Here is a 72,089-nt window from a genome sequence, read left to right as displayed (position 1 = left end):
GAGAGGTTCTCCTTGGTGTCTACGGTTGATATACCATTCTAACTTCTGAAAGTGTCACAGGAAGTAGGGGCAGCCTCCATCTCAAGGGACCCTTGGAAACAAGTGTTAGGACAAAGTGGTTGCCAAGGCAGTGACCTCATTCCCTTCCTGTTGGAATTGACCTACCTCACTTCTTTGGTGATGTAACTCTCTGAACTTGGGATCCAGGAAGCCAGGCACACAGAGCCAGTCCCAGTCCCATTCCCAGTGGACTTACTTGTTTGGATTTACCAAGGAGAGAGTCTGTCTCTCTTGGTACCTAATGGTTTGAGGATGACAAAATGCAAGTAGAGCTCTGAAGATGGGCCTTTAATGAGAAAGCAGGTAGTCGTCAGCACAGGCTCCATACAACTTCACAGAGATGGACAAGAAGACCAGACCTGAGACAGGACAGGCCATTTTGGGGGAACATAGTATGGACCACCAGTCAGAGGACACTCTGGATAGTCACAGACTTACATGGGGGAAGGAGGTGACTTTTTGATTGTGGGTGTGAGTTTGGGGTTTTGTCTCATGTTCTGAGAATAGGTAGGAAAGGTGGTTTGTTTGGTTTAGAGTGGACTGTTTCTAGAAAGTCCTTTGACAAGGCGACTGTGTCTGTGTCTGTGTATCCCACTGTGTCCTTGGTTGTACATATTAGAAAGCAGAATAGATCAATGGATGTATCCTGTCTAGTAGAAAGCTTCCCAGAATTCATCCTGCCCATTTTAGGAAAGGACTGTTGGTTGCTTTTCGATGGGCAACACCTACTATCTTCCTAAGTTACTGTTTTCTTCCTGAATTCTGGCCACTCTCCAGAATAGGCTCATGTTTTTTTGTCCAAGATATGTACCACATCCAAGCTCTGTGACATGGCCATGTACTGGATAGCTGAAGGGAATTGCAAGCATCTCACAAAACTCAGATATCATTGTGACTAGTAAAGTCTCAGTGGAGAAACCCTGCATTGGGATTTGCTGACTTATTGTTCTGTTACCCTGAAGTCAGGAAGGTCTTTGCCTCAGGCCACCCCTTTGTGAATTTTGAAGAAAAAAAGTTTTCAAATGGAAGTGAATGGGCATCACCTGTGGCTCTTTGCTTAACTGCTTTGGAAAAGTATGTGTCTGAATCAGCCTTGTGGCTCTGTGTGAGGCTGTGGCTTAGATTATCAGCTCCTGATGGATCTAAAGAAAGATGCAATGTGTGCATCCAAAACCAAAATGGCAAAAAGATCAGTCATTGTGGATGAAGTCTCTCGCCTTCCTCTGTAAGTTTCCTGACTTCCACCAAGTGAGAATAGGGATCATTTGGGTCAAATAAGTTCTTTCAAGCGCTGCAAAGTTGCTTTGGTTTCCTAATTACTCCAAATCACATAAGGAATCTAAACCTGACAGTCAGTAGGCCTCAAATTGGAGAAGCAGAGCAGTATTAAAGGAAGAACTATGTGATCAATCCTAGTTCACAGGAAGGGTGTTCAGGCCACCCTGAGGTTAGGCAAATGAGGGGCAAGGGAGCTTATTTTGGACACTCTCTTGGGCTGCGCCATTCATGAAAACCTCTAGCCAAAGGGTATAATGAGTGTATATATGTAAGAAGTTGAGTGCCATGTGAGAGTGATTTGGTTTTAATTGTGGTCATTTGTGTGGCAGTTGGAAGAGATGACTGGGTCAACCTGGTTTTGAACACTGGTGTGATTCTCCTCAGAGACTGAGTTCTGAAACTGACCTCAGAGAAGTAATTGCTTTGGAAAGAGATGTGTCTTAATCAGGCTCTTGGCCCTGTGTGAGGCTGTGGCTTAGATTATCAGCAACAGACGGATCAAAAAAATGATCCCATGTGTGCATCCAAAACCAATATAGCCAAAAGAGCAGTCATTGTGAATGAAGTCTCTCACCTTCCACTGTAAGGTTCTGAAAGAATAAAAGAAATTGAAATCGAAATGTAATGAACCAGGTTTTGTAAAGTTTCCAAGTTGCACTCAGAACCTGAAATTCCTGTGGCAGTTAAGACAATTCCTGGAACTGCCCATTAGATGTGTGTTGAAATCTTCCCTGACCACCTAGTTACTTAACAACCCCTTCCCAGAAGCCGTGCATCTCACCACGTATACATCTCAGGGCTTCAACCAATCAGTTTAAATGTATACCCCTTCTGAGGGCTGACCAATCACCCCCTGCCCCAACTTTTCCCGCCAATGAATGTGCTAATCATGTTTTAGAGTTGTTATTTCATTTTCCCGTGGTACATGATGATTTCCTAAAGGAGGCTATGATGTATGTAAAGTCCCTGAGCTCTCTAAAGAATGTATATAAACTCTGCTCAAGTTGTTCTCGGGGCTCTTTGTTCTTTGCTCCTCTGAAGGGAGCTCTGAGGCCTAGCATTCTGGACCCCCAATAAACCCTTTGCTGATGCATGAGAAATCCTCTTTGTTGTCTTTTCCTTTGATGTTCGCAGCAACTTTTCATCTGGAGGCCCCAGGTGAGATATCCGGGAGCGGTGAATAGAAGATCTCAAGGGAGTCCTCTCGGGGTAGGTAAGGTGCCTCTTTCTGGTTTCGGGTTTCAGGCTAGGGCGTGGCAAAGTGGCTGTTGGTGAAGAGCATTAGCTCTCTCCTATGGTGTGACAGACGTGTCACAGAGCCAAGATCACGTCCCTGAGGGACACTCCGGAGGACTAGGGAATTCAAGGAATAGTAGTTTCCTCAACTCGGTTATGTTTTGCTTCAGGATTTGATTTGCCAGCCCATCAGGTTTTGCCGGTAACTCAGTTTTGGTCATTGTTCTGAACTCATGTTGAGTTTACTGTCTGTTTTTATTTACTAACCCATCAATATTTTCCAGTTACTCAGTTCAAATCTTTGTCTTGGACTCATGTTAAACGTTTACTGTTTGTCTTTGTGTTGTGTTTGTGTCTTCAATGTCCCTGTTTGAGTAACTCCCATTATGGGACAAAGCACTTCCTCTTCTCTGTCCCTGACCCTTGATCATTGGACTGATGTCCGCTCAAGGGCCCAGAATCTTTCTTTTTCAGTAAAACACCGTACCTGGCAGACTCTCTGTGCTTCAGAATGGCCCATCCTCGAATTCAGATGGCCCCAGAAGAATCCTTCCACTTTCCTCTAATCCGAAAATTCAGAGATATTGTCATTCAGCCGGGGCCACGTGGCCACCCAGATCAACAGCCATATACTCCTTCCCCCACATTCCTATCATTCAAACATTCCGCTCCTCTCCCTCTTCCTTCCATTCTCCCTGAGTCACAAGACTGGACACTCCACCCCCTCCTTATTGTCTACTCTCCCTCCCCAACCCCCAACACAGTTCCTGATGATCCTCCCACCGCTGACTCAGCCTCTCCACTGCTAGAGGCAATTGGGCCAGACCCAAGCCCTCCAGGGGACTTCCCCACAGCAGCAGCAACCCCTCCTCCCCTGGATGAAGATGGGCAACCTAAAAGAACCCACCGGCGATGGATAATAGAAAACTCAGAAGCCCCTGTGATGCTCTCTCTCCATCCCTATGGGCCCATGAACCGACCCAACTGGGACCCCAACACCTTTGAAAGTAGGAAGCATCTGTCCACTTATCGCCGGGCTCTAATAGTGGGTCTCAGAGTGGCCGCCAGAGAGCCGACCAATTTAGCAAAGGTAAGAGAGATTATCCAAGGGCCTAATGAGTCTCCCTCTATGTTTCTGGAGAGAATTATGGAAGCATATAGAAAATATACTCCTTTTGATCCTCAGGCAGATGACCAAAAGGCATTTGTTACAATGGCCTTTATTGAGCAGGCTGCCCAAGATATTAAGAGAAATTTACAATGTCTAGATGGGTTACAAAATACGACCTTAAGAGATTTAGACAGAGAAGCTGAGAAAGTATATTATAAGATATATATTATAAGTATATATTATAAGTATATAAGTATATTATAAGAGAGAAACTGAGGAGGACACGGAACAGAGGAGAGAGAAGGAAAGGGAAGAAAAAAATGATGAAAGGAGCAAAAGGCAGACAAAAGCATTGGCTAAGATTTTCTTCACAGCAGCAAATACGCCAGAAATTAAAAAGCAGGGAGTCAGAAAGGGATACTTGGGCCCACGCCAAAGGCTTTCCCTGGCCTCAGATCAATGTGCCTACTGTAGAGAAAAAGGACACTGAGTCAAAGAGTGCCCCAAAAAGAAGAAGCCACAGCAGCCCGCCATGCTGACTCTAGAAGAGGACTAGGAATGTCAGGACTCGGATCCCCTCCCCGAGCTCAGGGTAACATTTGAAGTGGAGGGGACTCCAGTGAACTTTGAAGTGGATACAGGAGCAGTATACTCAGCCTTTAAGGCTTCACTGGGCCCCATATCAAATAAATGGTCCCTAGTTCAAGGGGCTAATGGCACTACTTATCGGGCTTGGACAACTAAGAGGATTATGGAAGTAGGAAAATGTAAAGTCCACCACTCTTTCCTAGTAATCCAAGAATGCCCAGCCCCATTGATGCACAGGGATCTGTTTACCAAACTCGGGGCTAGAGTAACCTTTAACCCTGATGGTCCCCAAGTGGATGTTCTAAAACCTTCAGTAAAAACTCCCATAGTCACAGAATTGACTATGTCCGTAGAAGATGAACATCAACACTTCGTGCCCCCTAGGACTGATCAAAGAGGCAAACTACAACAGAAATGGATAAAAGATTATCCTAATGCCTGGGCAGAAACTGCTGGGTTAGGTCTAGCCATAAAACAACCTCCAATAGTAGTAGAATTAAAAGCCTCTGCCTCTGCAATCAGTGTTAAACAATATCCTCTAAGCAAAGAAGCTAAGGATGGGATAAGTCACCATATTCAGAAATAATTGGCCCTTGGGGTCCTAAGGCCCTGTCAATCAGCCTGGAATACCCCCCTGCTACCAGTAAGAAAGCCAGTAACTAGGGACTACAGTCCTGTTCAAGACCTAAGAGAGATCAACAACAGAGTGCAGGACATTCACCCCACAGTACCCAATCCATATAATTTGCTTAGCACTCTGAATCTGGAGCGGGAATGGTACACTGTGCTGGACTTAAAAGATGCTTACTTCTGCTTGCCCCTACATAAGGACAGTCAGTTGCTGTTTGCTTTCGAGTGGATAGACCCAGAAACTGGAATATCTGGCCAAGTAACCTGGACTAGACTCCCACAGGGGTTCAAAACCCCCACACTCTCTTTGATGAAGCCCTCCACAGGGACATAAACGACTTCAGAACTGCACACCCCGAAGTCACACTACTCCAATATGTGGATGATCTGCTACTGGCAGCGGACACCAAGGAAAACTATGAGTCTGGGACCCAAGCACTATTATCCGAGCTTGCTCGGCTTGGATATAGGGCTTCTGCCAAAAGGCCCAAATTTGTCAGCAAGAAGTAATCTTCCTGGGTTATTCTCTTAGGGGTGGCAAATGATGGCTAACTGAGAACAGAAAACAAACCATTGTGCAGATACCACCCCCATCTAATAAGAGACAACTCAGAGAGTTTCTTGGGACTGCTGGATTTTGCAGGAGATGGATTCCTGGGTTCGCCTCTCTGGCTGCCCCTTTATACCCGCTGATATAGTGGAATGCCCAATTCCAATGGACCCCTGAGCACCAACAAGCTTTTGATAATGTCAAAAAAAGGTGCTGCTATCTGCTCCGGCCTTAGCACTCCCAGATATAGATAAACCCTTCACTCTCTACATCGAGAAAAAGAAAGGAATAGCATGGGGAGTGTTCACTTAGACTTTGGGACTTTGGAAAAGGCCGGTAGCATTCTTATCAAAAAAACTGGACCCAGTGACTACTGGGTGGCCCCGTTGCTTAAGAGCTATAGCAGCGGCAGCGCTTCTAATAAAAGATGCTCATTAATGAACGTTGGGACAAAAGCTATCCATTATAGCCCCCCATGCCCTGGAGAGCATCATCTGTCAACCTCCAGATAGGTGGCTATCAAACTCCAGAATAAACTACTATCAGAGCCTCTGGATTAGCAAAGACAGAATAACTCTTGGACCTTCTGCTCCACTCAACCTGGCTGCCAGAAGAATCATCATTACCTGTCGCTCATGAGTGTCAACACATACTGGCAGAGGAAACCAGTATCGGACGAGACTTGAAGGATCCAGCCACTGCCTCACCCTGAAGTCGTATGGTTTACGAAAGAGAGCAGCTTCCTCCAAAATGGTATGTGGTGGGATGGAGCAGCAGTAGTTAGCAAAACTAATGTCATCTGATCCTCTGGTCTCCCAGAAGAGACATCAGTCCAAATGGCAGAACTGATTGCCCTTACGAAAGCATTGGAACTAGCAACAGGCAAAAGGGCCACCATATACACTGATAGCCACTATGCATTTGGCAATGCTAATGTGCACAGGGCTATTTACCAGCAAAGGGGGCTATTAACCTCCACTGGGAAAAAAATAAAGAACAAAGTTGAGATTCTCCACCTTCTCTCAGCAGTGAAGGGCACTAAGGAACTAGCTATAGTGCACTGTCCAGGGCACCAGAAGGGAAACGACCTCGTTGCAGTTAAAAACAGAAGGGCAGATGAGGAAGCTTAATTGGCAGCCCTAAACGGAGTGACTCTGTTAACTTTTTCCACACCAGGGGGATCAACATTCAGGAGACTTGGCCACTCTGGAACATTCAGGCAACTTATCATCTGAGGAGACAGATGCAGAACTCTGGGACCCTACAGAGCCAAGTTTACAATTTCAAAAAGCCCACCTTTATGTGAAAGACGTACACTAGCTCACCCACTTAAGCTCAAAGAAGTTATAGGCACACTTAAAGGACCGAAGAAAGGATTTTTTATTGACTGACTTACAGAGGAAAGAAATAGCTTAGAAGGTGACTAGAGCTTGTCAAGTCTGCCAATTAGTTAATGCTTACCCATCCAAGCTTCCTGCAGGGAAGCGCTTACGAGGAACCAGACCAGGACAATTTTGGGAAGTGGACTTTTCCTGAAATTAAGCCAGGAAGGTATGGACTTAAATATCCCCTAGTCTTTGTAGATACTCTTTCAGGATTGGTTGAAGACTTCCCCATGAAGAAAGAAACGGCTCAGACGGTGCTCAAAAAGATTCTAGAAGACATTTTTCCAAGGTTTGGCCTGCCTAAGGTAATAGGGTCCAATAATGGACCGGCATTTGTTGCCCAGGTAAGTCAGGGATTCACCAGGACCCTGAAGATTAATTGGAAGTTACATTGTGCTTATAGATGCCAGAGCTCAGGACAGGTAGAAAAAATGATTAGAACCATCAAAGAGAATTTAAAGAAATTAAGCTTGGAGACCTGCATAAAAAAATTGGACTATGCTCCTACCTTAAGCACTGTTTCGTGCAAAAAGTACACCCTCTGCCTCTTTGTGTAAACTCACCACTTATGAAATTCTCTATGGTGCCCCTCCTTTAGTAAGGGACCTAACCCCAACTCTGAGACTTAATGATTCCTTTCACACCCCCTTGCTTGACAGACTTAAAGCCCTTGAACAAACACAGCACCCAGCGATACCTGTGGAAACAGTTGGCCAGTGCTTATCAGCCTGGAGACGAGGGAACCCCACATCGATATCAAGTGGGAGTCTTCGTCTACGTGAGACGGCATCAGGTATCATCCCTGGAACGCCGCTGGAAAGGACAATACCAGGTGCTGCTTATAACACTTACAGTGGTGAAAGTGGATGGAATCACTTCCTGGATCCATGCCACCCATCTCAAGCCTGCGCCCTGTCCAGCCTCTGGCTGGAAACTGGAACAGACTGGTAACCCTCTCAAGTTGCGTGTCCGTCGTGTGGGTAAGGCTATGGATTCTTCCCCTGACCACCAGCAGTCCTAATCACCATCAGCCTGTTCAGCAACAATGGCAGCTATAAATCCTACTGGGCAAGTAGTGTGGTCTATTTCACATAGAGCCCTCTTATGGACTTGGTGGCCATCTCTCTACCTGGACATTTGTCAGCTTGCCATAGGCCTCTCTGACTGGGATCTCCCTGACATAGAGGACTTCACACAGATCCCACTCAAACCCAAACCAGGGCAACATAGACCACCTTACCCCATGAATTATGGATATCATCTTCCCCAGCTCAGGTGTAAACTAGCCAGTCTTGATTTTTATGTGTGCCCAGCTGATTTCTGAAGTCGCAAACAGGCCCAAACCTGTGGAGGACCCAGTGACTTTTATTTAAGATCTTGGGGTTGTGAACAAACGGGAGCTACATGGTTGAACCCAAACTCCGCAGACAGTATCATTCAGGTAGGAAAAAAAGACACCTGCATTGATCCCAAGAAATGTGCCGCTAGCCAAGTTGTGTCAAAAACTCGCTGTGGAAAGAATAGTCTATGTTACCCCCTCAATATAACTTTCACTTCCAAAGGAAGGGGCTACCTCAGAACAACATGGTCTATGGGAAATGCATGGGAAATGCGATTCTATATTTATGGCCCTCGTTATGACTTTGGTCACTGGTTCACCATCCTGCTTAAAAAGGAAGAAAATCCCACAGCAATAGGGCCCAATCCCCTCAAGCCAGGAATTAAGCCTCCAAAACCTCCCATGCCTAGATCTACCAGAACCCCTCAACCATCTCATACTTCCCAGTTTCCATCTTTGCCTACTTCCCCAGTCCAGAGTACAGCTGACTCCTGCCCCTGGGAACTAATTAAAGGAACCTTAATTGTACTGAACTCCACACAGTCAGAACTCCTTGCATTTCAACCCATGTATTTGACAGCTTTGTAAATTATTGTTTAATGGTGCAGATACTCCCCAGGGTGGTTTATTATGATGCAGAATCATTTTAAGGTCTACTAGGGGGACAAACAACCTGATTTTGCTGGCATCCAGTGTCCCTTACTATAGCCATCCTATTGAGGATAGGAGCTGCTGCAGGAGTGGGTACAGGAACAGCTGCTATGATCCATGGGTCACAACAAATGGCCTGATTAGAAACAGCAATAGATCAAGACTGGAAGACATTAGAGACCTCCATCACAGTGCTGTAGGAATCCTTAAACTCTCTCTCTGAAGTTGTTTTACAGGACAGGCGAGGATTAGACCTCCTCTTCATGAGGGAGTGGGGCCTCTGTGCTGCACTGAGAGAAGAATGTTGTTTTTATGCTGACCATACTGGAGTTGTAAAAGAATCCATGAGTAAATTGAGAAAATGCCTTGAAGAGCGCCAGAGAGAAAGGGAGATTCAACAAGGGTGGTTTGAGTCATGGTTTACCCAGTCCCCCTGGTTAACTACACTCCTATCAGGCTTAGCTTGACCCCTGATCATCCTTATGGTGTTGCTAACTTTGGGACCTTGTTTGCTTAACCGCATAGTTTCGTTTCTCCAGGCTCAAATTGGGCAGGAAAAACTCATGGTAATCAGACAGAAATACGCTCCACTGGCAGAAATAGAGTGTGAGACCCCGCAATAATTATGATTCATTACTTTTAAGATTAAATGTAGTAAGAAAAAGGAGTGGGAAATGAAAGAATAAAAGAAATTAAAATTGAAACATAAAGAACCAGGTTTTGTAAAGTTTCCAAGCTGCACTCAGAACCTGAAATTCCTGTGGCAGTTAAGACAATTCCCGGAACTGCCAATTAGATGTGTGTTGAAATCTTCCCTGACCACCTAGTTGCTAAACAACCCCTTCCCAGAAACCGTGCAGCTCATCACGTATACATCTCAGGGCTTCAACCAATCAGTTTAAACGTATACCCCTTCTCAGGGCTAACCAATCACCCCCTGTCCGACCTCTTCCTGCCAATGAATGTGCTAATCATGTTTTTGGGTTGTTATTTGATTTTCCCGTGGTATGTTGATTTGCTAAAGGAGACTATGATGTATGCAAAGTCCCTGCCCTCTCTAAAGAATGTAAATAAACTCTGCTCAAGTTGTTTTTGGGGCTCTTTGTTCTTTGCTCCTCTGAAGTTAGCTCTGAGCCGCAGCATGCTGGACGCCCAATAAACCTTTTGCTGTGGCATGAGACAGTCTCTTGGTGGTCTTTTCCTCCGACTTTTGACCGACCTTTTTACCTATGAAGGACCTGAGAGAGCAAAAGTCAAATCCATGTCAACTTCCATGTCAAACATCCTGGTCAGAATGAAGGAATGTGTCTGAATCAGCCTCTCTCTTCTTAATGTAGATTAAATGGACCAAACCAGGCCTGTGTACAGAGCTGTTCCCGGATGCCTATGGTTGATATACCATTATAACTTGTGAAAGTGTCACAGGAAGTAGGGGCAGCCTCCATCTCATGGGACCTTTGGAAGCAACTGTTAGAACAAAGTGGTTTTCCATCACAGTGACCTCATTCAGTTCCTGAAGGAAGTGACCTACCACACTTCCTTGGTGATGGAACTTTCTGAACTTGGGATCCAGGAAGCCATGCACCCAGAGCAAGTCTTAGTTTCAGTCCCAGTGGTCTCAATTGTTTGAATTTACCAAAGACAGAGTCAGTGTTTCTTGGTACCTACTTATGTGATGATGGCCAAATTTCAGGAGAGCTCTGAAGAGTGGCTTTTTCTGAGAAAGCAGGTAGTGGCTCAACCATGGCTCCTGACAACTTCTAAAAGTTTGCAAAGAAGACCAGATCTGAGATTGGACAGGCCATTTCGTGGGAACATATTATGGCTCACCAGTCAGAGGACACTCAGGATAGTCACAGCCATACTTGGGGGAAGGAGGTGCCGTTGTGGGTGTCGGTGTGAGTTTGTGGTTTTGTCTCATGTTCTGAGAATAGGTAGGAATGGCGGTTTGTAGGTTTGGACTGGAAAGTTTCTAGAAAGTCGTTTGACAACACGAGTGTTTCTATGTCTGTGTATCCCACTGTATCCGTGGTTGTAGACATTTGAAATGCGAATGCATCAATGGTTGTGTCCTGTCTAGTATAAAGCTTCCCAGCATTCTTCCCACCCAATTTAAAAATGGAGTGCGGCTTGCCTAATGAATGGTGAACAGCTACTATCTTCCTAAGTTCCTCTTTTCTTCCTGAATACTGGCCACTCTCCAGAGTATCCTCATGGTTTTGTTTCCAAGATATGTACCACGTCCAAGCTCTGTTACATGACCATGTACTGGATAGCTGAAGGGAATGCGAGCATCTCAGAAAACTCAGATATCAGTGTGACCAGTAATGTCTCAGTGGAGAAACCCTGCTTTGGGCCATTTTCTTACTTATGATTCTATTACCCTTAATGTCAGGAAGGTCTTTGCCTCAGGCCACCCTTTTGTGAAGCCTGAAGAAAACAGTTTTCAAATGGAAATGAATGGGCATCACCTGTGGCTCTTTGCTTTATTGCTTTCGAAAAGGATGTGTCTGAAACAGCCACTTGGCCCGGTGGGGTGGCAGTGGCTTAGATTCTCAGCACCTGATGGATCTAAAGAAAGTTTCCAAGTGTGCATCCAAAACCAAAATGGCCAAAAGAGCAGTCATTGTGGATGAAGTCTCTCACTTTCCTCTGTAAGCTTCCTGAGCTAAATCAAGTGAGAATAGGGATCATTTGGGTCAAATCATTTCTTCAAATCCCTACAGAGCCTAGCCGATAGGGGCTTGGGTTTTCTATGATACCAATTCACATAAAGAATCTATACCAGACAGTCATTAGGCCTCAAATTGGAGAAGCAGATCAGATATAGGGCAGGCCTATTTGATCACTCTTGGTTCACAGCAAGGGTGTCCAGGCCACCCTGACTTTAGGCAAATGAGGGGCAAGGGTGCTTATTTTGAACAGTGTATTGGGCTGTGCCCTTCATGGAAACCTCCAGCCAGAGTTTATGATGAGTGTCTATGTGGAAGAAGATGAGGAGCATGTGGGAGTGTTTTAGTTTTAATTGTGGTCATTTGTGTGGTGGTTGTAAGAGATGCCTGGGTCCACCTGGGCTTGAACTCTGGTGTGATTCCTCTTAGAGAATGCATTATGGAACTGACTTCAGAGAAGTATCGCCATGAATTGTGTTGGGATTTTAGGAGGCCACACATGAGAGTCGCCCTTGGACACCGAGATCTAAGCCCAGAGTGGCTTTCCACAGAGCACTGGGAATCTCAGCCAGGATATCACATGAATTTTTTTCTGAAAGACTTGGAAGCCATAGTTGAGAGTCAAAACACACATGGACCTTACATTGTAGACCTCAATGTGGCTGGCTTCATGTGACCTTTTGGCCAGTCTTTGGGAACCCTTGCCTGTGAGAGTTCTCTAGATTATTCATTGAAATGTGCTTCCTCTAAATTTAATGGTTCCTTAATGAATTGAAACCCACAGTTTCTCCAACTTCATCTTTGAAAATGGCTAGATAAATACCATGAAATAGAATAGAGATGCCAGTATGTTGGGGCCTGCTGAGTAGTGGGCCAAAAGCTGTTGTGTGCAGCTGTGTGATAAAACATCTGTGGTCGGGACATGTGATTCTGCCATTGACTTCCAAATGACTTGTGGCTGACATGTTACAGACAGGAATCACTTATATGTCTGAAACCTCTCCATAAAAGGCATTTTGTTATATGGAGACGTTTCAGGGCAATGTTCAGAATCAGGTTGCTATGGTCAAAGGGTCAAGCTATGTGGCATAGAAGCCTGGTTGGTGCATTCTCCTGCAGACCCTGACCCACCACACGTGACAGGACTCCCTACATCACTGTGTACCAGTTGAAGTCATTGTATTTCATGAGGCAAATACCAAACTCTCAGTGCAGTAGAAAGAAACACCATGTAAAGTGGAGGATGACCAAATGGCTTCACAGTCCACATGCGGAGACACTTAGCTTTCAGTGGCCACAGTTTACCTACAGAGAGAAGTCAGCACTGCTTCCTCATGTTCTTTGGAAAAATTGAAACAATATCCTCCAGGTCTCATAGATGTAGACCCAGCTTTGATGGTCTCATTTGAATGGAAGCTAAAGCTTCTGACAACAACATATATGTCGAGTGCCCATCGTCAAAGGCAGTTTCTCAAGAAGTCTTTAGTCCGGCAGAGCTCCAGGTTTGTGTAGTGTTTACCTTTTAGACCAGGTTGCAAGAAAAGACCACTGTCTCCAATTAAAATCAGATTAAAGCAAGCTTATTATTTCCACCACCCTGGCTGCCTCTCCCTCCCAAAACGTTGGGAACAGGAGAGCAGCCCAGCTTTATAGCCCAGAAAGTTACACAAAAGTGGGGTTAAAAATAACAGAATTCTGACAAGCATCACACTAATGGTATTTTACATTTTTGTTTGCTGGCCCCAACATCAGAATTTATGAGGACCATTAGAGCCTCAGAGAGTGTCGTCTGGCCAAGGAAGGCCAATATTTATGAGGTGTCAACAAAGATTCAGAGAGGGCTGTTATCTGGTCAGAGAGCCAGGCATGGGTGAGTTCAAGGCACGGGCAGGCTTTCCAAGCAGGTTCAGATCTTGCTGCAATTTATAGTTAAGCCAAAATTATCTTTTCACGGCTTTGTGCAAGATGGCTGCCAATTTTAATAAAAGATCAGGTTGGGTCAATCATTCCCCCCTTTTCTAATGTGTTTTTTTCATATATTTGATTGGGTAGGAAGAGCACTGTGGGAATTTTAATCCCTCAGGTAATAGTCTCCCGATTTTTTGAACTCACCCAAAAACAGGTCTCCCTGATTTTACCTGACTTAATTAATTACTTATATTGATATTCTATTTATTTTTGTCTCCATTGTTGTAAGAAGAGAGGCGTCACTCATTTAGACTTCTTCTGAGATGAGAGAGGGTGACGTGAGGGGGCACCGCCTGAGGGACATTAGTCGCCTTTTAGAAGTCAGTTAGGTTTGAAGTCTGGATGGGGAAGAACAGGTAGTAAAGTCATCTGGGAATGGGTTCTTCTATGAGAGAAACAAAAAAACATGAGTACTTAATAAATGTTGCAGCAGCTGGAACATGTCACTGTATAGAAGTTCCCTCACCAGTCTTTAATATCCCCACTTATCAGGACTGTCAACTTAATATTTAACTTTTAGTGTTACATTTGTCCCTCCCCATAAGATTCAGTTTAATAATTTAATGTCATCTGATCTTGCAAAATATTTTTACTAGTATGACCTCTGTGTCTAATAGAGAAACCTTTAATTCTCTTACTCATTGCTGGATAATCATACTAACAAATACCAAGCCTATGTGTTTAGGTTAAGAATATCTGTAGGCCTTCAACTAAAAACTTCTGCCACTGGCAGATAATCTTGATAGCCTCTTTTTATAGTTATCAGGCATTCCTGTCTGAGAATCCTTCTTTGTAGCCTCCAGTCTTACTTATTTTGGGAGGCTAACATAAAGTGTATACCTTAAAATATTATTATTACTATTATTATATAAAATGCCCAGAAATGGCTGTAATTTGTTTTTAACTGTCTTTTCTAAGTGTTTAAGATGAAGCAGTCAAACTGACTTTTGTTTCTATCTATTCTGAACAGTCAGCTGAGATTTTATGGGAGTCATTCCTGGGGAAACTTGAGAGCAGCTTCTCAGTTCTGCTAGTGCCATTTGCGCTAGGTGGGTCCAGGTCTTGCTTGACCATGTGGCTTCCCTCGGAAGCATCAGGGATGTTTCCCTTCTCTGATGACTCTCCTCTTCTTAGCAAATGCACTGATTGGCTTTCTGTTCTCCAGTGGTCTCATTAATCTCCCTGATCAGGAGGTTATGCGGTTCAGAGTTGCAAAGCTCTTTAGAGAAGTCCGCTGTTCCCTGGATACAGACTGACTCAGAGGGCAAGAGCCAAATATTGGTTTTCTTGTCCCTTTTCATATAACTTTAATTTTAAATCCTAATCTTAAACATCCATCAAATAAATTTTAACAGACTTATATAAAGAATACTGGGCTTTAATGTCTATAATTTAAAATTATTTATCTTTTTATTATTTGGGATCTGTATTATTCTGTCTGTCTTGTAGGTGATGGCTAATTATCTTAAATTAACCAATGTTGTGTTCTTAAAGCAACACTGCTGTAAAACACTAACAGGGAATCTTTATATCACCCATAAGGAAATTACAAAATAAAATTAACAACAGTAAACAAACTTAGTTCGTGTAATAGCTACCCTAAAATTTTTGGCTGAGTTATACATTATATCCTCTGTTTGAGATGCTAGTAATGTTGACAGGAAAAAAAAAACATTTGAAAATAACTTTAAATGAAATAATATCTGACCTACTGCTTTCGCAGTCATTCTCACATAATAAGATGGGACACAGAGCCTTATCTCAGGTAAGGCAGGGCTCTTTATTAATCTTAAGTGTTTTAATTCTAAAGCTAATCTTTGTTTTTTAAATATCATTTTACAAAGTTTACATAAATTATTTGAGGTCACATGAACATTAGCTAACACCGTATGATATAGCTTTTAAAACATGAATTAAAAAAAGGCTGAAAGTTTTTAACCTTTACATAGATTAGGCTCTCATTAACTTAAAATACATTTAAATTGTTCCCCAATATAAAAAGTAACATAAAAGTTTACATATCTTATTGACAACAGGTAAATAAATCCTATATATATATGTATATATATATTTTACCATACAACTTCAGAACACCACCTTGATATAATGCTCTTTTAAAGTTTCTACCTTACAGACTTGTATACCTGGAAGATATGAGCACATTAATAGCATCACAATTGCATTGATGTTTCTACATTAACCAAGTTTAGCTTTTAAAGAAATGGCAGTACAGTGCTCTAAAATAACAGTTCTTATTTAATCAGTTGTTTAATTTTTATGGTTGCTTGCTCTAGAAAAATAAAACTTAATAACCACAATGTTATGGGTAAAATTATGTTTTGAGAAATTTTTGTCTCTTTAACACATGACTGATTTTTACAATCTTATACAGACTTTAGGACAAACTTATACAGACCTTAGTAAATCAATCAGATATCTAACAAAAGTACTCATGAATGAGTAATCCCATATCAAATTTACTTTACTTATTTATCAAAATATTAGACAAATGTATTGAACAGTGTACCATTTTTTGTTGAAGAAAAAGTTCTAGAACCAAGGCATATTAGGCCTTTTGTCGGCATTAATATTTTATTAGATTTTTGAACACCTAGAAAAACTTGTAAGGTTAAATTTAAAGACATTTATTTTTATCTGTTTATCCAATTTAAATTGCACCAATTAAATCATGAGAATTTAAGATCTTTGGATCCACGTTTTAAAATTTGTTTATATGAGTGCTTTTTTTATGAGTGCTCCTTATATGTGTTAATTTGTATAACATATATATGATATAGGGATATATGTATATATAGACATACAACACTAACAAAAGTGTGCACACATAATAATAGTAAAGGCCTTGTAGCTTTTTGCAGTTGAAATCTCCATTGCAATGTTTCAAAAACTCCACTGTTGGTCAAAGATAGAGCTGATCAGAAAAACATTAACCTAGGTCTGTAGGATCAAAATCATGAGCTCAAAAAAAGAATACAGAATCTAAGGAAAAAAAATAAGAGTCCTAGAAAAAATGACTGGCCAGTAATTAGTAAATAGCATACAATTTACCTTTTTTCCTGCCTTAGGCCTCAGATCAGTCTCCTACTGAGCTTGCAGGCTTCTTTCATTTGCATTTCAACAAAAGTCCTTGCTGAGGTCTGAAAGGAGCAGGGTAAAACTGCTATTCTGAGCAGACACCTCAGGCCTAAGGCATTTTAACCATAATTTTGAGGTTCGGATGTTGAAAATTATGATACAATTTTAAGATGAAATTCACAAAATTTTATATCTTTACATCTTGTTTTGTCAACAGATACCATAATATGATTTACTATCCTTGTCCAAATTAATGCACTGGTACACACTGTGATATTTTCTCAGTCTACCCAATTCAAAATTGGTGAAAAATAAAACTGAATGTTTGGGAAGTTACTTGCCAACTTGGAAGTAGAGTGCTTTAGTTTTCCATCCTAAGCATTTAAGTTATCTGGCATGAATTATCTGAAATCATAAACTAAACAATTACCTAAACCCGACTTTTAACTGCAAGATTGAGCAATGCTACAAAAACCCATCCAGATACCAGATTGTTACAATAAAACACCATCATTTAGACACACATTGAACTAATATCATTCCCAAGAAACAATTTATAATATCAGCACATTATTGCACATGTCTTAAAGGGCCAGAAACAAAGACACAAGACAGACAGAAAGGAGCTCCAGACTATGGCTGACAGACAGAAGCCTTAAAAACAGAGCAGATAAGAGAAAAATCTCCTACACCAGTGGCAGGATACATGTCCTCACAAGGGGATCAGATGTTTTCACAGACGGCAACCTGAAATGTAATATCAAGGGTTTCCATGGTGACTTTACTGCATTTAGTGTCTCCTTTTTCTTTTTCTTTTTTTTAAGAAGACAGAGGTGGCATAATCCTTACAGTGCAGGGAACGAAGGAAGGAATTCCCTGAAGCAACAGGGCTTTGGTAGATCCTGGGAGTCCCTCAGTCCCTCCTTTTACTTATAGGATTAACTCCTCTGGTTTGGTTCCACCCCAATCTCGCTCCATCTCCTAACATTTCAGTAGTCAGCTCTCAAAAAGTTCCAGGGTCGGGGGGTTATCAAAATTTGTAACTTAAATTTCGGTTTCTGACCTTGAAGCGAATTAATACCTATTTAATAATGAGGACAGGGTTTGAGAAAAATAAAAAGGGAGGTTTACTGCTTTGCTAACAAAGCAGAGACACAGGGGACTCTGCCCAAAGGTTGTGACTCTCTTGAACTGGAGCAACAAGGGGTTTTAAAGGAGTTTCCATTGTTAACCTGGGAGATACTCTGTTCTTTGGTGGCCAGCAGGCATTGCCCTCTGCAGTGGGTGAGTTCCAGGCTGCCAGCTAGGGGCTTCTCTCATCCTGCTTAACAAAGGGGGGTAAACTTCAACACAGTTTTTTAGAACACAGTCCAAAGGGTGTAAGGCTTACTTGCTTTATTACCCATTTTTACGTCCAATATCTTTAAGTTTTTACCACAGAAATCACACAACAAAATGCACAAAAACAAACAAACAAGAAAACATATAGAACACAGAACAAAACACAAAGAAACAGAAACCTGGTGAAGATACAGAAAAACAGAGGAGCAATGAAATGTCTTGCTGAAGCTCCGGGGTAGGAGCTCCTGCGTGCCCGGCTGCACCTTTCTACCCTTTCAGAGAAATTCCATACAGAACAGAACAGAGGACAGAACAATTTTTGTTACTGTCCTGGACAGGAGTACATGTGAGCCTCCCCAGGCCACCTCTCTGTCATCAGAAGACATCTCCCTTAACCGGATATCAGATGTTATAAAGGCACCACCTACCTATGGAGGCCTCCTCCACCAGGTGCTTGCTAATAGTTTTAGTGCGATGGTTCACTGCAGTGCTCCCTGGACCAAATGCTCACTCCAAGGCTTTGGAACTTGGCTCTCCAGCCCTGAGCCCTGGAGGAAAGGCCAGCGTCAGAATTTCCAGCAGTCTGGTCTTATGATCTGGTAACGTCATCTCGCTGGGGAACTCCAAAATGTTAGACCAGGATGCAAGAAAATACCACTGACTCCAATTAAAATCAAATTAAGGCAAGCTTATTAGTTCAACCGGCTAGGCTGACTCTCCTTCTCAAAACGGCTGGAAAAAGACAGCATCCCCACCTTTCCTACACCCCAGCTTTATAGCCCAAAAAGTTACACAAAAAGGGAGTATCAGAAAACAGAACTTTGACAAGCATCACACTAATTGTAGTTTACATTTTTTATTTGCTGGCCCCAGCATCAGAAATTATGAGGACCATTAGAGCCTCAGAGAGGGTCGTTGTCTGGCCAGGGAAGGCCAATATTTATGAGGTTTCAGTAAGGTTTCAGAGAGGGCTGTGATCTGGTCAGTAAGACAGGCATGGGTGAGTTCAAGGCATGGGCAGGCATTCCAAGCAGGTTCAGAATTTGCAGTAATTTATAGTAAAGCAAAAATTATCTTTCCATGGCTTTGTGGCAAGATGGCTCCCAATATTAATGAAAGATCAGGTTGAGTGATCACCCCTGTCCCTTCCTTTTGGAAACTCCTCTACCACCTCCAAGGTTGTGAACTCCTGAGCATTTTCCATTCCAGATAAGTATTCACAGAATGTCTAACTCTTCTCCTCTAATTGTGTCTTACTTGGGGCAAAGGTAATGTCAAAGCATTGTTCTGGATGAGAGTGGGAAGATTATTGTATATCACATATTTGCATACACATTGGATTCATTTTCCAATTTTCCATTTGAAATACTGAATTCCTGGCACTAACCCATACCCTACTAGACTCTGACTAATAATCCTAATATGATGGTGAAACATAACCCAAGCAGAATAGAAATACAAGCCGTTCAGAGGAGGCATGGTGTGTAGTTGGAATTGCCTTTTGCATTATATAGTATAGGAGCTATAAATCTAGTCAATTTTTTGTTGAAATAATTCTACATGTGTTTTTAAAGTTAACAAAAATGGGAATCCTGTCTCCCTTTCTCTGTAGCACATGTATTTTTATATGCACATAGAGAATCCTACCTGTTATCACACGTACATACTTGTGAGGTGGCTGAATTGGCAGATACAAATTGTGAAAAGAGATCACTACTCCTAAACGCTGTTCAAACTGAAAATTCAACCTATGGGTGAGCTTCCTAGTTCAATAACATTATACATAAATCCATGTTCAGTAAAATGAATATTTTTGCATCTGTGGATTATATATATTTCATGATGAATTTCGATTGGCATATGTATTGCTACTTTTTTTCTTTTTTTGGTTGTTCAAAACGTTACAAAGCTCTTGACATATCATATTTCATACATTAGATTCAAGTGGGTTATGAACTCCCATTTTTACCCCAAATAAAGATTGCAGAATCACATTGGTTACATATCCACATTTTTACATAATGCCCTATTAGTTAATGTTGTATTCTGCTACCTTTCCTATACTCTAAGATCCCCCCTCTTTCCCCCTCCCATCTTCTCTCTCTACCCCATCTACTGTAATTAATTTCTCTCCTTGTTTATTTTTCCATTCCCTTCACAACCTGTTATGTGTAATTTTGTATAACAATGAGGGTCTCCCTTCATTACCATGCAATTTCCCTTTTCTCTCCCTTTCCCTCCCACCTCATGTCTCTGTTAATGTAAATCTTTTCTTCCTGCTCTTCCTCCCTGCTCTGTTCTTAGTTGCTCTCATTATATCCAAGAAGACATTTGGTATTTGTTTTTTAGGGATTGGCTAGTTTCACTAAGCATAATCTGCTCTATTACCATCCATTTCCCTGAAAATTCCATGATTTTGTCATATTTTAGTGCTGCGTAATACTCCATGGTGTATAAATGCCACATTTGTTATCCATTCATCTATTGAAGGGCATCTAGGTTGGGTCCACAGTGCAGCAATTGTGAATTGTACTGCTAAGAACATCGATGTGGCAGTATCCCAGAGTTACACTATTTTAAGGTCTTCAGGAAATAGTCCAAGAAGGGCAATAGCTGGGTCAAATTGTGGTTCCATTCCAAGCTTTCCCAGGAATCTCCATACTGCTTTTCAAATTGGCCACACCAGTTTGCGGAACAGCTCTCCTCATAGGCCTCATTTGGTCCATCTTCTCTACATTAAGAAGAGAGAGGCTTACTCAGACACAACCCTTCATCCTGACCAGGTTGTTTGCCAGGTTGTTTTGGTCTTTCAGGTCTTTCATAGCTGCCTACATCTTCTCCAGGGATCAAATATGCATGGACCTTTGAGGTTCTCAGTAGGTGGCAGATCCCCTACATTGCTGTATTGCAAGACGAACCCTGTCCCTTCTCTTTTGTAAAGTTAGATTGAGGGAACAGTGTATGGTTAGGGTTAATAACATGTTCAATTTGGGTTCGGAATCATTCTGATTGATGAATAATGGTATTGGGAACCTGCGATATTTATAAAACTATAGAGGTGAAATATAAGTATAAAAACAGAAATCTAGGTAAGATTTGTAGCCCAGAAGGAAATGAGGCCCTTTATTGGGATACTTAGCTTTTAATTATGTTCTGCACGTTTGTCTCAGATAAATTGATAATCAATGGCATAGGACCTTGTACCTTGGAAGATTGATTGTAGAAGAGAACATCCACTCAAATTTGGATAGTCGGTAGGATTAGGAAGAGAGTCGGTAGGTTTAGGAAGAAGAGTGAGTATAAAATTTGGATCAAATGTTCTTTAGCAATACGGTTTCATTTACACAGTGAATGTAAATGTCAGCACATGCGAAGAGTCAGTCACAATGATGAACTGCGGAAAATATAGGAAAGAAGATATCAATAGAGACATTACAAAATCAGGCAATTGTAAAGTGAATGATAGGTTTACACATTTTCAACAGGATCGAGATTGAATACATAATTTTAGGAAGAAACAAATATGTAGTCACCAATAGAAATGACATTTGAAAGCATTATGCAAACTGGAAATGGATGTTTTTAGTAATCCATATTCAACTTCCATTTAGGATTTGGTGCAATCATAAGTGTGACCTTTGCATTTTGTGCCCAGAAAATTATTGTGATAAAATATATATGTAGATCATGTGACATGAGTATTGTTTCCACCATTTCTGTGAGCAATATTTTAAGACATATAAATTAGTATTGGGGGTACAAAGTGGTGTACCCTGTGTCTATGAATATAGAGATAATGCATGAATAGAACATACTGTAAATAAATAATATAACTGATTCCACTTTAAATAATGGATTGAATTGTTATCTGAAAATATATAAGAAATCATATATTGACATACAATCAATAATTCCAACCAGTTATATATCTAATTGTCATCTTAGGGTTATTGTTTATCATGAAGTGTGTGTGAGTTTTGCTTAAAAAGTGATTATGGAAGTCGAAAATAATGTGTTTGGAAAGAAGTCTCATGAAATTACCAGTCAAGAAATATGGAGGAATCCATGTGTTCTGAAGCAGGAAGTGATTGAAAGTGAAACAAATGCCTATAAATTTGCTAAATTGTCGATGAAATATATATCCTGTGATGTGCATAAACTGAGGAAATAGTATGTACCAGTGTTGAATAAAAATGAACGTCAAAGTACACATCATGTACCATTGGAATCTACTTGCATTGATGTTAAACTGGGTCAGTTACTGTAAAAATATTAGGATTCGCGTGCATCACTCACCGAAGTTAGTTTTCTTTTTTTTTTAAATTTTTATTTATGCTTGTTCAAAACATTACATAGTTCTTGATACATCATATTTGTCACTTTGATTCAAGTGGGTTATGAACTCCCATTTTTACTCCGTTTACAGATTGCAGAATCACATCAGTTACACATGCATTGATTCACATATTGCCATACTAGTGTCTGTTGTATTCTGCTGCCTTACCTATCCTCTACTATCCCCCCTCCCCTCCCCTCTCCTCCCCTCTTCTCTCTCTACCCCCTCTACAGTAATAAATTTCTCCCCCTTGTATTATTTTTCCCTTTCTTCTTGTATGTAATTTTGTATAACCCTGAGGTTCTCCTTCCATTTCCATGCAATATCCCTTCTCTCTCCCTTTCCCTCCCACCTCTCATCCCTGTTTTAATGTTAATCTTCTTCTCATCCTCTTCATACCTATTCTGTTCTTAGTTAATCTCCTTATATCAAAGAAGACATTTGGCATTTGTTTTGAAGGGATTGGGTAGCTTCACTTAGCATAATCTGCTCTAGTGCCATCCATTTCCCTGCAAATTCTATGATTTTGTCATTTTTTAATGCAGAGTAATACTACATTCTGTATAAATGCCACATTTTTTAATCCATTCATCTATTGAAGGGCATATAGGTTGGTTCCACAGTCTTGCTATTGTGAATTGTGCTGCTATGTACATCGATGTAGCAGTGTCCCTGCAGCATGCTCTTTTTAGGTCTTTAGGGAATTGACCGAGAAGGGGAATAGCTGGGTCAAATGGTGGTTTCATTCCCAGCTTTCCAAGAAATCTCCATACTGCTTTCCAAATTGGATGCACCAATTTGCAGTCTCACCAGCAATGTACAAGTGTACCTGTTTCCCCACATTCTCACCAACACTTGTTGTTTGACTTCATAATGGCTGCCAATCTTACTGGAGTGAGATGGTATCTTAGGGTGGTTTTGATTCACCTTTCTCTGACTACTGGAGATGGTGAGCATTTTTTCATGTACTTGTTGATTATATGTCCTCCTCTGAGATGTCTGTTGAGGTCCTCGGCCCATTTGTTGATTGGGTTATTTGTTATCTTATTGTTTAATTTTTTGAGTTCTTTGTATACTCTGGATATTAGGGCTCTATCTGAAGTGTGAGGAGTAAAGATTTGTTCCCAGAATTTAGGCTCCCTATTTACCTCTCTTATTGTTTCTTTTGCTGAGAAAAAACTTTTTGCTTTGAGTAAGTCCCATGTGTTGATTCTAGTTATTAACTCTTGTTATTAACTCTTGTGCTATGGATGTCATATTGAGGAATTTGAAGCCCGACCCCACAGTATGTAGATCGTAGCCAACTTTTTCTTCTATCAGACGCCATGTCTCTGTTTTGATATCAAGGCCCTTGATCCATTTTGAGTGAACTTTTGTGCATGCAAGAGAAAGGGATTCAGTTTCATTTTGTTACATATGGATTTCCAGTTTTTCCAGCACCATTTGTTGAAGATTCTATCCTTCCTCCATTGCATGCTTTTAGCTCCTTTATCAAATAGAAGATTGTTGTAGCATTGTGGATTAATCTCTGTGTCCTCCATTCTGTACCATTGGTCCACCCGCCTGTTTTGGTACCAGTACCATGCTGTCATTGTTACTATTGCTCTGAAATTTAGTTTGAAATCTGGTATCGCTATACCGCCTGATTCACACATCCTGGTTAGAATTGCTTTTGCTATTCTGGATCTTTTATTATTCCATATGAATTTCATGATTGCTTTCTCTATTTCTACAAGAAATGCCGTTAGGATTTTGATTGGCATTACATTAAACCTATAGAGAACTTTTAGGAATATCACCATTTTGATGATATTAGTTCTCCCTATCCATGAACAGTGTATATTTTTCCATCTTCTAAGATCTTATTCTACTTCTCTTTTTAGGGTTCTGTAGTTTGCATTGTATAAATCTTTCACCTCTTTTGTTAGGTTGATTCCCAAGGATTTTAGTTTTATTTTTTGAGGATATTGTGAATGGAGTGTTTTTTTTTTTTCTCATTTCCGTTTCAGAAGTTTTGTCACTGATATACAGAAATGCCTTAGACTTATGAATGTTGATTTTATATCCTGCCACATTGCTGAAATCCTTTCTTACTTCTAGTAGTTTTTTTTGTAGACCCTTTTGGGTCTTCTATATATTGAATCTTATCAGCTGCAAGTAGTGATAATTTAAGTTATTCTTTTCCTATTTTCATGCCTTTTATTTCTTTCATCTGTCTAATTGCTCTGGCCAGTGTTTCGAGAACTATATTTAATAGAAGTGGTGGTAGAGGACATCTCTGTCTTGTTCCAGATTTTAGAGGGAATGCTTCAATTTTTCTTAATTCAGAATAATGCTAGCCTGAGGCTTAACATAGATAGCTTTTACAATGTCGAGGTAAATTCCTGTTATCTCTAGTTTTTCAAATGTTTTGAACATAAAGGGATGCTAAGGGTCTATCCTTCTTATTTATTTTTTGCAGAACCAAGCTTTAGTTTTGTAATTTTTTCAATAGTTTCTTTTGTTTCAATTTTGTTGTTTTCCGCTCTGATTTTAGTTATTTCTTGCCTTCTGCTACATTTGCTGTTGTTTTGCTCTTCCTTTTCTAGGGCTTTGAGATGAAGTGTGAGCTCATTTATTTGTTGTTCTTTCCTATTTTTGAGGAATGACGTCAAGGTGGTGAATTTCCCTCTTAAAACACCTTTCATTGTGTCCCATAGACTCCGATATGTTGTTTCTGTATTTTCATTTATCTTGAAGAATTTTTTGATTTTCTCATTTATGTCTTCTGTAACACATTAATCATTCAGTAACATGTTGTTCATTTTCAATGTGATGTAGGATTTTTCCTTCCTTCTTTTTCATTGGTTTCCAGATTCATTCCATTACAATCCAATAAAATTCATGGTATTAAGTCCACCCTTTATATTTACTGAAGGTTGCTCTATGGCATAATATATGGTCTATTTTTTAGAAGGATCCATGTGCTGCTAAAATATATTATATCCACTTGATGATGGTTGATATATTCTATATATGTCAGTTAAGTCAATGTTATTGATTGTGATATTGAGTTCTATAGTTTCTTTATTCAACTTTTATTTGGAGGATCTGTCCAATGGTGAGAGAGGTGTGTTGAAGTCACCCATAATTATTGTGTTGTGGGCTATTTGATTCTTGAACTTGAGGAGAATTTGTTTTATGAACGTCACAGCACCATTTAATGGTGCGTAAATATTGATAATTTTTATGTCTTGTTGGTGAATGGTTCCTTTTAACAGTATATAATTTCCTTCATTATCCCTTTTGATTAAATTAGTCTTGAAGTCGATTTAATTCGATTTGAGGATGGCCACCACTCCTTGCTTATGAGGACCGTGTGCATGGTATATTTTTTCCCAACCTTTCACCTTCAGCCTGTGTATGTCTTTTCCATTCAGATATGTCTCCTGGAGGCAACATATTGTTGGATTTGTTTTTTGAATCCAAGTTACAAGCCTATGTTGCTTTATTGGAGAGTTTAAGCCATTAATGTTTAGTGTAACTATTGATATATGGTTTCTACTGCCAGCCATGTTTGAATATTTATCGCTTTTTAAAATTTACTTTGTTTCTCCATGATTAGCTTTTCCCCCGCCCTCTGTCATTACTGAGGCACTTCCCACTGATGGTTTTGGTTGTTGTTTTTCATTTCTTTCTCGTGTAGTGTTTTGCTCAAGACACTTTGCAATGGTGGTTTTCTGGCTGCAAATTCTTTTACCTTTGTTTATCATGAAAGATTTTTATTTCGTTGTCGTACCTGAAGCTGAATTTTGCTGGATACAGAATTCTTGTTTGGCATCCATTGTCTTTCAATGTTTGAAATACGTTGTTCCAGGATCCTCTCACTTTCAGTGTCTGTGATGAAAAATAGGTTGCTAACCTTATTGGTTTACCCCTGAATGTAATCTTCCTCCTTTCTCTTGAAGCTTTTAAAGTTTTCTCTTTGTTCTGTATATTGGATAGCTTCATAACAATGTGTCTTGGCGTTGGTCTACTGTGATTTTGTGTGCTCTGTGTCCTGTAAGCATCTTCAATTTGTATATCCATTTCCTTTTTTATTTCTGGAAAATTTTCATTCCCATAGTTTGAATCTCTGTACCTTCCTCTAACCAGATGACTCATAAGTTTGGTTTTTTTATGTTATACCATATCTCTTGGATGTTTTTCTCGTGATTTTTTACCAGCCTTTCTGTGTTGGCTAGACTCTTTTCAAGATGATATATTTTGTCTTCATTATGTGACATTCTGTCTTCTACTTGCTCCACACGGTTAGTGATACTCTCAATTGAGTTTTTAATTTGGTTTATCGTTTCCTTCATTTCTAGAAATATTCTTTGAATATTTATAATCTCTATCTCCTGATAAAGAAGATTAACTTCTTCTTTTATCTGTTTATGTAATTCATTTTCAATGTGTTCTTTCACTGTATTTATTTGCTCTCTCGTATCCTCTTTAAGGTTCCATTTCATCTGTATAAGGTATTCCTTGAGTTCTTTATATGACCATTTTTCTGATAATTCTAGGTCCTCCTGAATATTTAGGTTATCCTTCATTGTTTGTACTCCTTTTCTTTCTTGCTTTTTGATGCTGCTCATGTTACTTCTTGTTCTGTTTGAGTGCTGAGTTACTTCTTATTCTTATAAATTTATTTGAAGCTTGGGAGGAAAGATATTAGAAGGGATGGGAAGAAGTCACTAAAGAGAATGAGAATAGGCAGGTAGAATTCAAGGATGGGGGAATAAGAAAATTGAAAAGAAATGAAAAGACAAAAGAAAAAAATAGAAAATAAAGAAAGAAATAATTTTTTTAAAATAATAATGATAATTAAAAAATGAAAATTAAAATTTAAAATAATAATGATAGTAAAATTAAAAAAATAAAAACATTAAAATAAGTTAAAGAACAACACAAAAAATTTAAATGAAAGAAAAAAAATAAAAATAAAATAATAATAATAATAATAATACATGCAGTCATAGAGTTCAATTAACTTCTCTTCCAGTAGGTGGAGCTGTGCTCACTGGGCCAAGCTTCTCCTCTCAATAGGTGGGAACCAATCACTGTGCAGCAGCTCTTCCTCCCAGACTGGGCGGGTCTCTAATCCTGAGTGCCTAGGACCTTCTCTAGTGTTTCCTCAAGCCAGGCTCCGCTCAACTGTGACGCTCACCACAATACTTGCTACACGTCAGGTCTCTGCTCCTGGTAGCCCTGTTTTCATCAACGCTTGGCACTCTCTCCCTGTTTGCCTCCCTCAGACCCTAAGTTTATAGAGCTTGGGGCTGGGAACCCCCAGCGAATTTGCTTGCTCTCTGGTATCCATGCCCACATTAGCTGGTGTAAGAGACCTCAGTTGTCAGCACTGGTAGGAGCGGTAGCCAGGAATTCCACGCCACAAGTCCCACAGCACACATGATTCCCTCGGTCTGGCCATCTTTCTCACGGGAGACCTGGGAGGGCCCCTTAAGGGAGAGCTGGGAGGGGCCCTTAATGTTTCCCCGCTGTGTGGAGAGAGATGCATAGGGAATTACACACCTGTCATACTGGTTTCAATGAAGTTATCTCCTCTGCCCATGACATCAGTTCTCTTCCACGGTGGTATCCCATGCAAATGGTGACCATTCGTTCCTTTTGCCAGGTGACCAATGCAATGGATGGGTCCTGACTGTGTCTCCAAAGCCCCATTTCAATCCAGTGGCCTTTTACCTCTGTAAATTCAGAAGGGCCGACCAGTTATTTCAGAGGGAACGTTAGTTCTGAGTCACAAGAAGCAGGCAAATCTGAGCTTCTATGCAGCCGATCCGGGCTCTGTGTGTTTTCTCAGGGGCCCAGACTGTTCGCACCAGATCCACGTCAGGTCAGCATTGCCTAGTGATTCTGAACAAACAGCATTTAGACAGTTTATGACTCCCTATGCCTGCGCAGCTAATGAGGTCAGATACTTGATTTCTCCATGTCCGCCACCATGTTGGATCTCTTATATTGCTACTTTTTAATGTCTGTGCGTGTGCGTGTGTGTGTGTGTGTGTGTGTGTGTGTGTATATATATATATATATATATATATATATATATATATATATATCAATATAAGATTTCTTATATATTTTTAGATATCAATTCAATTCATTATTTGAAGTGGAACCAGTTATATTATTTATTCACAGGATGGTCTATTCATGCATTATCTCTATATTCATAGACACAGGGTACACCTCTGTGTACCCCTAACACTAATGTATATGTCTTCAAAATATTGCTCCCAGAAATGGTGGAAGAAATACTCATGTCACCTGATCCACATATATATTTTATCACAGTAAAATTCTGAACAAAAAATGTAAAGGTCACACTTATGATTGTACCGAAGCCTAAAAGAAAAGTGAAAATGTTTAACTAAAAACATCCATGTGAAGGTTGCCTAATGCTCTCAAATGTCAATCCTATTGGTGACAACATATTTGTTTCTTCCAATGATTATATATTCAAATTAAACCCTGTTGAATATGTCTAATCCTATAACTCACTTTATACTTTGCCTGATTTCATAATGTCTCTATTGATAACTGCTTTCCTACTTATTTTCCCCAGTTCATCATTGTGACTGACTCTTCATATGTGCTGACATTTTCATTCATTCTCTAACCGAAACCCTATTGCTAAAGAACTTTTGGTCCAAATACTATACTCACTCTTCTTCCTAAACCTACCGACTATCTTCCTAATCCTACCGACTATCCATTTTTAACTGGATGTTCTCTTCTACATTAAATCTACCAAGGTACAAGGTCCTGTGCTTCAAATCATACCTAGATTTCTGTTTCCATACTTATATTTCACCTCTATGTTCTTTTAATTATCGCAAGTTCCCAATACCATTATTCATCGCACAGAATGATTCCTAACCCAAATTGAACCTGTTATTAACCCTAAACATACACTGTTCCCTCAATCTCATTTTACAGAAGAGCAGCGACAGAGTTGTTCTTAAAATACAGGGAATTAGGGGACCTTCCACCTGCTGAAAACCTCAAAGGTCCATGCAGAAATGATACCTGGAGAAGTTGTAGGGAGGTATGAAAGACCTGAGAGAGCAAAAGTCCTATTCCATGGCAAACAACCTGGTCAGGATAAATGGATGTGTCTGAATCAGCCTCTCTCTACTTATGTTAGAGAAGATGGACTAAACCAGACCTGTGTGGAGAGCTGTTCCCAGGTGCCTATGGTTGATATACCATTCTAACTTGTGCAAGTGTTCCAGGAAGTAGGAGCAGCCTCCATCTCATGGGACCCTTGGAAGCAAGTGTTAGGACAAACTGGTTGCCAAGGCAGTGACCTCATTCATTCAATTCCAAAGAAAGTGACATACCTCATTTCCTTGGTGATGGAACTCTATGATCTTTGTATCCTAGTGGCCAGGCACCCAGACGCTATCCCATTCCCAGTCACAGTGGTCTCACTTGTTTGGATTTACCAAGGACAGAGTCAGTATTTCTTGGTACCTACTAATGTGAGGATGGCCAAATGCCAGGAGAGCACTGAAGAGGTACCTTTTCTGAGAAAGCCAGTAGTGGCTCACCACTATTTCCTGACAACTTCACAGAGTTAGCCAAGGAAACCAGACCTGAGAGAGGACAGACTATTTCGAAGGAATATAGTATGGCCGAGCAGTTAGAGGACACTCCAGATAGTCACATATCTACATGGGGGAAGGAGGTGCCATTATGGGAGTGGGTGTGGGTTTGTGGTTTTGCCTCATGTTCTAACAAAAGGTAGGAATGGCGGTTTGTTTGGATTGAAGTGGACTGTTTCGAGTAAGTCATTTGACAAGGTGAGTGTTTCTATGTTTGTGTATCCGACTATGTCCATTGTTGTAGACATTAGAAAAGAGAATGCATTAATGGATGTGTCCTGTCTAGTATAAATCTTACCATAATTCATCCTGCTCAATTTATGAATGGACTGCACCTTGTCTTATCGATGGGCAACACCTGCTATCATCCTAAGTTCCTGTTTTCTTCCTGAATTCTGGCCAGTCTCCAGAATAGGCTCAGGGATTTGTGTGCAAGATATGTACCACCTCCAAGCTCTGTGACATGGCCATATACTGGATAGCTGAAGAGAATGGAGATCATCTCAGAAAACTCAGATATCAGTGTGACCAGGAAAGTCTCAGTGGAGAAACCCTGCTTTGGGCCTTTTGCTTACCTTATGTTCTGTTGCCCTGAATGTCAGGAAGGTCTTTGCCTCAGGCCACCCCTTTGTGAAGCCTGAAGAAAACAGTTTTAAATTTGAAATGAATAGGCATCACCTGTGGCTCTTTGCTTAATTGCTTTGGAAAGGGATGTGTCTGAATTAGCCTCTTGGCCTTGTATGTGGCTGTGATTTTTATTCTCAGCACATGATGGATCCAAAGAATGATCGCATGTGCGCATCCAAAACCAAAATGGCCAAAAGATCAGTCATTGTGGATGAAGTCTCTCGCCTTCTTCTGTTAGGTTCCTGACATCCATCAAGTGAGAATACTGATCCTTTGGGTCAAATGAGTTCTTGAAATCTCTGCCGAGGTGCTTGGCTTTTCTCATGACTCTATTTCACATAAATATTCCATACCTGAAAGTCAGTAGGCCTCAAATTGGAGAAACAGAGCAGCATGAACGGCAGGCTTATTTGACCACTCCTGGTTCATATTAAGAGTGTCCAGGCCACCCTGACTTTAGGCAAATGAGGGGCAAGTGAGATTATTTTGGACACTACCAATGGCTGCACCCCTCATGAAAACCTCCAGCCAGAGGTCATGATGAGTGAATATATGGAAGAAGATGAGGGCCATGTGGGAGTGTTTTGGTTTTAATTGTGGTCATTTGTGTGGCGGTTGGAAGAAATGTCTGGGTCCACCTGGGCTTGAACTCTGGTGTGATTCCCCATAGAGACTTAGTTCTGGAACTCACCTCAGAGAAGTATTGCCATGAATTGTTTTGGAATTTTAGGAGGCCACGCATGAGAGTTGCCCTTGGAAACTGAGATCTGGCTTTCCACAGAGCACTGGGAATCTCAGCCAGCATATCACATGATATAATTGTGAAAAACTTGCAGCCATAGTTGAGAGTCAAAACACACATGGACCTCACATTTTACACCTCAATGTGCCTGGCTTCATGTGACCTTTTCCCCACTCTTTGGGAAGCCTTGCCTGTGAGAGTTCTCCAGAGTTTTCATTTAAATTAGCTTCCTCAACATTTAGTGGTTCCTGAATGAATTGAAACCCAGAGTTTCTCCAACTTCATCCTTGAAAAATGGCTTGATAAATACCATGAATTTTTGGAAGTTCCCACAACCAGGTGGCACTGGAGAACATTTGGATGTCCTGTTGCTGATCATGAGTATACCAGACAATGCCTTGATTGACTGGGTTTCATGAAAATGGTGTAGAACAGAGATGCCAGTAAGTTGGAGCCTGCTGAGTAGTGGGCCTAGAGCAGTGGTGGGCAGGTGTGTGATGAAACATCAGTGGTAGGGCCATGAGGATCTACCATTGGATTCCAAATGGCTTGTGACTGACATGGTGCAGCCAGCAGTCCCTTATATGTAAAGGCATCTTGTTATATGGTGAGGTTTCAGGTCAATGTTCTGAATCAGGTTGATATGGACGAGGGGGCAATGGGGCAAGCTAGGAGGGATAGAAGCCTGGTTGGTGCATTCTCCTGCAGACCCTGACCCAACACACGTGACAGAACTCCCTCCAGCAATATGTCCCAGTTGAGCTCCTGGTATTTCGTGAAGCAAATACCAAACTCCCAGTGCAGCAGGAAAAACACCACAAAAAGTGTAGGAGGACCAAATGGCTTCGCAGTCAACACGGAGAGACACTTAGTCCTCAGTGGTCACAGTTTACCTACAAAGAGAGGATTCAGCATTGCTGCCTCATCTTCATTGGAAAATAAGAAACCATGTCCTTCAGGTCACATAGATGCAGAACCAGCTTTGATGGTCTCACTACTAAAGAAGCCAAATCTCCTGACAACAACATATATTTCAAGTGCCCAAAATCAGAGGCAGTTTCTCAAAAAGTTTTTAGGCTCTCAGAGCTCCCTGTTTGTGTTGTGTTTACCCTGTCCCTTACTTTTGGAAACTCCTCTACCACCTCCATGGTTATGAACTCTTGAGCATTTTCCATTCCAGATATGTATTCACTGATTTTCTAACTCTTCTCCTCTAATTATGTTTTACCTGGGGTGAAGGTAATGTCAAAGCATTTTTCTGGATGAGAGTGAGAGGATATCAGACCTTAACAGATATTTGTGAAGCACATATTTGCTTACACATTGAATTCATTTTCCAATTTTCCTTTTGAAATACTGAATCCCTGACACTAACCCATACCTACTAGAATCAGACAACTCATCCTAATATAATGGAGAAAAATAACCCAAACAGAATAGAAATTCAAGCAGTTCAGAGGAGGCATCTTGTATAGTTGGACTTGCCTTTTGCATTATATAAGGTAGGAGTTATAAATCTAGTCAATTTTTATTTGAAATAGTTCTCCATGTGTTTTTAAAGATAACAAATGTGTGAAATCCTGTTTCCCTTTCTCTGTAGCCAATTCACACATGTATATTTATATGCACATATAGAATCCTACCAGGAATCCCACGTACATTTTTGTGAGGTTTCTCACTTCGCAGATTCAAATTGTGAGAAGAGATCACTCCTCTTAAACGCTGTTAGAACTGAAGATTCAAACTATAGGGGAGCTTTCTAGTAGAACAACATTATACATATACTCATGTTCAGTAAAATAATTATTTTTGCATCTGTGGATGATATATATTTCCTGATGAATTTTGATTTTCATATATATTGCTGCTTTTTAATGTCTGTGTGTAGTTTGTATGTGTGTGTGTATATATATATGTATATATATATACACACACACACACACTATTCAGATTTTTCAATATATAAAATATATGTGTCTTATATACACTTTCTAAATTCATTCATGTTCATGTATATGGATTTATAATCAACTTTTCACAAGATTATTTTCCAAAATATTCATCCACCTGAAATACATATTTGTTTCCTAGTACTGAAAACAAACTTCAGTGAATGGTGCCTACAAATTCTAATAATTTTACAGTAACTGACCCAGTTTACCACCAATGCAAGTAGATTCCTATGGGACATGATATGTAATTTGAGGTTCATTTGTATTCAACACTGGTACATTATTATTTCTTCAGTTTTTGCACATCATACGATATATATTTCATCCACAAGTTCACAAATTTACAGGCATTTGTTTCAACTTTAATCAATTCCTGTTTCAGAACACAAGTATTATCAGGGTTTCTGAACTCGTCTTTTCATGACGCTTCTTTCCAAACAAGTTATTTTCGATTTCCATCATCACTGGTGAAGTAAAACTCACACCCTTCGTGATAAACCAAAACACTAATATTACCATTATATGTATACCATTTTGGAAAGAATGATTGTATATCAATATAACATTTCCTGTAATTTTTCAGATATCAGTTCAATCCATTATTTATAGTTGGAACAAGTTATATTATTTATTCACAGTATGTTCTATTCATGCTTTATCTTTATATTCATAGACACAGTGTACACCTCTTTGGACCCCCAATACTAATTTTACGTCTTCAATATATTGCTACCAGAAATGGTGGAAGAAATACTTATGTCACCTGATCTACATATACATTTTATCACAATAATATTCTGAAAAAAAATGTAAAGGTCACACTTATGACTGTACCAAAGCCTAAAAGGAAAGTGAACATGGATTAATAGAAACATCCATGTCCATGCTGCCTAATGCTCTCAAATGTCAATCCTATTGGTGACAACATATTTGTTTCTTCCTAAGATTATATATTCAAACTCAACCCTGTTGAAAATGTCTAATCCTATCACTCAGTTTATATTTTGCCTGATGCAATAATGTCTCTATTGATATCTGCATTTCTACATATTTTCCCAGTTTATCATAGTGACTGACTCTTCATATGTGCCGACATTTACATTCACTCTCTAACCAAAACCATATTGCTAAAGAACTTTTGGTCTAAATCCTATAATCGCTCTTCTTCCTAAACCTACCGACAATCTTTCTAAACCTACTGACTATCCCTTTTTACTGGATGTTCTCTTCTACGTTCAATCATCCAAGGTACAAGGTCCTATGCCATTGTATATTGAATTATCTGAGACATCTTTAGAGAACATAAATCAAGCTAAGTATCCCAATCAAGGGCCCAATGCCCTTCTGGGTTTCAAATTATACCTAGATTTTTATTTTCATACTTATATTTCACCTCTACATTCTTGTAAATCTCACAGGTTGCCAATACCATTATTCATCGCACAGAATGATTCCTAACCCAAATTGAACCTGTTATTAACCCTAAACATACACTGTTCCCTCAATCTCATTTTACAGAAGAACATGGACGGAGTTGTTCTTACAATACAGGAAAGTAGGGGACCTTCCACCTGCTGAAAACCTCAAAGGTCCATACAGAAATGATACCCGGAAAAGTTATAGGCAGCTATGAAGGACCTGAGAGAGCAAAAGTCATCTTCCATGGCAAACAACCTGGTCAGGATGAAGGGATGTGTCTTAATCAGCCTCTCTCTTCTTATTGTAGAGAAGATGGACCAAATCAGGCCTGTGTGGAAAGCTGTTCATGGGTGCCTATGGTTGATATACCATTCTAACTTGTGAAAGTGTCACAGGAAGTAGGGGCAGCCTCCATCTCATGGGACCCTTGGAAGCAACTGTTAGGAAAAAGGGGTGCCAAGGCAGTGGCCTCATTCAGTTCCAAAGAAAGTGACATATCTAATTTCCTTGGTGATGGAACTCTCTGAACTTGCTATCCAAGAACCAAGACACCGAGAGGCAATCCCAGTCCAAGTCCCTGTGGGCTCACTTGATTGGATTTTCCAAGGACAGAGTCAGTCTTTCTCGGTACCTAATGATGTGAGTATAGCCAAACACCAGGAGAGCACTGAAGAGGTACTTTTCCTGAGAAAGCAGGTAGTGGCTCGCCACTTTTTCCTGACAACTTTACAGAGTTGGTCAAGGAAAGCAGATCTGATAGAGAACACGCCATTTCGGGGGAACATAATATGGCCCACCAGTCAGAGTTAACTCCGGAGAGTCACAGAACTACTTGAGGGAAGGAGGTGCCTTTGTGAGTGTGGGTTTGTTGTTTTGTCTCATATTCTGAGAATAGGTAGGGAAGGCGGTTTGTTTGATTTGGAGTGAACTGTTTCTAGTAAGTCGTTTGACAAAATGAGTGTTTCTATGTCTGTGTATCCCACTGTGTCCGTGGTTGTAGACATGAAAAAAGATAATGCAACAATGGATGTGTCCTGTCTAGTAGAAAGCTTCCCATTATGCATCCTGCCTAATTTATGAATGGAGTGCGGCTTGCCTTATGGATGAGCAATACCTATTACCTTCCTAAGTCCCTGTTTTCTTCTGAATTCTGGCCACTCTCCAGAATAGGCTCATGGTTTTGTGTCCAAGATATGCAACAACTCCAAGGTCTGTGACATGGCCATGTACAGGATAGCTGAAGGGAATGGCCAGCATCTCAGAAAACTCAGATATCAGTGTGACCAGGAAAGTCTCAGTGGATATACCCTGCTTTTGGCCTTTTGCTTACCTATTGTTCTGTTGCCCTGAATATCAGGAAGGTCTTTGCCTCAGGCCACCCCTTTGTGAAGCCTGAAGGAAACAGTTTTCAAATGGAAATGAATGGGCATCACTTGTGGCTCTTTCTTAGTTGCTTTGGAAAGGGATGTGTCTTAATTAGACTCTTGGCCTTGTATGTGGCTGTGACTTTGATTCTCAGCAGCTGATGGATCTAAAAATGATCCCATGTGTGCATCCAAAACCATAATTGCCAAAAGATCAGTCATTGTGAATGAAGTCTCTCGTCTTCCTCTGTTAGGTTCCTGGCCTCCATCAAGTGAGAATAGGTATTCCTTGGGTCAAATGAGTTCTTCAAATCACTGCAGAGGTGCTTAGGTTTTCGTATGACTCCAAATCACATAAAGAATCTATACTTGAAAGTCAGTAGGCCTCAAATTGGAGAAACAGAGCAGTATTAACGGGAGGCTTATTTGATCACTCCTGGTTCACAGAAAGGGTGTCCAGGCCAACATGACTTTAGGCAAATGAGGGGCAAGGGAGTTTATTTGGACACTGTCTTTGGGTGAGCCCTTCATGGAAACCTCCAGACAGAGGTTACGATGTGTGACTATATGGAAGAAGATGAGGACCATGTTTGAGTGTTTTGTTTTTAATTGTGGTCATTTTTGTGGTGGTTGTAAGAAATATCTTGGTCCACCTGGGCTTGAACTCTGTTGGGATTTCCCTTAAAGACTGCGTTCTGGAACTGAACTCAGAGAAGTATTGCCATGAATAGAAATACAAGCAGTTTAGATTAGGCATGGTGTATATTTGGACTTGCCTTTTGCATGATACAGAGTAGGAGTTAAATCTAGTCAATTTTTTGTTGAAATAGTTCTCCATGTGTTTTTAAAGTTAAAAAATTTTGAATTCCTGTCTCCCTTTCTCTGTAGCCTATTCAGCACATATATTTTTATATGGATATATAGAATCATACCTGGTACCACACATACATTCTTGTGAGGTGGATGAGTTGGCAGATACAAATTGTGAAAAGAGATCACTCCTAATTAACCGTGTTGGAACTGAATATTCAACCAATGGGTGAGCTTGCTAGTTGAACAACATTATACATAAATCCATGTTCAGTAAAATGAATATTTTTGGATCTTTTTATGATATATATTTTATGAAAATTTTGATTGACATATATTTTGCTATTTTTTTTTTCTGTGTGTGTGTGTGTGTGTGTGTGTGTGTGTGTTTTGTGTCATTCGCCTGTTCTGTAAAACAACTTCAGAGAGAGAGGTTAAAAATTCATGCAAAGCTCTGATGGAGGTATCTAATATCTTAGTTTTGGTCTATTGCTTCTTCTAATTGGGTCATTTGTTGTGTCCCATGGACGAGGGCAGTGGTTCCTGTGCCCACCCCTGAAGCAACTCCTATTCCGAATAGGATGGCTAAAGTGAGGGATATATGTCCCCAGTGGAAACGGGTTGTATGCCCCTCTATTTCATTTTCAAATGAACCTGCATCATGACAGAGCACTCTGGGAAACATCTGCACCATTACACAATTAATCACATCTGTTGACAATTTCTTTAAAACATAAACAATGTTTAATTATATACAATTATGCTGTTGTAGGGACGGACAAGGCAAGGTACCTAAGATAGCAACGAAGACAGGGAAACTGTCCTATTTGGTTGCAACCAGATTCAGAGGGCATTGCTTCTGTTGTAATCAATTATTCTCCTGAAACTCAAGTTTAGGTAGTTTCAGAATTTTGTACCCAACATGTAAGGGAAGGGGCTCAGAAGTTCACAGTCTTCAGAAGTTCAAAAAAGCCGTTGTTGTTTCTGTTTTTACCTCAGTTCTGGGCAAGTTAACTTTTCAAGGACACCTGGGAGGGAAAGAGCTTTTTCCTACCTTTCTTATTTTTCACCCCTGACAGCTGTTACCATGGAGTCCTGATGGTAACTTCTTTATCTTAGAAATATAGCCATCTCTGTAAAGCCCCAGCTCATGGCCAGAGGCCTTGTTCATTATTTTGTGGAAAACAAGTAATGGGGTGTCTAGCATAGAGGTGCTTATTTTTTTAGCCAGTGGCCAAGTAGAACAAGGCAACACTAAAAGAGGAAGTTTATCTACATTGAACTCTTTTATAGGGACTCTTTTGCTGAAAGTCCTAAAGTCAGCCATGGTGAAGACTTCTGTAGAAAGTCAGTTAATAATTTTCTGTAGGCCTGGTACAGAAGGGGAAGACAGGGAAGGTGGGGCTGACAGCAGCTCCGAGGATCTGAGAATAAGGAAGGAGAGATGTAAAAGAATAATGGGAAAGGGGTTTGGGATTTTCCTAGCAACAAAAACTTGAGCTGTAGAACAGGTAGAGCAGAGGGGAAGACAAGAGTGAGTATCCCAAAATGCATGTGAGGGACTTTAAATTTTTAGTAAACTGTTTTCAGTGATGACAAAGCAACTTTAAAGGCCATTTTCATTACATCTTTGATAGGAGTCTGAGGGCTCTCCTCAGCTAGTTTCAGCTTTGTGTTAGCTGGTAAGAGGACCTGGTGGGACCCGGGGCGGGCACGGACAGGAGAAGAGAGGAGTGAGTCGGTGGATGGGAACCTGAGTACCTGCTACTTCAGCAAGATGGCGATGGTCTGAGAACCAGCAGAGATTTGGGTTTTTGATCTAATAATTGGAGGGGAGAAATCAGGTTGCTGAGGTGAGAGTGACAGCAGAGACTCTGGAGCACAAGGCTGAAGGTGAGGATTGATTGGATAAGCATAGTTCAGGATATGAGTGAAGGATGGAAAAGGCATGCCCATAGGGGAATCTCCTTTCACCCTTTTGAGCACTTGCAGAAGTTAAAAAGGTCACACAGGGCTGTGGATGTGGCTCATTTGTAGCACGCTCGCTTGGCATGCGTGCGGCCCGGGTTCGATCCTCAGCACCACATACAAACAAAGATGTCGTGTCCAGCAGAAAACTAAAAAATAAATATTAAAAATTCTCTCTGTCTCTCTCTCTCTCACCTCTCTCTTTAAAAAAAAATGGTCACGCAGAATTTGAGGATCAAGAGACCCCTCTGGGGGCCATCGGTTTTGGTTATCTAATTGGTAATATGGCCAATGCTGTGTACTGAATTTGATGAGGAGTTTGTGTTCCATCAGGCAGCCCCTGTATGCTCACATCCCCATGACGTACAGCAAAAGTCTGCCAGGCATTCTGGGATTACTAAAAAGGAGTGATGGATTTTTCCTTTCCCCAGGTCCATGATCCTCTTAGTTATACAAGTCCGATATTTACTGCCATTAGCCCCTTGAACTAGAGACCTTTTATTTGATAGAGGGCCCAATGGGGCCTTAAGGGCTGAGTTTATTGCCCCTGTATCCACTTCAAAGTTTACTGGTGTCTCCTCCACTTCAAAAGATACGCTGAGCTCAGGGAGGGGATCTGAGCCCCAACTTTCGTAGTCATGCTGAAGAGTCAGAAAGGCTGGCTGGCGTGGCTGCCTCTTTCTAGGGAACTCTTGAACCCAGTGTCCTCTTTCTTTACAGTAGGCACATTGATCTGAGGTCAGGGGTGGCCTCTGGCGTGGGACCAGGTATCCCTTCCTGTCTCCCTGTTTCTTAATTTCTGGCCTTTTTGTTATTGTGACCGGGACCTTAGTCAACTCCTTAGTCTGTCTTTTGTTTCTTTTATCCTCCTTTTGCTCCCTTCTCTTCCTCAGTTTCTCTCTTATAGTATACTTTCTCGGCTTCTCTGACTAAATCTCTCAAAGTCATATCTTGTAATCCATCTAAGCATTGTAACTTTCTTTAAATATCCAAGGCAGCATGCCCAATAAAGGCCATTGTGACAGATGATTTTTGATCCTCTGCATGAGGATCGAAAGGAGTATATCTCCTATATGCCTCCGTAATTCTCTCTAGAAACATAGAGGAAGATTCATCAGGCCCGCAGGCGTGGTACCCACGTCACCCCAAATGGAGTAGGGAAAGAGCAGTGCCACTGCCTGCTCCCGGATCAGGCCCAGCCACCAGCTGGTGTGGTAGTCACGTCACCCAAATTGTAGTAGGGGCCAAGCAGGCTGCCCCCCGCGCCCGCCACAAAAGCAGACCTGTGACTGACCTTCGGAACAGGCCCAGAGGCCTGCCACCATGGTAGACATGACACCCCAATTGGAGTAGTGGCAGAGCAGAGCTTTCTCCCGCGCCCAGTACAAGCACAACGGCCCAATGGCGTGGTAGTCACGTCAACCCAATTGGAGTAGGGGCAGAGCAGAGTCTTTGCCCGCACCCGGACCAGGCCCAGCGATCTGCCAGCATGGTAGTCACGACACCCCAATTGCAGTAGGGCCAAAGCAGAGCCACCACCCGCTCCCGCAAGGTAGGCAGACCTGCAACTGACCGGCGGAACAGGACTAGCGGCCTGCAAGCACAGCAGACACATCAACCCATTTGGTTCTTTGAAAAAATAAAAAAAAATCTACAGACCCTTAGCCATGCTAACGAAGACAAAAAGAGAGAGAACTCAAATTACTAGCATACAGGATGAAAAAGACAATATCATAACAGATATTTCAGATATACAGAAGATAATCCGAAATTATTTTGAATCTTTGTACTCTAATAAAATAGAAGACAGTGAAGGCATCGATAAATTTCTTAAGTCATATGATCTGCCCAGATTGAGTCAGGAGGATATAGACAACCTAAACAGACCAATATCAATTGAGGAAATAGAAAAAACCATCAAAACACTACCAAGTAAGAAAAGCCCAGGACCTGATGGGTATACAGCAGAGTTTTACAAAACCTTTAAAGGGGAACTAATACCAATACTTTTCAAGCTATTTCAGGAAATTGAAAAAGAGGGAGAACTTCCAAATTCATTCTATGAGGTCAACATCACTCTGATTCCTACACCAGACAAAGACACTTCAAAGAATGAAAACTACAGACCAATATCTCTAATGAGCCTAGAGGCAAAAATCCTCAATTAAATTCTGGCAAATCAGATACAAAAGCATATCAAAAAAATTGTGCACCATGATCAAGTAGGATTCATCCGTGGGATGCAAGGCTGGTTCAATATACAGAAATCAATAAATGTTATTCATCACATCAATAGACTTAAAAATAAGAACCATATGATCATCTCGATAGATGCAGAAAAAGCATTCGACAAAGTACAGCATCCCTTTATGTTCAAAATTCTAGAAAAACTAGGGATAACAGGAACATACCTCAATATTGTAAAAGCAATCTATGCTAAGTCTCAGGCTAGCATACTTCTGAATGGAGAAAAATTGAAGGCATTCCCCCTAAAATCTGGAACAAGACAGGTATGCCCTCTTTCACCACTTCTGTTCAACATAGTTCTCGAAACACTGGCCAGAGCAATTAGAGAGATGAAAGAAATTAAAGGCATATAAATAGGAAAAGAAGAACTTAAATTATCACTATTGCAGATGACATGATTCTATTCCTAGCAGACCCAAAAGGGTCTACAAAGAAACTAATAGAGCAAATAAATGAATTCAGCAAAGTGGCAGGATATAAAATCAACACTCATAAATCAAAGACATTCCTGAATATCAGTGACAAATCCTCTGAAACGGAAATGAGGACAACCACTCCATTCACAATATACTAAAAAAAAAAAATAATTGGGAATCAACCTAACAAAAGTGGTGCAAGTTTTATACAAGGAAAACTACAGAAACCTAAAGAGAAAAATAGAGGAAGATATTAGAAGATGTAAAAATGTACCCTGTTCATAGATAGACAGAACTAACATCATCAAAATGGCGATATTACTAAAAGTTCTCTATAGGTTTAGTGCAATGCCAATCAAAACCCAACGGCATTTCTTGTAGAAATAGAGAAAGCAATCATGAAATTCATATGGAAAAATAAAAGACCCAGAATAGCAAAAACAACACTAAGCAGGAAGTGTGAATCAGTCGGTATAGGGATACCAGACTTCAAACTATACTGCAGAACAATAGTAACAAAAATAGCATGGTACTGGTACCAAAACAGGTGGGTGGACCAATGGTACAGAATAAAGGACACAGAAACCAATCCAAAAAATACAACTATCTTACATTTGATAAAGGGGCTAAAAGCATGCAATGGATGAATGATAGCATCTTCAACAAATGGTGCTGGGAAACCTGGAAATCCATATGTAACAAAAAGAAACTGAATCCCTTTCTCTCGCCATGCACAAAAGTTAACTCAAAATGGATCAAGGAGCTTGATATCAAATCAGACATGGTGTCTGATAGAAGACAAAGTTGGCTACGATCTACATACTGTGGGGTCGCCTCCAAATTCCTCAATAGGACACCCATAGCACAAGCGTTAATAACTAGAATCAACACATGGGACTTACTCAAACTAAAAAGGTTTTTTCTCAGCAAAAGAAACAGTAAGAGAGGAAAATAGGGAGCCCACATCCTGGGAACAAATCTTTCCTCCTAACACTTCAGATAGAGCACTAATATCCAGAGTATACAAAGAACTCAAAAAATTAGTCAATAAGATAACAAATAACCCAAACAACAAATGGGCCAAGAACCTGAACAGACACTTCTCAGAGGAGGACATAAAATCAATCAACAAGTACATGAAAAAATGGTCACCATCTCCAGCAGTCAGAGAAATGTGAATCAAAACCACCCTAAGATACCATCTCACTCCAGTAAGATTGGCAGCCATTATGAAGTCAAACAATCACAAGTGCTGGCGAGGATCTGGGGAAACAGGTACACTTGTATATTTCTGGTGGGACTGCAAATTGGTGCAGGCAAATGAGAAAGCAGTATGGAGATTTCTTGGAAAGCTGGGAACGGAACCACCATTTGACCCAGTTATTCCCCTTCTCGGTCTAAAACCTAAAGACCTAAAAAGAGCATGCTACAGGGACACTGCTACATCGATGTTCATAGCAGCACAATTCACAATAGCAAGACTGTGGAACCAACCTAGATGCCCTTCAATAGAAGAATGAATGAAAAAAATGTGGCATTTATACACAATGGAGTATTACTCGGCATTAAAAAATGACAGAATCATAGAATTTTCAGGGAAATGGATGGCATTAGAACAGATTATGCTAAGTGAAGCTAGCCAATCCCTAAAAAACAAATGCCAAATGTCTTCTTTGATATAAGGAGAGTAACTAAGAACAGAGTAGGGACGAGGAGCATGAGAAGAAGATTAACATTAAACAGGGATGAGAGGTGGAAGGGAAAGGGAGAGAGAAGAGAAACTGCATGAAAATGGAAGGAGAACCTCAGGGTTATACAAAATTACATACAAGAGGAAGTGAGGGGAAAGGGAAAAATAATACAAGGGGGAGAAATTCATTACTGTATAGGGGGTAGAGAGAGAAGAGGAGAGGAGACTGGAGGGGAGGGGGGATAGTAGAGGATAGGAAAGGCAGCAGAATACAACAGACACTAGTATGGCAATATATGAATCAATGGATGTGTAACTGATGTGATTCTGCAATCTGTATACGGGGCAAAAATGGGAGTTCATAACCCACATAAATCAAAGTGTGAAATATTATTTATCAAGAACTATGTAATGTTTTGAACAACCATATATAAAAATTTAAAAAAAGAGATAACTAAATTCGGTGAATAATGCACGAGAATCCTAATATTTCTACAGTTTAAAATCAATGCCAGTAGATTCCTATGGGACATGATGTGTATTTTGACGTTCATTTTTATTCAACAATGGTACATTACTATTTCATGAGTTTATGCACATCATAGGATATATATTTTATCCACAAATTAGCAAATTTATAGGCATTTGATTGAATTTCAATCGCTTCCTGCTTTACAATATATGCATTCCTCCAGGTTTCCTGAAAGGTCTTTTCATGAGACTTCTTTCCAAACATATTATTTTCGATTTCCATAATCACTTTTGAAGCAAAACTCACACACTGTTCATGATAAACCAAAACACTAATATTACCATTAGATGTATAATTGGTGGGAATGAATGATTGTATATCAATATAAGATTTCCTGTAATTTTCCAGATATCAGTTCAATATATTATTTAATGTTTGAACAAGTTATATTATTTATTCACAGTATTGTCTATTCATGCTTTATCTCTATATTCATAGACACAGGGTGCACCTCTTTGTACCCCCAATACTAATTTTACGTCTTCAATATATTGTTTCCAGAAATGGTGGACGAAATACTCATGTCACCTGATCTACATATACATTTTTTCACAGTAATATTCTGGACAAATAATGTAATGGTCACGGTTATGATTGCACGAAGGACTAAATGAAAAGTGAACATGGATTACTAAAAACATCTATGTCCAGGTTGCCTAATGCTCTTAACTGTCAATCCTATTGGTGACTACATATTTTTTTCTTCAAAAGATTATGTATTCAAACTCAACCCTGTTGAAAATGTCTAATCCTATCACTCACTTTATACTTTGCCTGATTTCATAATGTCTCTATTGATATCTGCATTTCTACATTTTTTCCCAGCTCATCATAGTGACTGACTCTTCATATGTGCTGACATTTACATTCACTCTCTAACCGAAACCCTATTGTTAAAGAACTTTTGTCCAAATCAAATACTCACTCTTCTTCCTAAACCTACCGACTAGCTTCATAATCTTACTGACTATCCCTTTTTGACTGGATGTTCTCTTCTACATTCAATCATCCAAGGTACAAAGTCCTATGCCATTGTGTATTGAATTAACTGAGACATCTTTGCAGAACATAATTCAAAGCTAATTATCCCAATCAAGGGCTCAATGCCCTTCTGGGCTTCAAATCATACCTAGATTTCTGTTCTCATACTTATATTTAACCTCCATATTCTTTTAAATATCGAAGGTCCCCGACACTATTATTCATCACACAGAATGATTCCTAACACAAATCGAACCTGTTATTAACCCGAAACATACACTGTTCCCTCAATCTCATTTTACAGAAGAGCAGGGACAGAGTTGTTCTTACAATACAGGAAAGAAGGGGACAGTCCACCTGCTGAGAACCTCAAAGGTCCATGCAGAAATGATACCTGGACAAGTTGTAGGCAGGTATAAAGGACCTGAGTGAGCAAAACTCATCTTCCATGGCAAAACACCTGGTCAGGATGAAGGGATGTGTCTTAATCAGCCTCTCTCTTCTTATTGTAGAGAAGACTGACAAAACCAGACCTGTGTGTAGAGCTGTTCCTGGGTGCCTATCGTTGATATTTCATTCTAACTTGTGAAAGTGTCACAGGAAGTAGGGGCCGGCTCCATCTCATGGGACCCTTGGAAGCAACTGTTAGGGAAAAGTGGTTGCCAAGGCAGTGACCTCATTCAGTTCCAAAGAAAGTGACATACCTCATTATTTGGTGATGGAACTCTCTGAACTTGGTATCCAAAAAGCCAGGCACCCAGAGGCAGTCCCAGTTCCAGTCCCAGTGGACTCGCTTGTTTGGATTTTCCAAGGACAAAATCAATCTTTCTTGGTACCTACTGATGTGAGGATGGCCAAATGCCAGAAGAGCTCTGAAGAGGGACCTTTCCTGAGAAAGCAGGTAGTGGCTCACCACTTTTTCCTGACAACTTCACAGAGTTGGCCATGGAAACCAGATCTGAAAGAGGACAGGCCATTTTGGGAGAACATAGTATGGCTCACCAGTCATAGGACACTCCTTCTAATCACAGACATACTTGGGGGAAGGAGCTGCCTTTGTGGGAGTGGGTATGGCTTTGTGGTTCTGTCTCATGTTCTGAGAATAGGTAGGAAAGGCGTTTTTTATTTGTTGTTTTTTTTTTGTTTTGTTTTTGGTTTTCAGTGGACTGTTCTAGTAAGTCGTTTGACAAGGCAAGTATTTCCATGTCTGTGTATTCCACTGTGTCCGTTTTTGTAAACATTAGAAAAGAAAATGCATTAATGAATGTGTCCTTTAAAGTATAAATATTCCCAAAATTCATCCTGCCCAATATATGAATGAATTGCAGCTTGTCTTATCGAAGGGAAACACCTGCTATCTTCCCAAGTTAATGTTTTCTTCCTGTATTCTGGCCAGTCTCCAGAATAGGCTCATGGTTTTGTGTCCACGATATGTACCACCTCCAAGCTCTGTGACATGGTCATGTACTGGATAGCTGAAAAGAATGGCGAGCATCTCAGAAAACTCAGATATCAGTGTGACCAAGAAACTCTCAGTGGAGAGACCCTGCTTTGGACCTTTTGCTTAAGTACTGTTTTGTTACACTGAATATCTGGAAGGTCTTTGCTTCAGGGCACCCCGTTGTGAAGCCTGAAGAATATAGTTTTGAAATGGAAATGAATAGGCATCACCTGTGGCTCTTTGCTTAATTGCTTTGGAAATGGATGTGGCTGAATTAGCCTCTTGGCCTTCTTTGTGGCTGTGATTTAGATTCTCAGCACATGATGGATATAAAGAATGATCCCATGTGTGCGTCCAAAACTATAATGGCAAAAAATCAGTCATTGTGGATGAAGTCTCTCGTCTTCCTCTGTTAGGTTCCTGACCTCCATCAAGTGTGAATAGGGATTCTTTGGGTCAAATGAGTTCTTCAAAGCCCTGATGAGGTGCTTGGGTTTTCGCATGACTCCAAATCACATATAGAATCTATACCTGAAAGTCAGTAGGCCTCAAATTGTAGAAACAGAGCAGTATTAACGGCAGGCTTATTTGATCACTTCTGGTTCACAGGAGGGCTGTCAAGGCCACCCTGACTTTAGCCAAATGAGGGGCAAGCGAGCTTTTTTTGGACACAGTCTTGGGCTGTGCCCCTGATGGAAAACTCCAGCCAGAGGTTACGATGAGTGACTATATGGAAGAAGATGAGGGCCATGTGGGAATGTTTTGGTTTTAATTTTGGCCATTTGTTTGGCGGTTGGAAGAAATGACTGGGTCCACTTGGGCTTGAACTTTGGTGTGATTCCCCTTAGAGACTGAGTTGTGAAACTGAACTCAGAGAAGTATTGCCATGAATTTTGTTTGGATTTTAGGATGCCACGCATGTGAGTCGCCCTTGTAAACTGAGATCTAGGGCCAGGGTGGCTTTCCACAGAGCACTGGGAATCTCTGCCAGGATATCACATGATTTTATTCTCAAAGACATGGCAGCCATATTTGAGAGTCGAAAAATACATAGGACTCACATTGTAGACTTTAATGGGCCTGGCATCATGTGACCATTTTGGCACTCTTTCAGAAGCCTTGCCTGTGAGAGTTCTCTAGAGCTTTTATTGAATTGAGCTTCCTCAACATTTAATGGTTACTGAATGAATTGAAAGCCACAGTGCCTCCAACTTCATCCTTGAAAAATGGCTAGATAAATACCATGAAAATTTTGAAATTCCCATGACCAGGTGGCACTGGAGAACCTTTGGATGTCCTATTGCTGATCAAGAGTATACCAGACAGTGCCTTGATTGACTGGGTTTCATGAAAATGGTGTAGTACAGAGATGCCAGTAAGTTAGAGCCTGCTGAGTAGTGGGCCTAGAGCAGTTTTGGGCAGGTGTGTGATAAATTACCAGTGGTAGGGTCATGGGGATCTACCATTGTATTCCAAATGGCATGTTACTTACATGGTGCAGCCAGCAGACCCTTATATGTAAAGGCATCTTGTTATATGGAGAGGTTTCAGGGCAATGTTCAGAATTAGGTTGATATGGACAAGGGGGCAATGGGGCAAGCTATGAGGGATAGAAGCCTGGTTGGTGCATTCTCCTGCATACCCTGGCACACCACACGTGACAGAACTCCCTCCAGCATTGTGTCCCAGTTTAGCTCCTTGTATGTCATGAAGCAAATACCAAACTCCGAGTGCAGTAGCAAAAACACGACAAAAAGTGGACCAGGACCAAATGGCTTCACAGTCCACATGGGGAGAAACTTAGTCCCCAGTGGTCACAGTTTACCTACAAAGAGATAATGCAGCACTGCTGCTCATCTTTATTGGAATATAAGAAGCCATGTCCTCCAGGTCACATAAATGCAGACCCAGCTTTGATGGTCTCACGCAAAGAAGTCAAATCTCCTGACAACAACATATTTTTTCAAGTGCCCAACCTCACAGACAGTTTCTCAAAAAGTTTTTAGGCCAGAAGAGCTCCATGTTTGTGGAGTGTTAACCCAGTCCCTTACTTTTGGAAACTCCTCTACCACCTCCAAGATTGTGAACTCCTGAGCATTTCCATTCCAGATATGTATTCACTGATTTTCTAACTCTTCTCCTCCAATTGTGTCTTAATTGGGGCAAAGGTATTGACAAGGCATTGCTCTGGATGAGAGTGGAAGGATATTTATGCAGCACATATTTGCATACACATTGGATTCATTTTTCAATTTTCCTATTGAAATAGTGAATCCCTGACACTAACCCGAACCTATTAGGCTCAGACTACTCAACCTAATAAAAAGGAGAAAAATAACCCAAACAAATATAAATACAAGCAGTTCAGAGGAGGCATGTTGTATATTTGGACTTGCCTTTTGCATTATATAAGTAGGAGTTATAAATCTAGTCAATTTTTAATTGAAATAGTTCTCCATGTGTTTTTAAAGTTAACAGATATGTGAATTCTTGTTTCCAATTCTCTGTAGCCATTTCACCCATGTATACTTATATACATATATAGAATCCTACCAGGTATCACATGTACATTTTTGGGAGGTGGCTGACTTGGCAGATACAAATTGTGAGAAGAGTTCACTCCTCTTAAACGCTGTTGGAACTGAAAATTCAACCTACAAGCTTCCTAGTAGAACAACATTATACATAAGCTCATGTTCAGTAAAATAAATATTTTTGCATCTGTGGATGATATATATTTAATGATGAATTTTGTTTGGCATATATATTGCTACTTTTTAATGTCTATTTGTGTTTTTTTTGTATATATACATACACTCTGTAGATTTTTCAAAATATGAAATATGTGTCTTATATACACTCTCTTAATTCATTCATGTTCATGTACTTGAATTTATAATCAACTTTTCACAAGATTATTCTCAGACATATTCATTTAACTGAAATACATGTTTGTTTCCTAGTACTGAAAACTAACTTCAGTGAATGGTGCATACAAATCCTAATAATTCTACAGTAACTAACCCAGTCTAACATCAATGCAAGTAGATTCCTATGGCACATGATATGTAATTTGACGTTCATTTGTATTCAACACTGGTACATTACTATTTCTTCAGGGTTTGCACATCATAGGATATACATTTCATCCACAAGTTCACAAATTTATAGGCATTTGTTTCAACTTTAATCACTTATTGCTTCAGAACACATGTATTATCAGGGTTTCTTGACTGGTCTTTTCATGAGAATTCTTTCCAAACACATTATTTTCAATTTCCATAATCACTATTGAAGCAAAACTCACACACTCTTCATGATAAACCAAAACACTAATATTACCATTTGATGTATAATTGGTCGGAATGAATGATTGTATATCAATATAAGATTTCCTGTAATTTTTCAGATATCAGTTCAATACATAATTTAAATTTGGAACAACTTATATTATTTATTCACATTATGGTCTATTCATGCTTTATCTCTATATTCATAAACACAGGGTACACCTCTTTGTACCCCCAAAACTAATTTTATGTCTTCAATATATTGCTCCCAGAAAAGGTGGTAGAAATACTCATGTCACCTGATCTACATAAACATTTTATCACAGTAATATTCGGAACTAAAAATGTGAAGGTCACACTTAAGACTGTACCAAAGCCAAAAGGGAAATTGTACATGGATTACTAAAACATCCATGTCCAGGTTGCCTAATGCTCTCAAATGTCAATCCTATTGGTGACGACATATTTGTTTCTTCATAAGATTATATATTGAAACTCAACCTTGTAGAAAATGTCTAATCCTATCACTCATTTTATACTTTGCATGATTTCATAATGTCTCTATTGATATCTGCTTTTCTACATATTTTCCCAAGCTCATCATAGTGACTCACTCTTCATATGTGCTGACATTAACATTCACCCTCTAACCAAAACCCTATTAGGAAAGAACTTTTGATACAAATCCTATACTCACTCTTCTTCCTAAACCTACCGACTATCTTCTTAATCCTACCTACTATCCCTTTTTGACTGGATGTTCTCTTCTACATTCAATCATCCAAGGTACAAGGTCCTATGCCATTTATTATTGAATCATCTGAGACATCTTTGCAGAATATAATTAAAAGCTAAGTATCCCAGTCAAGGGCCGAATGATTTCTGGCCTTCAAATCTTACTTAGATTTCTGTTTTTGTACATTTATTTCAACTCTATATTCTTATAAATATCGTAGGTACCCAATACCATTATTCATCTCACAGAATGATTCCTAACTGAAATCGAACCTGTTATTAACCCGAAACATACACTGTTCCCTCAATCTCATTTTACAGAAGAGCAGGGAAAGAGTTGTTCTTACAATACAGGAAATTAGGGTACCTTCCACCTGCGAGAACCTCAAAGGTCCATTCAGAAATGATACCTGGAGAAGATTTAGGCAGGTATAAAGGACCTGAGAGAGCAAAAGTCATCTTCCATGGCAAACAACCTGGTCAGGATGAAGGGATGTGTCTGAATCAGCCTCTCTCTTCTTATTGTAGAGAAGATGGACAATACCAGGCCTGGGTGAAGAGCTGTTCCCAGGTTCCTCTGGTTGATATACCATTCTAACTAGTGAAAGTGTCACAAGAAGTAGAGGCCGGCTCCATCTCATGGGACCCTTGGAAGCAACTCTTAGGACAAAGTGTTTGCCAAGGCAGTGACCTCATTCAGTTCCAAAGAAAGTGACATACCTCATTTCCTTGGTGATGGAACTCTCTGAACTTGGTATCCAAGAAGTCAGGCACCCAGAAGCAGTCCCAGTCCCAGTATCAGTGGGCTCACTTGGTTGGATTTAACAAGGACAGAGTCAGTCTTTTTTGGTACCTACTGATGTGAGGAAGGACAAATGGAGGAGAGCTCTGAAGAGGGACCTTTCCTGAGAAAGCAGGTAGTGGCTCACCACTTTTTCCTGACACCTTAACAGAGTTGGCCAAGGAAACCAGATCTGATAGAGGACAGGCCATTTTGGGAGAAGATAGTATGGCCCACAAGTCAGAGAACACTTTGGATAGTCACAGACCTACTTGAGGGAAGGAGGTGCCTTTGTGGGAGTGGGTGTGTGTTTGTGGTTCTGTCTCATGTTCTGAGAATAGGTAGGAAAGTCGGTTTTTTCGTTTGCAGTGGAATATTTCTAGTAAGTCGTTTGACCAGACTAGTGTTCCTATGTCTGTGTATTTCACTGTGTCCGTTGTTGTAGACATTTGAAAAGATAATGCATTAATATATGTCTAGTCTAGTATAAATCTTCCCATAATTCATCCTGGCCAATTAATGAATGGAATGCAACCTGTCTTATCCATGGGCAACACCTGCTATCTACCTAAGTTCCTGTTTTCTTCCTGAATTCTGGCCATTCTCCAGAATTGGCTCATGGTTTTGTTTCCAAGATATGTACCACCTCTAAGCCCTGTGACATGGCCATGTACTGGATAGCTTAAGAGAATGGCGAGATTCTCAGAAAACTCAGATATCAGTGTGACCAGGAAAGTCTCAGTGGAGAGACCCTACTTTGGATCTTTTGCTTAACTATTGTTCTGTTGCCCTGAATGTCAAATATCAGTGTGATCAGGAAAGTCTCAGAGGAGAGACCCTACTTTGGATCTTTTGCTTAACTATTTTTCTGTTGCCCTGAATGTCTGGAAGGCCTTTGCCTCAGGCCACCCCTCTGTGAAGCCTGAGGAAAACAGTTTTGAAATGGAAATGAATGGGCATCATCTGTGGCTCTTTGCTTAATTGCTTTGGTAAGGGATGTGGCTGAATTAGCCTTTTGGTCTTATGTGTGGCTGTGACTTAGATTCTCAGCTCCTGATGGATCTAAAGAATGATCGCTAGTGTCCATCCAAAACCATAATTGCAAAAAGATCAGTCATTGTGGATGAAGTCACTTGCCTTCCTCTGTTAGGTTCATGACCTCTATCAAGTGAGAATAGGGATTCTTTGGATGAAATGAGTTCTTCCAAGCCCTGCAGTGGTGCTTGGGTTTTCACATGACTCCAAATGAAATAAAGAATCTATATCTGAAAATCAGTAGGGCTCAAATTGGAGAAACAGAGCAGTATTAAAGGCATGCTTATTTTGTCACTCCTGGTTCACAGGAAGGGTGTCCAGGCCACCCTGACTTTAGGCAAATGAGGGGCAAGCGAGCTTATTTTGGAAACTGTCTTTGGCTGCGCCCCTCATAGAAACCTTCGCCAGAGGTGAGGATGAGTCTCTACATGGAAGAGGATTAGTGTCATGTGGAGGTGTTTTGGTTATAATTTTGGTCATTTGTGTGTCGGTTGGAAAAAATGACTGTGTCCACCTAGGCTTGAACTCTGGTGTGATTCCCCTTAGAGACTGAGTTGTGGAACTAAAGTCAGAGAAATATTGCCATGAATTTTGTTGGAATTTTAGTAGGCCATGCATGAGAGTCGCCATTGGAAACTGAGATCTAGGCCCAGGGTGGCTTTCCACAGAGCACTGGGAATCTCCGCCAGGATATAACATGATTTTATTATTAAAGACTTGGCAGGCTGAGTTGAGAGTCAAAACACACATGGGCCTCACCTTGTAGACCTCAATGGGCCTGGCTTTATGTGGCCTCTTTGGGCACTCTTTCAGAAGCCTTGCCTGTGAGAGTTCTTTAGAGCTATCATTGAAATGAGCTTCCTCACCATTTAATGATTCCTGAATGAATTGAAACCCACAGTGACTCCAACTTCATCTTTGAAAAATGGTTAGATAAATACCATGAAATTTTTGAAATTCCCATGACCAGGTGGCACTGGAAAACTTTTGGATGTCTTGTTGCTGATCATGAGTATACCAGACAGTACCTTGATTTACTGGGTTGCATGAAAATGGTTTAGAACAGAGATGCCAGTAAGTTGGATCCTGCTGAGTAGTGGCCCAGAGCAGTGGTGTGCAGGTGTTTGATAAAACATCAGTGGTAGGGCCATGAGGATCTACCATTGGATTCCAAATGGCTTGTGACTGACATGGTGTAGCCAGCAGACCCTTATATGTAAAGGAATCTTGTTATATGGAGAGGTTTCAGGGCAATGTTCTGAATCATGTTGCTATTGTCAAGGGGGCAAGCTACGTGGGATAAAATACTGTTTGGTGCATTCTCCTCCAGACCCTTCCCCCCACACCTGACAGAACTCCTCCAGTACTGTGTCCCAGTTGAACTCGTATTTTGTGAAGCAAATACCAACCTCCCAGAGCAGCAGCAAAAACACCACGAAAATTAGAGGATGGCCAAATGGCTTCACAGTCCACACGAAGAGACAATTAGCCCTCAGAGGCCACAGTTTACCTACAAAGAAAGAATTCAGCACTGTTGCCTCATTTCATTGGAAAGTAAGTAACCATGTCATCCAGATCACATAGATGCAGACCCAGCTTTGATGGTCTCACTACAAAGTAAGCTAAAGCTCCTGACAACAGCATATATTTCAAGTGCTCAACCTCAGAGGCAGATCCTCAAAAATATTTAGGCCAGCAGAGCTCGAGGTTTGTGGAGTGTTTACCCTGTCCATTACTTTTAGAAACTCCTCTACCAACTCCAATGATGTGAAATCGGGAGCATTTTCCAATCCAGATAGGTATTCACAAATTTTTTAACTCTTCTACTCTAATTGTGTTTTTCTTGAGGCGAAGGTAATGTCAAGGCATTGTTCTGGATGAGAGTGGAAAGATTTTTCTGTAGCATATGTTTGCATACACATTGGATTCAATTTCCTGTTTTCCATTCAAAATACTGAATCCCTGACACTAACCCATACCCTACCAGACTCTGACTACTAATCCTAATATGATGGAGAAAAATAACCCAAACAGAATAGAAATACTAGTAGTTCAGAGGAGGCACGGTGTATAGTTGGACTTCCCTTCTGCATGATACAGAGTAGGAGTTATAAATCTAGTCAATTGTTTGTTGAAATAGTTCTCCATGTATTTTTAAAGTTAACAAACATGTGAATTCCTGTCTCCCTTTCTCTGTAGCCTATTCAGCATGTGTATTTTAATATGGACATATACAATCCTACCTGGTACCACACGTTTGTTCTTGTGATTTGGCTTACTTGGCAGATACAAATTGTGAGACGAGATCACTCCTACTAAACCCTGTTGGTACTGAATATTGAAACAATGGGTGAGCTTCCTAGTTGAACAACATTATACATAAATCCATGTTCAGTAAAATGAATATTTTTGGATCTGTGGATGATATATATTTTATGATGAATTTTGATTGACATATATTGCTACTTTTTTTGTCTGTGTGTACTCTCCAGATTTTTCTAAATATGAAATATATGTGTCTTATGTACACTCCCTAAATTCATTCATGTTCATGTATGTGGATTTATAATCAACTATTCACAAGATTATTCTCAGAAATATTCATCCACCTGAAATTTGCCTAATGCTCTCAAATGTCAATCCTATTGGTGACTACATATTTGTTTCTTCCTAAATTATGTATTCAAACTCAACCCTGTTCAAAATGTCTAATCCTATCACTCACTTTATACTTTGCCTTATTTTGTAATGTCTCTATTTATATCTGCTTTACTTCATGTTTTCCCCAGTTCATCATTGTGACTGACTCTTCACCTGTGCTGACTTTAACAATCACTCTGTAACCGAAACCCTGTAGCTAACGAACTTTTGTTCCAAATCCTATACTCACACTTCTTCCTAAACGTACTATCTTCCTATTTCTATCAACAATCCCTTTTTGACTGGATGTTCTCTTCTACTTTCAATCATTATAGTAAATGTCGGGCGAGCTTCACAGGAGGAAACCACCAACAGACTATCTCATGCAACAGCAAAGGGTTTATTGAGTGTCCAGCATGCTGGTGCTCAGAGCTCACTTGAATAGAGCAGATAGCCCTGAGAATCGCTTAAGTAGAGCTTATATACTTTACCTGGAGAGGGCAGGGAGGGAAGTTTATTGATGGATCAGGGCGAGTGGGCGATTTGCGTGCAACTGGGTGAGGGAGCACATTCTGCAGTTGGGCAGTTGGGGACAGCACATACTGGGAACGAGATTTGCAAGCATTTCTCAAGATTTCAACAGTGTTTTGTTAAGCATACAGAAAAACAGGAAGTGACAAGTACCTATTTTATTAACCTTTTATTCCCCACTTCTTCTTCTGGCTACTTTTAATCATAAAAATGATCATTGGGGGGTGTCACATTCTATGTATACTAGTGGGGTATTACCATAAGTTTAACTCGTCCAATTTGAGCCTGGAGAAAAGAAATTACACGGTTGAGAAAACAGGGTTTAATAGTTAGCAATAATATGAGGATTATTATTGGACCGGCCAGGGTTGATAAAAAAACGTAGTTAACCAGGAAGACTGTGTGAACCAAGACTCAAACCACCTTTTTTGGGCCTCTCTGTCTCTTTGATGCTTTTCAAGGAATCTTTTTAATTTAATCTTAGATTTTATTACAACTCCAGTATGCTCGGCATACAAACAACTTTCTTCTCTCAATGCAGCACAGAGGCCCCTTCTCTCATGACAAGGAGGTCCAACCCTCGAGTGGTCTGAAAAACAACTTCAGAGAGAGAGGTAAAAGACTCATGCAAAGCTCTGATGGAGGTTTCTAATATCTTAGTTTTGGTCTATTGCTGTCATTTGTTGGGTCATTTGTTGAGTCCCATGGACAAAGGCAGTGGTTCCCGTGGCCACCAGTGCAGCAATTTCTATTCCTAATATGATGGCTAAGTTGAGGGATATATATTTTCAGTGGAACCGGGTTGAATGCCCCCCTATTTGATCTTCAAATGAACCTGCATTGTGATAGAGCACTCTGGGAAACATCTGCACGATTACACAATTAATCACATCTGTTGACCATTTCATGAAAACATTAACAATGTTTAAGTATATAGAATCATGCTGTAGTAGGGACGGACAAGGCAACTCACCTAAGATAGCACTGAAGACAGGGAAACAGTCCTATTTGGTGTCAACCAGATTCAGAGGGCATTGATTCTGTTGTAATCAAGTAATCCTCTGAAACCCAAGTTTAGGTAGTTTCAGAATTTTGTACCCAACATGTAATGGAAGGGGCTCAGAAGTTCACAGTCTGCAGAAGTTGAAAAAAGCAGTTTTGTTTCTGTTTTTTCCTCGGTTCTGGGCAAGTTAACTTTTCAAGGACACCTGGGAGGAAAAGAGCTATTTCTTCCCTTTCTTATTTTCCCATTTCCAGCTGTTACCACGGAGCCCAGTTGCTAACTTCGTTAACTTAGAAATGTAGCCATCTCTGTGAAGCCCCATGTCAAGGCCAGAGGCCTTGTTCACATATTTTTGTGAAAAACTAGTAAGGGGGTGTCTTGATTAGGAGTGCTAATTTTTTTAGCCAGTGGCCAAGTAGAACAGGGCAACATGAAAATAGGAAGTTTAACTACATTGAACTTTTTTAAAGGGACTCTTTTGCTGAAAGTCCTAAAGTCAGCCATGGTGAAGACTTCTGGAGAAGGTCAGTTAAAGACTTTTCTGTGGGCCTGGTACAGAGGGGAAAGACGGAGAAGGTGGGGCTGAGAGCAGCTCAGAGTATCTGAGAATGAGAAAAGAGAGATGTAAAAAAATAATTGGAAAGTGGTTTGGAATTTTCCTAGCAACAAATATTTGAGCAGTAGAACAGGTAGAGCAAAGAAGAAGATGGTTGTGAGTATCCCAAAACACATGTTAGGGACTTTAAATTCTTAGTAAACTGTTTTCAGTGATGACAAAGCAACTTTAAAGGCCATTTTCATTACATCTTGGATATGGGTCTGAGGGCTCTCCTCAGCTGGTTTGAGCTTTGGGTTAGTTGGTAAGAGGACCTGGTGGGACCCGGTGCAGGCACTGACAGGAGAAGAGAGGAGTGAGTGGGTGGAGGGGTACCTCAGTACCTGCTACGTCAGCAAGGGGGCAATGGTCTGAGAACCAGCAGAGATTTGGATTTTTGATCTAATAATTGTAGTGGAGAAATCAGGTTGCTGAGGTGGGAGTGACAGCAGAGACTCTGGAGCAGAAGGCTGAAGGTGAGGATCTATTGGGTAAGCATAGTTCAGGATGTGAGCGAAGAAGGAAAAAGGCCTCTACATAGTGGAATCTCCTTTTACCCTTTTGAGCACCAGGTCACACAGGATTTGAGGATCTAGAGTCCCTTCTGGTTGCCATCAGTTTTTGTTTTCTAATTCGTAATATGGCCAATGCTGTGTACTGAATTTAATGCGGAGTTTGGGTTCCATCAGGCAGCCCCTGTATGCTCACATCCCCATGACTTACAGAAGAAGTCGGCTTTTCCCCCACATAGCCATGGCTGTTTATGGCTTTGACAGTCGGCCGGGTAAACACAGTAATCTAGGCTAGCCAACCTGCGTCTGGCTCGTGTGTCCCTACATCCATAATGTTTGTTTCCATTATCTATGGTAAGGAAGGGATTTAATGGAATTTTAGTGGGATCCTCTTCATCAGGGATATCCCATTAGGAAAGACCTATAGCCAGCTGACAAATGTCTGGGTGGAGAGATGGTCACCAGGTCCCTAAGTGGGCTGTATGCGAGATAGATTATACTTCTTTTCCAGTAGAATTTGTGATCAGCCAACGCTGCTGAACGGGCTGATGAGGGTTAGGACTACTTGTGGCTGAGGGGAGAGTCTATAGGCTTATCCACATGGTGAATATGCAATTTGAAAGTGTTACCAGTCTTTTCCAGTTTCCAGCCAGAGTGTGGACAGGGCGCAGGCTTGAGATGAGAGGCATGGATCCAGGAAGTGATTCCGTCTACCTTTACCACTGTAGATGTTATAAGTACCACCTGGTATGGTCCTTTCCAGTGGGGTTCCAGGGATGACACCTGATATCATCTTATGTAGATGAATCTCTTACTTGATATCGATGTGGAGTCCCCTCGTCCCCAGTTTGGTAGGCAGTGGCCAGCTTTTTCCACAGGTATCACTGAGATCTTTCAAGAGCTTTAAGTCTGTCAAGCAAGGGGGTGTGAAAGGGATCGTTAGGTCTTAGAGTTGGGCTTTGGTCCATTACTGGAGGAGAGGCACCCTAGATATTCACAGGGGGTGTGGTTACTCAAAGAAACAGAGGGCGTATTTCTTGCACGAAACATTGTATAAGGCATGAGCATAGTCCAATCATTTATGCTGGTCTCTAAGCTTAATTTTGTTGAGGTCTCTTTAATGGTTCTATTCATTCTTTCTACCTGTCCTGAACTCTAGGGTCTGTAAGCACAATAAAACTTCCAATGAATCCCCAGGTTCCTGGCTAACCCCTGACTTACTTGGGCCACGAACGCCGGTGCATTATCAGACCGTATTACCTTTGGCAGGCCGTATCTTTGAAAAATGTCTTTCAGGATCTGCTTGACCACCATTTGCACTGTTTCTTTTTTTTTTTCTTTTAGTGGGGAAGGCTTCAATCCATCCTAAAAATGTATCTACAAAGACTAGAAGATATTTATGTCCATACCTTGCTGGCTTAATTTCAGTAAAGTCAACTGCCCAGAATTGTCCTGGTCTGGTTCCTCGTAGGTGCTTTCCTGCAGGAAGCTTGGAAGGGTAAGCATTTACCAATTGATGGACTCGACAGGCTTTTTTTTACCCATTTAGTTATTTCTTTTTGCTGTGAGTCAGTTAGTGGAAAACTCTGTTCTTGATACTTCAGAAATACCTGCAGTTTCTTTGAACCAAGGTGAGTGAGTTGATGTGCATTTTCTACTGACATATTTAGAGCTGTGACTATAGGAGTTTTTAGTGAAGGATTTAGAATTTCCACTTGGGGGCCTTCAGGGTTAAAAGTTATTTTGGCCCGGTACTTGGTGAGCAGATCTCTGCCCATCAATGGGGCCAGGCATTCTGTGATTACTAGGAAGGATTGATGGATTTTCCTTTTCCCAGGTCTATGGTCCTCTTAGTTGTCCAAGCCCGATACTTACTGCCATTTGCCCCTTGAACTAGAGACCTTTTATTTGATAGATGGCCCAATGGGGCCTTGAGGGCTGAGTATATTGCCCCTGTATCCACTTCAAAGTTTACTGGGGTCCCCTACACTTCAAAAGTTACCCTGAGCTCCGGGAGGGGATGTTAGCCCCGACTTTTGGAGTCATCCTCAAGAGTCAGAATGGCTGGCAGGAGTGGCTGTCTCTTTCTAGGGAACTCTTTGGCGCAGTGTCCTTTTTTTTTACAGTAGGCACAGTGATCTGAGGCAAGGAGTGGCCTCTGGCGTGGGCCCAGGTATCCCTTCCTGTCTCCCTGTTTCTTAATTTCTGGCCCTTTTGTTGTTGTGACCAGGACCTTAGTCAACGCCTTATTCTGTCTTTTGTTTCTTTTATCCTCACTTTGCTTCATTCTCTTCCTCAGTTTCTCTCTTAAGGTATATTTTCTTGGCTTCTCTGACTAAATCTCTCAAAGTCATATCTTGTAATCCATCTAAGCATTGTAACTTTCTTTTAATATCCAGGGCAGCTTGCCCAATAAAGGCCATCATGACAGATGCCTTTTGATCCTCTGCCTGAGGATTGAAAGGAGTATATCTCCTACTTGCCTCCATAATTCTCTCTAGAAACATAGAGGGAGATTCATCAGGCCTTTGAATAATCTCTATTACCTTGGCCAAATTAGTTGGTCGCCTAGTGGCCACTCGGATGCCCACTATTAGAACCTGGCGATAAGTGGACAGATGCTTTCTAACTTCAATGGTGTTGGTGTCCCAGTTGGGTTGTTTCAAAGGAAAACCAGCTTTGATTAAGTTGGGAAGATGTATCACTCTCCAATCTGGTCGGAGGACATTTTTTTATAGCTTCCAGGAATATTCTCTTTTGTTCCTCTGTCGTGAAGAGAGTCCCTAGGAATTGTTGACAGTCATCCCAAGTAGGCAAATGTGAAAATATCAATGACTCAACCAGACCTGTGAGCCCTGTGGGGTCCTCGGAAAAAGGGGGATTGTTATATTTCCAGTTATATAGGTCGGAAGAGGAGAAAGGCCAATATTTGTAGGCTTGCATTTTCCCCCCATGGCCTTCGTCAATCAATGGTCTGTAGAGACATAGTGGGAGCATCACAGGAGTTCCAGGGTTTTCAATCATTCACCACCATCAAGTTTCCTTAGCTGGGCTAGCTTCCTCCTGCGAAGGAGGGCCTGTGTGTGCTGCGGGGGAGTTATCTGGAGGGCGCTGGGCCAGCTTATATTCCTCCAGTGGTAGAGAGGCTGAGTCAGCTGCAGGGGAATCACTTAGAGGGTGTTGGTGGTTGGGGGACGAAGGCAGGGTATAATAAGGGGGAAGAGAGTCCAGAAGAGTCAAATCTTTTGACTCAGGGATTACAAAGGGTGGAGGAGGAGGAGGAGCAGAGGGTTTGAGAGATCATGGGGGAAGGAGTAGGAGCAGGGGAAGGGACAAAGAAAGGCTTCACCCATTGAGGAGGAGATTTGCAGAGGTCCAGCAAAGTTAAGATATATGGCTGTTGATCCGGATGGCTATGTGTGCCCGGGTGAAAGACAATATCTCTGACTTCTTAAATTAGTGGGAAGTAGAAAGATCCTTCTAGGGGCCATCCAAATTCAAAGGTGGGCCATTCTGAGGCACAGAGATTCTGAAAGGTCCAGCGTTTAACTAAAAAAGAAAGATTCTGAGCCCTTAAGCGGACTTTGGTCCAGTGATCAAGGGTCAGGGACAGGGGCATTGAAGTGCTGTGTCCCATAATGAAAGATACACAAAGAGTGAATGCAAGACACACGACACAGACAAGACAAGACAATAAAGACATTCAATGGACATCCAAAACTGAGACCAGGACTGAGTAGCCAGCAAAACCCAATGGGCTGGCAATTCCGAATCAGATACAAAATATTACTGAGTCGAAGAGACTATTGTTCCTCGATTTCCCGAGTCTTTGGGAAGTTCCCCAGGGACGTGGCCTGTGGCTCTGTGACACGTCTGTCAGCCACCATCGGAGAGAACTCACGCTCTTCATCGACAGCCATTTTGCCCAGCACTAACCTTAACACTGAAACAAGAAAGAGGCGCCTTACTTAACCCAAGAGGAACCCGTTAGGGTCTTTTGTCCACCGCTGCCAAAACTCGGTGGAATCTCCATATGTAAAGGTCGGGTGAGCATGGAAGGAAGAGACCACTAACAGACTGTCTTATCCAACAGCAAAGGGTTTATTCTGGGTCCAGCATGCTGGGGCTCGGAGCTCACTTGAATAGAGCAGAGAGCCCTGAGAACAGTTTAAGCAGAACATATATATTTTCCTTGGAGAGGGCAGGGAGGGAAGTATACTGATGGGTCAGGGCGAGTGGTCGGTTTGCATGCAACAGGGTGAGGGAGTACATTCTACACTTTGGCAGTTGGGGACAGCACATTCTGGGAACAAGATTAGCAAACAGTTCTCAAGATTTCAACAGTGTTTTGTTAAGCATACAGAAAAACAGTAAGTGACAAGTACCTATTTTATTAACCTTTCACTACCGACTATCCTTTTTGACTGGATGTTCTCTTCTACATTCTATGATCCAAAGTACAAGCTCCTATGCCATTGTATATCAATTTTTTCAAAGCTAAGTATCCCAATCAAGGGCCCAGTGCCCTTCTGGGCTTCAAATGTTACTTAGATTTCTGTTTTTATACATATATTTCACCTATATATTTTTATACATATTGCAGGTTCCCAATACCATTATTTATTCAGCATAATGATTCCTAACCCAAATCAAACATGTTATTAACCCTAACCATACATGGTTCCCTCAATCTAACGTTGCAGAAGAGCAGGGACAGAGTTGGTGTTACAATACAGGAATATAGGGAATCTTCCACCTGCTGATAACCTCAAAGGTCCATGCAGATATAATCTCTGGAGAAGATGTAGGCAACTCTGAAGGACCTGAGAGTGCAAAAGTCATCTTCCATGGAAAACAACCTGGTCAGGGTGAAGGGTTCTGTCTGAATCAGCCTCTCCATTCTTAATGTAGAGAAGATGGACCAAATGACAACTGTGTGGAGAGCTGCTCCTGGGTGCCTATGGGTGATATACCATTCTAACTTGTGAAAGGGTCACAGGAAGCAGGGGCAGCCTCCATCTCATGGGAAGCTTGGAAGCAACTCTTAGGACAGATTGGTTGCCAAGGCAGTGAACTCATTCAGTTCCTGACGGAAGTGACCTCACCTCACTTCCTTGGTGATGGAACTCTGTGAACTTGCCATCCAGGAAGCCAGTCAAACATTGACAGCCCCAGTCCCAGTCTCAGTGGTTTTACTTTTTGAATTTCCCAAGGACAGAGTCAGTCTTTCTTGGTACCTATTGATGTTAGGATGGCCAAATGGCAGGAAAACTCTGAAGAGGGGCCTTTCCTGAGAAAACAGGTAGTGGCTCACTGCTGGCTCCTGACAACTTCAGAGACTTGGCAAAGGACACAAAATCTGAGACAGGACAGGCCATTTTGGGGGAACCTAGAATGGCCCACAGTCAGAGGACACTCCAAATAGTCACAACCTACTTGGAGGAAAGAGGTGCCTTTGTGGGTGTGGGTGTGGGTTTGTGGTTTTGGCTCATGTTCTGAGAAGAGGTAGGAAATGAGGTTTGTTTGGTTTGGGGGGAATTGTTTCTAGTAAGTCATTTGACAATGCGAGTGTTTCTGTGTCGCTGTATCCCACTGTGTCCGTGATTGTAGATATTAGAAAAGAGAAAGCATCAATGGATGTGTCCTGTCTTTTAGAAAGCTTACCAGCATTCATGCTGCCCAATTTATAAATAGAATGTGGCTTGCCATAATGATGGGCAACACCTACGATCTTCCTAAGTTCCTGTTTTCTTCCAGAAATCTGGTCACTCTCCATAATAGGCTTATGGTTTTGTATCCAAGATATGTACCACCTCCATGCTCTGTGACATGGCCATGTACTGAATAACTGAAGTGAATGGCGAGCATCTCAGAAAACTCACATACCAGTGTGACCTGTAAAGTCTCATTGGAGAAACCCTGCTTTGGGCCTTTTGCTTACCTATTGTTCTGTTTCCCTGAATGTCAGGAAGGTCTTTGCCTAAGGAAAACGCTTTGTGAAGTCTGAAGAAAACCTTTTTCAAATAAAAAAGAATGGGCATCAGCTGTGGCTCTTTGCTTAATTGCTTTGCAAAGAGATGTGTCTGAATCAGCGTCTTGGCCCTGTGTTAGGCTGTAGCTTAGATTCTCAGCAACTGATGGATCTAAAGAAAGATCCCATGTGTGCATCCAAAACCAAAATAGCAAAAGAGCAGTCATTGTGGATGAAGTCTTTCGCCTTCTTCTGTAAGGTTTCTGACATCAATCAAGTGAGAATAGGGATCCTTTAGGTCAAATGAGTTCTTCAATTCCCTGCAGAGGCTAGCACATAGGTGGTTGGGTTTTCTCATGACTCCAATTCACATAAAGAATCTAAACCCCACAGTCAGTAGGTCTCAAATTTGAGAAGTGGATCAGTATTAACGGCAGGCCTATTTGATCACTCCTGGTTCACAGGAAGGGTGTCCAGGTCACTCAGAATTTAGGTAAATGAGGGGCAAGAAAGCGTATTTTGGACACTGTCTTGGGCTGCATTCCTCATGGAAATCTACAGTCAGAGGTTATGATGAGTGTCTATATGGAAGAAGGTGAGGGCCATGTGGGAGTGTTTTGGTATTAATTGTGGTTATTTTTGTGGCAGTTGAAAGGGATGACTGAGTCCACCTGAGTTTGAACTGTGGTGTGATTCCCTTAGAGACTGAGTACAGGAACTGAACTTAGAGAAGTATTGCCATGAATTGAGTTGGGATTTCAGAAGGCCAAGCATGAGAGTCACCCTTGGAAACTGAGATCTAGGCCCAGGGTGGCTTTCCAGAGACCACTGGGAATCTCAGGCTTGATATCACATGATTTTATTCTTAACGACTTGGCAGTCTTAGTTGAGAGTCAAAACACACATGGACGTTACATTGTAGACCTCAATGGGCCTGGATTTATGTGACCCTTTGGCCAATCTTTGGGAAACCTTGCCTGTGAGAGTTCTCCAGAACTTCATTTGAAATGAACTTCCACAACATTTAATGGTCCCTGAATAAATTGAAACCCACATGCTGCCAACTTCATCCTTGAAAAATTGCTAGATAAATACCATGAAATTTTTGAAATTCCCATGACCAGATGGCACTGGAGAAACTTTGGTTGTCCTGTTGCTGAACATGATTATGCAGGACAGTGACTTGATTGACTGAGTTTCATGAAAATGGTGTATAACAGAGATTCCAGGAAGTTGGACCCTGCTGAGTAGTGGGCCTAGTGCAGTGATGGGCAGGTGTGTGATAAAAAAACATCTGTGGTGGGGCCATGTGGATCTGCCATTGGCTTCCAATTGGCTTGTGACTGACATGATGCATCCAGCAGATGCTTCTATGTAAAGGTATCTTGTTATATGGAGAGGTTTCAGGCCAATGTTCAGAATCCGGTTGCTATGGTCAAGGAGGCAAGCTATGTGGAATAGAAGCCTGGTTGGTACATTCTTCTGCAGACCCTGACTCACCACAGGTGACAGAACTCCCTCCAGCACTTTGTCCCAGGTGAATTCCTTGTAATTTGTGAAGCAAATACGAAATTCCCAGTGCAGCAGCAAGCAACACCAGGAAAACTGGAGGATGACCAAATGACTTCAGAGTCCACAAGAGTAGACTATTAGCCCCCAGTGGCCACAGTTTACCTACAAACAGAAAATTAAATACAGCTTCCTCATGTTTATTGGAAAATAAGAAATCATGTATTCCAGGTCACATAGAAGCATACCCAGATTTGATGGTCTCACTACAAAGGAAGCTGAATCTCCTGACTACAACATATATTTCAAGTGCCCAACCTCAGAGGCAGTTCCTCAAGAAGTCTTTAGTCCAGCAGAGCTCCATGTTTGTGGAGTGTTTACCCTGTCCCTTACTTTTGGAATCTCCTCTACCACCTCCAAGTTTGTGAACTCGTGAGCATATTTGATTCCAGATATGTATTCACAGATTTTCTAACTCTTCTCCTCTAATTGTGTCTAACTTGGGGCCAAGGTAATCTCAAGGCATTGTTATGGATGAGAGTGGGAAGATACTTTTGTAGCATATATTTGCATAAACATTGGAATCATTTTCCAAATTTTCATTCAAAATACTGAATCCCTGACACAAACCCATGCCAACTAGACTCTGACTACTAATTCTAATATGATGGAGAAAATTAACCCAAACAGAATAGAAATACAAGCAGTTCAGAGGAGGAATGGTGTATCATTGGAATTGCCTTTTGCATTATATAGGGTAGGAGTTATAAATCTAGTCAATTTTTTGTTGAAATGGTTCTCCATGTGTTTTTAAAGTTAACAAATATGTGAATTCCTGTCTACCTTTCTCTGTATCCTATTCAGCACATGTATTTTTATATGCACATATAGAATCCTACCTGGTACCACACGTACATTCTTGTGAGGTGGCTGACTTGGCAGACACAAATTGTGAGAAGAGATCACTCCTCCTAAACGCTGTTGAAACTGAAAATTCAAACTATTGATGAGCTTCCTAGTACAATAAAATTATACATGAATCCATGTTCAGTAAAACAAATTTATTTGGATCTGTGGATGACATATATTTCGTGGTGAATTTCAATTGGGATATATTGCTAGTTTTTAATGTCTGTTTGCGTGCGTGTGTGTGTGTGTGTGTGTGTGTGTGTGTGTGTATGTTTATATATATATACACACACACTCTACAGATTTTTCAAAATATGAAATATATGTGTCTTATTATACACTCCGTAAATTCATTCATATTCATGTATGTGGATTAATAATCAACTTTTCACAAGATTATTCTGAGAAATATTCATCCACCTGAACTACATATTTGATTCCTATTACTGAAAACTAACAGTAAATGGTGCATACAAATCCTAATATTTCTGCAGTAACTGACACAGTTTTATATCAATGCAAGTAGATTCCTATGGGACGTGATGTGTATTTTGTCATTCATTTTTATTCAATACTGGTACATTTCTTTTTCTTCAGTTAATGCACATGATAGGATATATATTTAATTCACTAGTTCAGAAATTTATAGGCATTTTGTTTTACTTTTCATCACTTCCTAATTCAGAAAACATGTTTTCCACAGGGTTTCATGACTGGTCTTTTCATGAGACTTCTTTCACAAAATGCAAAGGTCACACTTATGTTTGTACCGAAGTCTAAATGGAAAGTGAGTATGGATTACTAAAAACATCTATGTCCAGGTTGCCTAATGCTATCAAATGTCAATTTTATTGGTGACTACATATTTGTTTCTTCCTAAGATTATATATTCAACCTCAACACTGTTGAAAATGCCTGATCCTATCACGTACTTTATACTTTGCCTGATTTCCTAATGTCTCTATTGATATATGGTTTCCTACATACTTTCCAGAGTTCATCAATGTGACTGGCTCTTCACATGTGTTGATATTTACATTCATTCTCTACCCGAAACCCTACTGTTATAGAACGTTTGGTTCAAATCCTATACTCACTCTGCTTTCTAAACCTATGAATATCTTCCTAATCCTACTGACTATCCTTCTGACTGGATGTTCTTTTTGACATTCAATCATCCAAGGTACAAGGTCCTATGCCATTGTATATCAATTTATCTGAGACATCTGTGCAGAATATAATTCAAAGCTGAGTATTTCAATCAAGGGCCCAATGCACTTCTGGGCGTCAAATCTTACCTAGATTTCTGTGTTCATACTTATATTTCACCTATATATTCTTGTAAATATCGCAGGTTCCCAAAACCATTATTCATTGCACAGAATGATTCCTAAGCCAAATCAAACTTGTTATTAACCCTAAGCATACACTGTTCCATCAATCTATCTTTACAGTAGAGCAGGGACAGAGTTGGTCTTACAATACAGGTATGTAGGGGATCTTCCACCTGCTGAAATCCTCAAAGGTCCATGCAGAAATGATCCCTGGAGAATACTTAGGCAGCTATGAAGGACCTGAGAGCACAAAATCATCTTCCATGGCAAAAAAACCGGTCAGGATGAAGTATTGTGTCTGAATCAGTCGCTCTGTTCTTAATGTAGAGAAGATGGACAAAACCAGGCCTGTGTGGAGAGCTGTTCCATGGTGCCTGTGGTTGATATACCATTCTAACTTATGACTGAGTCAGAGAAAGTAGGGGCAGCCTCCATCTCATGGGACCCTTGTAAACAACTGTTAGGACAAAGTGGTTGCCAAGGTATTGACCTCATTCAGTTCCTGAAGGAAGTGACCTACCTCACTTCCTTGGTGATGGAACTCTCTGAACTTGGGATCCAGGAAGCCAGCCACCCAGAGCCAGTGCCAGTCCCATTCCCAGTGGGCACACTTGTTTGAATTTTCCAAGGACAGAGTCAGTCTTTCTTGGTACCTCCTGATGTGAGGATGACCAAATGCTAGGAGAACTCTGAAGAGGGGCCTTTCCTGAGGAAGCAGGTAGTGGCTCATTGCTGGCTCCTGACAACTTAACAGAGTTGGCAAAAGGGACCTGATCTGATAAAGGACAGGCCATTTTGGGGGAACATAGTATGGTCCACCAGTCAGAGGACACTCCGGATAGTCACAGACTTTGTTGTGGGAATGAGGTGCCTTAGTGGGTGTGGGTGTGAGTTCGTGGTTTTGTCTCATGTTCTGAGAATAGGTAGCAAAGGTTGTTTGTTTGGTTTGGAGTCGACTGTTTCTAGTAAGTCATTTGAGAAGGCGAGTTTTTCTATGTCTGTGTATCCACTGTGTCCGTGGTTGTAGTTATTAGAAAAGCGAATACATCAATGGAGGTGTCCTGACTAGTAGGAAGCTTCCAGGCATTTATTCTGCCCTTTTTATGAATGGACTGCGGCTTGCCTTATGGATAGACAACACCTACTATCTTCCTAAGTTCCTGTTCACCTCCTGATTTCTGGCCTCTCTCCAGAATAGGCTCATGGTTTTGTGTCCAAGATATGTACCACCTCCAAACTCTGTGACATAGCCATGTACTGGATAGCTGAAGGGAATGGGAACATCTCAGAAACCTCAGAGATCAGTGTAACCAGAAAAGTCTCAGTGGAGAAACCCTGCTTTGGGCAATTTGCTTACCTATGGTTCCCTTGCCCTGAATGTTAGGAATGTCTTTGCCTCAGGCCACCCCTTTGTGGAGCCTGAAGAAAACAGTTTTCAAATTAAAATGAATGGGCATCACCTGTGGCTCTTTGCTTAATTACTTTGGAAAGGGATGTGTCTGAATCAGCCTCTTGGCCCTGTGTGAGGTTGTGGCTTTGATTCTCAGAACCTGATAGATCTAAAGAAAAATCCCATGTGTGCATCCAAAACCAAAATTGCCAAAAGAGCAGTCATTGCTGATGAAGTCTTTCGCCTCCCTCTGTAAGTTTCCTGACCTCAATCAAGTGAGAATAGGGAAGATACACCAAGTCAATTGATGGCTCCTATTGGAAAAATTCTATCACTGATGACAGCATCAGCATAAGTACCCCAACACTGCCACAATTCGCTGCACCAGCAGATAGTTCACAATGCATACAAGTGAGTTCACAATGCATACAAGTGATACATAATCCAGGCAAGTTCTACAAGCAGTTCAGTGATGGCTATTGCAGAATCTGTAGATTGATTTTATCTTTGTCTTCACCGGCACTGGGATGAAGATAGGAATTCTGGCAATAATGGCTAAAGAAAAAATTCTGTAACATTCCTGAAGGCACTAAAAGAAAACAATTTTCTTAACAATTTACGTTATCTTGAAGAGAATAATTAAATATAATGAAAAGGAAAAGTGAAAGTAAACAAACACGTCTGTTAACCTCCTATTTTTTCACATATTAAAACAATCCTGAACAGTTGTTTACCCAATTTAAATTAAACAATTTAATTCACGTGAATAAAAAAAATGGATATATTATTTCATTAGCACTCATCATATGTGATATATGGACATACGCACATTCAAATATATAACACAAAACACAAGTGTGCACACATAATAAATACATACAACACATAATATAATAGTAAAGGCCTTATAACATTTTACATGTGAAATCATCATTGCAATGTTTAAAAACTCTACAGTCAAAAAATAGAACTGATAAGCAAAACATTAACCTAGGTCTGTATGAGCTCAAAAAAACAAAAGAGAACTTCATGATTTGAGAAAGGGCAATAATAAAATAGATATTGAAAAAAGCATCCCTGTTCTGTCGCAGATGTAAGGATAGCCAAACTGGAGTTTTGGATATCAGCTGTTATGGATTTGAGCCAAATCATCTTATTTTGGTCTATCGAAATCGCTTCAGTTAATCTCTCTGGAATCCAAATCGGCTGCTGTTCTCCCTGTGGAAACACATAAACAGACCCCCGACTCCAGGCAATCACTGGGTCGGGATCTTAGTTAATCTCTCTGGAATCCAAATCGGCTGCTGTTCTTCCTGTGGAAACCCACAAACAGACCTCCAACTCCAGAAAATTAATGGGTCAGGACCTTTCCATTGTCCTGTTAGAATATCCTTCCAAAGTACCTCGGGCTTATACACATTTTTTGGACACTTATGCCTTTCTGCAGCACTAAGTCCTGAAAATCCAAATTTAAAAAGTTTAGAGTAAAAAGGGTTATTTTAAGTTTATCTTTGGGGAATTTATATCCCTTCCCAATTCTGTCTTCTTACTTTAATGAGTACATTTTAATAGTGTGATGTGCTCTTTCAACTATGGCTTGTCCCTGTGGATTGTATGGGTTTCCTGATATATGAGTAATGCCAAATGATGAGCAAAATGGTTTAAAAGAGGTAGAAGTATAACCGGGGGCATTATCAGTTTTTAACTGCTTTGGAATGACCACAGTGGCAAAATTTTGTAAGCAATGAGCTATAACATCTTTAGTTTTTTTCCCCCATGAAGGGAGCCCATCAAAAATCCAGAAGAAGTATCAACTGTAACATGCAAATATTTTAATTTTCCAAATTCTGGCAAGTGTGTGACATCCATCTGCCATATATGGTAAGGTATCAATCCTCTACGATTGACTCTAAGATTAAAATGTGGTAAAATAGTCACACAATTTTGACATTGTTTTATTATTTGTCTAGCTTGTTCCTTAGTTATTTTAAAATGCTTTTGTAAAGTATTAGCATTGATAATGAACTTTTTATGAAAATTTATAACTTCTTCTAGTGTACAGAAAATATGTATGTATGTCATGTGTAGTTTTACCTGCTAAATCATTGCCCAAACTAAGGGCTCCAGGCAATCCTGTATGTGCCCAGATATGTCCTATTAAGAATGGATATTTTCTGTCCCAGATTAGACTTTGTATACTGGAAAGGAAAGAGAAAACAGTAGAGGAAGGGGAAATCCTACCAGCATCTTCAAGAGATACTATAGCATTAACTATATACTGACTATTGGAAAATAAATTAAACACAGAATCTTTAAACATCACAAAAGCTTATAATACTGCATTAAGCTCTACCTTTTGAGCTGATTTTTGGGGTGCTAAAAATGTAAAAATTTGATCAGGTGTAACTATTGCTGCTGTACCATTATTTGACCCATCAGTGAATATATTTGGAGCATTCATGATAGGAGTTTTCTTGTAATTTTTGGAAAAATTACAGGATGCAATGACCCAAAAGACAATAAAAGATTAGATGGTAAGTGGTTATCAAATAAAACATTAGATTTACACATGATTATTGCCCAAGTATTTAACTCATTAGCTAATTCATCAATTTGATTCATAGTGTATGGAGTAATAATTTTATTGGGAGAAATTCCAAACACTCCCTTTGCTGCTTTTATTCCTATGAGTATTAATTGTCCCTCAGCCTCAGGATACCTAGTAATAATAGTGTTAGAAGAATAAGATAAATGTATCCATAATAATGGACCTTCTTGCCAAAATACTCCTGTAGGAATATTTTTTGTTGGTAGTACAATAAATAATAAAGGCATTATTTTATCAAATCTATCCAAATGCATATTTCCCATATATGTTTCAATGATTTTTAATGCCTTTATTGCTTCAGGCGTAAACATTCTGGGTGAATTTGGATCAGATGGACCTTTTAGGATATCAAATATAGGTCCCAACTGTCCTGTTGGTATACCTAGATAAGGCCTTATCCAATTAATGTCTCCTAATAACTTCTGAAAGTCATTAATTGATTTGAGTTGATCTACTCATATTTGAATTTTTGGTGGACTGACCATGGTTGAGGATAATAGAACTCCTAAATAATTAATTGGAAAATTTAATTGTATTTTATCAATTGATATCCCTAGATTATAATTTTTTAATAAGTTTGTAAGTGTGGCATAACATTCTAGCAATGGGTTTTTAACTTGTGTGCTAATAACACATCATCCATATTGTGAAATATTTGTAGTTCAGGATTTTGATTTCTAAGTGGCTGGATTACTTTGTTAACATAAATATGACAAATAGTTGGGCTGTTAGCCATCCCTTGAGGGAGTACTTTCCACTCATACCTCTGATCAGGACCTTCATGATTCAGTGCAGGGATAGTAAATGCAAAACTTGGACTATCCTCAAGAAGAATTGGAAATGAAAAAAAAAACAATCTTTAATATGTATAACTAAAACATACCAAGTTTTGGGGAAAGCAGACAATTGAGGAATCCTTGATTGAGCAGGTCCCAAAATAACCATCTCATTATTAATGGCTCTTAAATCTTGCAATAATCTCCATTTACCAGATTTCTTTTTGATGACAGAAATGAAAGTATAATGGGGAGATACAGAAGGTTGTATATGTTCTTCCGCTAATTGTTGTTTGACCAGGAACTGGGCTGCTTGTATCTTTTCTTTAGTCAGGGTCCACTGAAGAAGCCATACTGGTCTTTCTGATTTCCAAGTAATTTTTATTGTCTC

The sequence above is a fragment of the Callospermophilus lateralis genome, unplaced genomic scaffold (assembly GCF_048772815.1).
Source record: "Callospermophilus lateralis isolate mCalLat2 unplaced genomic scaffold, mCalLat2.hap1 Scaffold_397, whole genome shotgun sequence".
Classification (NCBI taxonomy): Eukaryota; Metazoa; Chordata; class Mammalia; order Rodentia; family Sciuridae; genus Callospermophilus; species Callospermophilus lateralis.
Note: the sequence above shows the minus strand (reverse complement) of the source record.